This window comes from Neolamprologus multifasciatus, chromosome 3 (assembly GCF_963576455.1).
Source record: "Neolamprologus multifasciatus chromosome 3, fNeoMul1.2, whole genome shotgun sequence".
Taxonomy (NCBI): domain Eukaryota; kingdom Metazoa; phylum Chordata; class Actinopteri; order Cichliformes; family Cichlidae; genus Neolamprologus; species Neolamprologus multifasciatus.
This window is the reverse complement of record NC_140441.1, coordinates 35,739,785-35,811,873: the sequence shown is the minus strand read 5'-3', so window position 1 is coordinate 35,811,873 and position 72,089 is coordinate 35,739,785. Positions and strand designations below refer to the sequence as shown.

General features: G+C 40.9%; 3 protein-coding genes, 3 non-coding genes and 3 pseudogenes across 6 annotated transcripts; 3 read left to right on the top strand and 6 right to left on the bottom strand.

Moving 5' to 3' along the window:
- Positions 1–18,192: 18,192 nt before the first annotated feature.
- LOC146522868 (tripartite motif-containing protein 16-like) lies at positions 18,193–20,260 on the bottom strand. Its single transcript, XM_085154078.1, has one exon. It carries the CDS (start codon positions 20,152–20,154, stop codon positions 18,481–18,483), a length of 1,674 nt encoding a protein of 557 aa, XP_085010204.1. The 5' UTR covers positions 20,155–20,260; the 3' UTR covers positions 18,193–18,480.
- Positions 20,261–21,338: 1,078 nt separating this feature from the next.
- Positions 21,339–24,236, top strand: LOC146522867 (uncharacterized; annotated as a pseudogene).
- Positions 24,237–30,554: 6,318 nt separating this feature from the next.
- Positions 30,555–30,627, bottom strand: trnak-uuu (transfer RNA lysine (anticodon UUU)). Its single transcript has one exon. It is a non-coding gene; the product is annotated as a tRNA-Lys (tRNA).
- A 4,325-nt stretch (positions 30,628–34,952) lies between these two features.
- LOC146522865 (tripartite motif-containing protein 16-like) lies at positions 34,953–36,951 on the bottom strand. Its single transcript, XM_085154065.1, has one exon. The coding sequence runs from the start codon at positions 36,912–36,914 to the stop codon at positions 35,241–35,243; it is 1,674 nt and encodes a 557-aa protein (XP_085010191.1). The 5' UTR covers positions 36,915–36,951; the 3' UTR covers positions 34,953–35,240.
- A 478-nt stretch (positions 36,952–37,429) lies between these two features.
- Positions 37,430–56,622, top strand: LOC146522864 (uncharacterized). Its single transcript, XM_085154059.1, has 6 exons — positions 37,430–38,164; positions 39,426–39,496; positions 39,767–39,884; positions 51,756–51,920; positions 52,395–52,490; positions 52,572–56,622. Exons 1-6 carry the CDS (start codon positions 38,012–38,014, stop codon positions 54,960–54,962), a joined length of 2,994 nt encoding a protein of 997 aa, XP_085010185.1. The 5' UTR covers positions 37,430–38,011; the 3' UTR covers positions 54,963–56,622.
- A 3,415-nt stretch (positions 56,623–60,037) lies between these two features.
- Positions 60,038–60,110, bottom strand: trnak-uuu (transfer RNA lysine (anticodon UUU)). The gene has a single exon. It is a non-coding gene; the product is annotated as a tRNA-Lys (tRNA).
- A 2,983-nt stretch (positions 60,111–63,093) lies between these two features.
- Positions 63,094–64,932, bottom strand: LOC146522862 (tripartite motif-containing protein 16-like; annotated as a pseudogene).
- Positions 64,933–67,872: 2,940 nt separating this feature from the next.
- On the top strand, positions 67,873–70,126 carry LOC146522860 (uncharacterized; annotated as a pseudogene).
- trnak-uuu (transfer RNA lysine (anticodon UUU)) lies at positions 68,113–68,185 on the bottom strand. Its single transcript has one exon. It is a non-coding gene; the product is annotated as a tRNA-Lys (tRNA).
- Positions 70,127–72,089: the final 1,963 nt, after the last annotated feature.

Sequence of the window (72,089 nt, the reverse complement as noted above, 5' to 3'; positions counted from 1 at the left end):
ATCCGTTCCATCGTATAGACATGTCTAGTTTTCAGAAGCCACTGGGCAACTGTGGGTGTTTCTGGTTTGAGCCAGTGAATTGTTATCATTTTTCTTGCAGTCATGAGGAGGAGATGCAGGAGAAAGTGCTGTTCATAGGAGAAACCATCAGGAAAGATATCCAACAAAAAGATCAGAGGATCCATTGGGAAGTTGACTGACAATATGTTTTGTATAATGTTCTTGACATCCATCCAGTACTGTTGTATGTAAACACAGTCCCAAAAAATATGCATCTGGTCCCCCACAGACCCACACCCTCTCCAACATTTATCACTGACACTACTTTTGGATAGAAAGGTTTTCGGTGGAGTTCTAAAAAATCTTAATTTAACCTTCCAGTCAAATTCCTTCCACATTTGACTACCCACCCCTCTATGGCAGCCACAACAGACACTCTCCCATGTGACATCATCCAACATTATATTGAGTTCCATTTCCCATTGTTTTTTTACATGATAGGTATTATCAGATATGTTAATCAGCAGTTTCTGGTAGATCAAAGACACTTGGTTTTTCAATGTACCTGACTTTTCAAGCAGTTCTATAAAATGGTTTTCCAACCCGATTGGTTCTCTTCTAATATTGTCCCTGTCTTTATGCTTTGTAATGTAGTCCCTTAACTGTAAGTATCTATAATGGTCACCTGGGGATAAAGTGTATTTAGCCCTTAGCTGGGCAAAACGTTTAAGAGCATTCTTTTCAAACAGCTGATTGACTGTAATCAATCCTTTCTCCGCCCACCTCTCAAAACTCCGATCTGACAACGATGGAAGGAACTCAACATTTCCATTTATGGGAACCGCTCGAGACATGGTCAAATTCCCTTTTAACATTTTTAACACTTGGTTCCAAATCTTTAAGGTGTGCTTGATCCATGGGTTAGTTATTTTAATCTTTTTCCGTGATTGTGGGTTGAGAAATGGGAGACTCCGAAGGGAGATACCTGGTAATGAATGCTCTTCCATAGATACCCACTGCATTTCTGAATCACGAATAATCCAGACAGCCATTGATTTTAATTGAGCTGCCCAATAGTACATTCTGAAGTTAGGCAACTTGAGGCCCCCTTTTTCCTTTTCAGACATTAACACTTTGAGTCTGACCCTTGGTCGTTTATTCTGCCAGATAAATTTAGATGTAATGCGTTCTAATAATTTGAATGCAGACTGAGGGATCAAAATGGGTAGGTGCTGAAATAGGAATAATAGGCGTGGAAGAATATTCATCCTTATACATTCAATCCTCCCCATAAAAATGAGTGGGAGTAAGTTCCATCTGTCCAAGTCCCCCCTAATCTCTTTGAACATCCGATCATAATTGAGTGCAAGTAGCTGATTGGTTTTAGGAGTAATAATTACCCCCAAGTATCCGAAGCCCTGTCTGGAGTGTCTAAAAGATACAAGATGATCTAGCTGTGTGGGCCAGTTGCCAACAATCATTAACGCCTCAGATTTATTTGTATTTATTTTATAACCTGACACTGTACCATAATCTTTAACCTCTTAAGCCCCAAGCCTACCTGATCTCCTGCTTTTTGCCCCCGTATCAGGGGGCGTTGGGGCTTAAGAGGTTAAGGTTGCTCAGAAGGGCTGGGACAGAGGTGACCGGATTCTCTAAAAATAGCAGAATATCATCTGCGAAAAGTGACAGCTTATGTTGTGTATTGGTTTCATCTCTAATTCCTTGTATGAGAGGGTTGGATCTGATCAGTTCAGCTAACGGTTCAATACTAAGAGCAAATAAGGACGGCGATAACACTTCACCCTGTCTAGTGCCACGGCCTAGAGAGAAAAAGTCAGAGCAGTGACCATTAACCCTTACCCGAGACCTGGGGTTTTTATATAGTGTTTGGACCCATGAGATAAAAGTCTCATTAAAGCCCATATGCCTGAGAGTCTGTTGCAGGAAGTCCCAATCTACCCGGTCAAAGGCATTTTCCGCATCCAGGCTCAAGAACATTGAAGAGGTATCCCTTTCCTGTGCCATAATCTGAAGATTGAGGGCCCTTCTAACATTATCTGAACCTTGCCTATGGGAAATAAAACCTGTTTGGTCAGGTTTCACTAGTTTTCTTATATGTTTTTGAATTCTATTTGCAATAATGGCTGTAAGAATTTTTAAATCAACACAAAGCAGGCTGATAGGGCGATAAGACATGCATAAAGTCGGGTCCTTGCTTTCTTTATGGATGACACTAATAATAGCTTCAGACTGGGGGGGATCATTTTTAAATAATGCATAATTATAAACTTTGCATAACAATGGTGTTAGCTCTTTTTCAAAAAAAATTGTAATACTCCCGAGGCAGGCCATCCACTCCGGGGGACTTGTTGTTTTTCAGTTTTCCAATACTGTTTTTTATTTCATCAATGGTGATTGGATTTGTTATTAGTTCAACCTCTTCCTGAGACAGTTTACTAAGATTAATCGGGTTAAGAAATGGTTCAATCTTTTCAAATTTATTTGGGACATTTTCTTCTTTATACAATTGCTGATAATACAAAGAAAATGCTTTCGCAACTTCCTTAGGTTGGCACACAATTTTTCCGGAGTTTGGACATTTAATTTTATGAACAACCCTACTTGATTGCTCTTTACGCAGCTGAAATGCCAGCAGTCGGCTTGCCCGATTGCCGTATTGGTAGTACTTTTGATTAACAAAGCGTAGTTGTCCCTCTGCCTTATACGTTAGTAAATTATCCAACTTTTGCCTCTGCTCTTTCAATGAGTTCAAAGTCCCAGTGTCTTTAGTTACCTGATAGACTTTTTCTAATTTCTTAATTTTGTTTTCTAGTTCTGTTTGTTCTGCTAGTCTCTCCATTTTCAGTCTTGATGAAACTGCTATAATATTACCTCTCAAATAACTTTTGGCACTCTCCCACAAGATTGAAGGAGACACCTCATTATTATCATTGAATTGAATATATTCAGTCAGACTCTTTTGAAGTTCTTGTCGGGTTGTTTCATTATTCAAAATAGATACATTCGCTCTCCAAAATTTAAGATTGTTTGGATTCATTCTTAATGTCAGACAAACCGGGGCGTGATCAGAGATAGTGATTGTTTCTATGCTACACTGTCTAGTCCTTTAAAGGTCCGTCCTAGGCATTAAAAACATGTCTATCCTTGAATGGCTGCGATGTACATGTGAATAAAAAGTAAAATCTTTTTCTCGGGGGTGGAACTGGCGCCACACATCCGCTAGGCCCAATTCCTTAATCATTGTATTCAAACTACAAGATTTTTTGGATTTAGGGCCATTGTGTGCCGGGAGTCTGTCGACAGCTGCTTTCAAAGTACAATTGAAATCACCTCCCACCAAGATCATTCCTTCAGATTTTTCTGCTATTAATGATGCAATATTCTTGAAGAAATTTGGACAGTCCTCGTTTGGTGCATATAAATTTAGTAAAGTAATTTTAGACCCCCCTACAGAGCCAATCACCATTACATAGCGCCCTTCCCTATCCGCAAATGTTTTTTCATGGTGGAAATATGTTGACCGGTTAACAAGAATTGCAACTCCTCTTTTTCTCCCATCCTGATAAGTAGAGCTATATTGTTGTTCAACCCACTCTCTCTTCAACTTCCTGTGTTCCTTTTCAGAGAGGTGAGTCTCCTGGAGCATTGCTATGGAGCACCTAACGTTTTTCAGTTGGTTCAGTACCTTTTTCCTTTTAATTGGACTATTCAAACCCTTTACGTTATACAAAACACAAATTAGATGTTTCATATCTTAGACTCATATCCTGTACAGACCATACTAAATTATTATACTCAATGAAATAGTGGTCCACAATTGGTCTCAGGCCAAGATAAACAAAAACATTTAGAACTAAACAAACAAAGAACATTAAGAACAGTAGCTTCCACGTACCCGACTGGATTAATAACAACCTGAGTAATCCAGTCCCCGGTGTACCCTGGACGGAGGGTGGTGACGAGTCCTCCGTGGGGGAAAAACCCAATGTGTTATTTCGTCGCTGTTGCCCGCTCACAGAGCGGCTCATTGCGGCTATATAAGTGGGGGTGGGGGTGGTATCCACTTGTGTGCGAACTTTCCATCCATTGTTCAAGCGAAAATTATTATTATTATTTTTTTATATCTTCCTAACATTTATGTCCAAGAAAAACTAAAATGAACTTGGCGGGAGTGACATCTCAGTCCTCCATAAAGAAAGTTTTCATTTCGGCGAGGGAAAGGGTCATACCTGCCCTAGTTCCCTCAGCGGACCATCGGCACCGGGATAGCTCCGTTTCTATGCGCTCCTCTGGTCGACTCGCACTTGTATCTCCAGCTCTTGAAGCGTCGGCAGGGCTTCCGTCAAACTTGAGAACGTCTTCTCACCACCATCCTCGAACAGTCTCAGTTTTGCTGGAAATACACACTTGGCTCTGATGTTTTTCAGCTTTAATTGCTTCACCGCATCTCGTACCAGTGCCCTCCTCTTTTGCAGTTCCGGGGAAAAATCATGGTCAAAATATATCTGCGTGCCCTTATATAAGACACGCTTCTGGTCCCAGGCTTGTCGTAGAACGGTCTCTTTCACAGAGAAGTCCCAGAATCTGACCACCAGTGACCGCGGTGCTGCGTCGGGGTTCTTGGGTTTAGCAGCAAGGGCTCTGTGTGCTCGCTCTATTCCAATGTTAAGATCAGCGGGAAGTTGAAGAGTTGATTTACACAGCTCTAGTACAAACAGCTTAACATCTCTCCCTTCACTCCCTTCTGGGACACGATAGATCCTCAGGTTGTTTCGCCTTAGTCTATTTTGCATGTCCTCGCATCGTGCTGTGAGATCCATTTCTCTATGTAACAAGTACCGGAGGGCTCGTTCATGACGCCTGGTGGAGTCCTCGTTGTCGCCGATCCGCTCCTCCATCTCCGTTGTTCTGTTTTCCAGCTTTGTCATATCTTCTCTCAAAATCTTGAAAGACGCCTCCCGTCTCGTCAGAGCTTGCTGTGTTTCCATATGCCCGTCTTTGTTATGTTTTCTTATCTTCTCCAGTTCTGCTAATATCCTCGTATCTGCATCACGAGTGCTAGCAGTAGCATTAGCATCTGCATTCGAGGACAAAGTTAGTTGCTTCAAATGCTCGCCTTTATCTTTATTTTGATCCTGTTTTCTGGATCCCTTGCCTCTCAGGGACGATGCCATGCTGGTTGGAATGGAATTTGCCGAGTTTTAAAAATTGTAGTTAGGAGTAATGTATTAATTTGGACGGAGCTTGTTCCTTATGCTGCTTGACTAGATCATGGTGTCACCGGAAGCCCCCGAATATCTGTTTTATATAATTTAGACATATAATACTTATGAAACTAAACATTGTGAATTCCAGAGTGAAATTTGTGTAATAGTCTGAAGAGTATTTCATGGTTCTCATGCAGTGGTCACTTTTTATCATGAAAGTTAAAGGAAACTAAGTGCAGAGCAGCATCTGCTAAAGGCAGTAGACTCCATGTTGGTTGGGTGGAGAGAGATCCTGAAGGACATCCGCTGTTAAAAAGAAGCAGAAGAGGAGAGACACGAAAACGGTTTTCATCTAAAGCTAGTCCATCTTCCAGAGGTCGTCTAACCTCCAAGATTATTAATGCTAAACCAAATCAACAGTCAAGTATCTTTTGTCATTAAGTGTATTTTAAACTAAATTCAGCTTTCTATTAGCTGAGCAGCATATAGTACTGTATTTATTTACTCACTGTGGAAACATGGACCCTCACACTGGGTTGGGCTTATAGTGCATATCCCTCCTGTATTCTGGTCTGTGTTGAAGATAATAGTCTCTGTTTTTAAAACATTTTCTATTGAAATGTTTTAAATGATGCTGTTAGGACTAGTGGATGAATCTGTTACATAAGTGATTGACTTCATGTGTTTGAAATATACTTTTACTGTCAGACTAGAGCACTGAAAACACATCATGAGATGTTCACTTGAATCTCAGTAACTTTAGTGCTCAGACAATCAAAAGATATCAAGTAGAAACTGAGTGTGAAGCAGCAAAGTTCCCGTCATTATTTTTAAAGTGATTGAACTTTAAGCTCAAAATCTTCTCTGTCATTAAACCTGCTTTACAAAAACCCCACTTAACAAAGTCTCGTCTTATTCTCACTGCTTTGATCGAGACTTGTTAGACATGGTGATTTCTGTTTATTATGTAATAACTTTTATACAATAAGACAATGTAAAAAACATCTGCTGTAGAAATGTAAAATTGCCTTAAATCATGAGGAGGCCATTCTGTATTATTTCTGTAATCAATATATATTTTTCTCTTTCCTCCCTTGTGTCTGTTCTTGTTCACAGTATTATACGTTCTGTCTTTTACTTTCAGTATGCTTGTGTGCATTTAGTCTGTGTGCCTTCTTTCAGTCTTTACCCGATGGTCTGTGTTACCTCCTTCCATGTATTCACAGTTCTCATACAGAAAGTAGAAGAGCTACAGAAGAATCTGACATTTCAGCAGATGTTTTTTCACCAGAGCAAAATCACAAAGTGAAGCTGTTGTGGAAGCAGAGGAGATAGTCAAATCAGCCCGGCCATTTACTGAGGGAGAGTTTCTGAAGAGCTGCATGATGAAGGTGTGCGACGTTTTGTGTCCAGACAAAATGCAGATATTGGCAAATGTGAGCTTGAGTAGAAATACGGTTGCTGATCGGGTTTGTGAGATGACCACTGATTTAAGAACAGAGATGAGTGAAAGAAGCAAATACTTTATAGCATACTCTCTTGCTGTGGATAAAAGTACAGACATGATGGACATTACACAGCTGGCCATCTTCATCCGTGAAGTGAACTCCAATATGCCCGTTTCAGAGGAAATATTGGACGTTAAATCGATGCACGGTACAACGATAGGAAAAGACATGTTTGAAAACTTATGACGGTTATTAGAAGTTATTCTTTATTCTAAGTGTATTTATTCTGAAACAATATTCCTGTCTGTTTTTATTCATATTTATGTTCAAAAAACATTGTTTTAGTGTGTTCAATAAATGCTTACCCTGTTTGGCCCTCAACCTAAAGTGTGCTTTGAGTTTTGGCCCCCTGCACAACTAAGTTTGACACCTCTGATCTAGAGCAGCTCCATCCTTCACAGCCTTTGTGATACTGACTCTCCCTGGTGACCAGAAACAAGAGTCCTTCACCAGTCCTGTAAAACTATTGCAAATAATTTTGGATACACCTCCACCAGAAAATCAACAACTGCAAATCATAGCATGCTGGGGGGAAAGCAAACAGAAGTCAACTAGTACTGCATTGCCAGTGGCACATATTCAGACTTCAGTGGCAAAAGCACCATTTTCCATTTTAATTCATCAACTAACACAACATGTGTTATATTCTGGTCTCATTCACGACAGACTCCAGAATATCTATTTCCTACCCAACGGGGTAGTAAGTTTTATTAACAAGTCATGCGACTCAGATTGGTCCTCTGCCATGTACAACAGCAACATACAGCCTAACAATCCTTACTTGTGTGACACTCTAAAACGTCCGTGCAGCAACACAATCCATTGTGGAACAAACCATCTTGCAAACAATAATTCACATTATTACATCCCTTCTCTTTTTTTTGTTTTTGGAAAAAACAGAAGTCCTTTTTGTTTTGATTTGTCCTTCTTCTTACTGAGGGAGAAAACAATATGAAACACTCAAAGAATACAAAAGCATTCCACTATTCAAACATGTACATTTCTGCAAGCTGTAGGGAACATCAATTTCCACAGAATACACAACTCTTCCCCTCAAACAGTAAATCATCATTATGTAACATAGTCCTTCTACCGTAATGTTGAAACCACTTTGTGGCCTGACCTTGTCCTGACACCCCCTGATACCTCGTCAGTCTTGATCTGCTGCCCACGAGTTTTTGAAGGAGCTGTCACTGAGCTGCTCAGTGCCCCAGTGTCTGTCATGGCATTTTTTTGATCCATCACGCCTGCAAGTCTCAGGTGCCTCCGATTCCTCCTCAGGACACTTCCAGAGTCCAACTGAACCTCATAGGACCTCGGGTCAACAGTCCCAATCACCACTCCCCTGCTCCAAGTGGAATGGCGGTCAAAAGGCTGAACTCTGACACTGTCCCCTAGCTTCAAAGAGTCCATGTCTCGTGCTGATCGGTCATAGCACAATTTTTGGCGCTTCTGTTTCATCTCCAACTCCCGCAGGGCTCGAATGACCTTTGGCCTTAGCAGGCTCGTCCTGGTTGGCAAAAGCGTCTGTGTCCTCCTGCTGAGCAGCCTCTGAGCTGGGCTGGTCTCCAGGCCTTTTATGGTGTGTTGCGATGGTCCAGAATCGCAAGATACGGGTCCTGCCCCGCCATTTTTGCCTTTAGCAGCAGCCTCTTTGCTGTCTTCACTGCTGAATCAGCCTTCCCATTACTCTGAGGGTAACCTGGTGAAGATGTTTTGTGCTGGAAATCCCACAGTCGACTAAATCTCAGAAAGTCACCGGACGTATACTGTGGTCCATTATCTGAAACAACAATGTCCGGGATGCCCTGTCTGGCAAAGTGAGCCTTCAACTTTCTAATCACTGTGGTGGACTTAGTGTCCGGGAGATAGTCAATTTCCCAGAAGTTTGAATAGTAGTCCACTGTGATAAGGTAGTCCTTGTTGTCAAACATAAACAGGTCTGAGCCCACCTTAGCCCATGGTCTAGTCGGGATCTCATGTGGGACCAAGGTCTCTTTCTGCTGTCTGTAGTCAACTGACCTGCAGATGTCACACTTAGTCACATAAGTCTTAATTTGTTTGTTCATGCCTGGCCAATACACACACTCTCTGGCTCTCCTCAGACAACCTTCTACACCTAGGTGTGTCGAGTGTAGTCTAGCTATGATCTCCAGTCTCTTCGGGGGCGTGAGTTCGAATTCCACCGCTGCCACCATGTTATATTCTAGTCTCATTCATGACAGACTCCAGAATATCTATTTCCTACCCAACGGGGTAATAAGTTTTATTAACAAGTCATGCGACTCAGATTGGTCCTTTGCCATGTACAACAGCAACATACAGCCTAACAATCCTTACTTGTGTGACACTCTAAAACGTCCGTGCAGCAACACAATCCATTGTGGAACAAACCATCTTGCAAACAATAAATCATCATTATTACAACATGCATGTGTTTAGACAGATTTGAAAGAAACAACAAGGCATGTTTAGTCCAGCGGGAAGCTGAAAGGGCATTACAGTTTTCAAAGACCTGACACAGTGCTTTGACAGCTTGGCAATCATGTCAAATATTTGTCACTATAAGAATTTCCCCCCTACATTACACAAGATAAGATAAGATAAAACTTTCTTAATATCTCGGGTGGGTTCTTCTGCAAAATTCTGTAACGATTGACGCCCAAACAGGGACTTGAACCGTGGACCCTTAGCTCAGTTGCTATGCATCAGACTTTTAATCTATCTGGGCTCAATATACAAACACTAATAGTGTATTCATGTAATAGTCTGACTCTGCAATGTATAAGCAGCCATAGTCAGCCAAGTCATAATCAAAGCAACAAACAACTCATGTTTTGATGAAATTGCAAACCCTCCTGGTCAATAATCACATAAGCTGTACATGCAGGAAGCAAAGACTAATAAAGGAGCACAACATTCAGACAAATCCAAGACATAATGAAATGGTAAATGGTAAATGGCCTGTATCTGTATAGCGCTTTTACTTGTCCCGCCTAGGGACCCCAAAGCGCTTTACATGTCCAGTCATCCACCCATTCACACACTGGTGGAGGCAAGCTACAGTTGTAGCCACAGCTGCCCTGGGGCAGACTGACAGAAGCGAGGCTGCCATATCGTGCCATCGGCCCTTCTGGCCAACACCAGTAGGCGGTAGGTGAAGTGTCTTGCCCAAGGACACAACGACCGAGACTGTCCGAGCCGGGGCTCGAACCGACAACCTTCCGATTACAAGGCGAACTCCCAACTCTTGAGCCACGATCGCCCAAGTGAACCACAATAACTGTGTATGCATAAATCAGGTGTCAGTGAACACTTAACGATCACAGATCTTTAGAACCACAGCCAGATAACAATTTTTCCCCAAATAAATGTGTAGATTTTAGCTAAATATATATTATAGAATCAACACCATGGGCATTTCAGATTTCACACAGGTGGTTGGTTGTTACACTCTGGAAATGTGAGTGTTATGGACCCTCTGTGTGTGTATGGGGTTAAAATGATGCCACCTTAAAATGAAACTGAAAATAATTAACACAAAAATGTTGTATCGAAAGGGGAAAAAAGGAAAGTAAAAAAAGGTGAATTGAAACCGTAAATGTGCGAATAATTTTTTTTTCTAGTATTATCTAAGTTTTGAAACCTACATCTTTGTGGTTTTTTTTTGCTCACAACTTTTTTTTTCCAATTTCAGTTTGGTGGCAATGTTGCTGTACGAATGAGTATTACGGCCACATTAAGAAAAACTATTATATAACATTGAAAATAAAGTTTTAAATTTTGAGATTAAAATCGTAATTCAATTGAGAAAAAGTCCAAATGTGGAGATTACAGTTGTTTCAAGACAAACTGCAACAGTTGCTATACCCTCTGAGTTAATGTAATTGTTCTTCAGAATCCGTTTAGTGTCAATGCAGGAAATGATTTCTCTTTTAGCACATAAACACAGTGTGGTGATCAGCAATAGGGCCTTGAAAAGATGGTGTGGAAAGCTGCATCTCATCAAATGGAAAAACACACCAAATGAAATCGAGGGTTACAGCATGAGGAAGGAAGTAATGAAGTACAAATACTTTGTTACTGTACTAATGATGTCACCGTTCACTGAGGACTCAAACGCAGGACTCTTCACTTTGAGGAGAAATAGTGGGGTTTATTACACCAGGTATATGTACAGACAGTGCAGGGAATTGTGCTATATACAAGTGTGACGGGGTCCAGGCTCCAGGAAATCCAAGGTGGGGAGGACAGGGAAAGCTTCTCTTCGCTCACTCACTGCTCGCTATAGCCACTCTCCAATCATTCACAACTAAGGATCTGCTCCGGGAAAACAGGGCCACATCCAGGGGAACTAAACACAGAGTGTACACATTAGAATGAAGGCACAGAAATAGCAAGAGTCTAATACTAAGAGACCTTTAGGAGACCTTCATTACTTTAGGTTTAACACCTTTAAGGGGAGTTATTATTTTGTCACTGCGAGCCTCAAATCAAACTGCTTTGAGATTAAACAGTAACACATGAAATTCATTCCTGTTGGTGTATTAATCACCAGGAATATCACAGAAAAAGAAATAAAAGTGGCAAAACTGTGTCATAGTCAGGGCTTAAAGTGTTTCCTTTTTCTTGTTTTTGGCCCAACGACTGATTGTAAATGTAACAGTTGGTGAAATGTTAGTATTTGACCACTAGGCGGAGCCCTTGTAATGATAATGCAATTAACGCATTTTATTTTGTATGTTTTATTTTTGTGTTGAGCATGTTAACATTTTCCTTTTTTGCCTACCGGATTGGTGTACAGTTAATTTGATACATGGAAAATAACCGGTTAATTTTGTAAGTATAAGGTAAGGGCAGAGGTCACTTCCTGTTTTGGGAAGTAAGGTCAGAGAAGCTGCTCATGGTGATGGTCTTGCCGTGTAAAAGTCAAGCTAAGAAAGAAGAAATAAGTCCTAATTTCCAATTACACAGGTTTGTCTACTTGCAGGCCAAAGTGGTATGTTTGTTTATATTTTGTGAATTTTATACAATATGTTTTAATGCTGAAACATAATTTTCTTGTACATTTGTATTCACCAGTTCTATGGTGTACCTGTGTACGTTAAGAGAAGCACAGTAAACATCAGTAAAGAAGAACTCTCGTGTCTCTCGTGTATGTGTACAAGCCGGCATAGTAGAACACTACACATCCCCGGAGAAGGCAACGAGATGGTTGCACCGAAGCTACTAGCAAGAGAAGCTACTAGCAAGAGACGCTACTAGCAAGAGAAGCTACTAGCAAGAGAAGTATCACGTGCTCCAGCAAATGCATTGAATAAGTAAAGAAGCAAGCTAACAAGTGAAAGATAATCAAGCAAGCACAAAAGTCCGTGTCTTGGAAGTAACAAAGCACTTCTAAATTGTTATCAAGCCTCAGTTTCATTTGAAATTCAAAGTGACCTTTCATATTAAGGAGCAGCTAAAATCAAGATTTATCAAGTAAATGTCAAGTGAAAATACTATTAAGACAACATGGCAGATGAAAATGAAGATGCAATACAGCCCACTGAAGAAGAAAGTGCTGATGATAATTTTCAAAATGATGAAAGTAAAGAGCAGACAAATGGAGAAGAAACTCCACAGTGCTCAGTATTTACTGAAGGCACACAGTCAGAAAGCTTACGCAGAAGCCAGCGCACACGCACTCTCACTGAAAAGGGACAATCCTTACAAGAAGCCAAGTTAAATGACTTGACAAACAATTTTGAGCGAGTTTACAAGAAGTGGAAATACCACATAAACTTATTTAAAAGAATGGTGAAGAGTAAAGACATTGAGTTAATACCTGAAGCTGTAAGTGTTATAGATGCTAGTATGACTGACATCTGTAACATTCATGATGAGATCAGAAAAATACAAAGTCCTGATATTGAAATGCGCAGAGGATGTGATGTGTGCATGGCTATCAGTGAAACTGCCAGAGCAAAGGCTCGGTGCCTTTTAGAAGAAGATGGTGATCCAAATAGTATACCCCGGCCTGATTCAGAGTCCGTGTATGACAGCAGTTCATCCAGCGCTTCTTCAAGGATCACATATAAGTCAAGGTCTATCTCTGGGATGTCAAAGCAATCATCTCTGGTCACACTACAACAAAGACAAGAAGCTGCAGCTGAAGTAGCAGCTATGGAAGAAGTCATTAAAATAATGAAAACACAGCATCAGTGTGAGGAAGAAATCAGAGAACTTGAAGTTGAGGATGCAAGGAAAAGAGCTCAATTTCTAACTGAGAGCACCTCAATAAAGACAAGGTTAGATGAAAAGAGAAAGGAAGTGGAACTTTTGAGAGAATTGCAAAAGCGTAATGCAGCACAAGCAAGACTGAAGGTGTATGCTGAAAGTGTGAACAGTGAGGATGAAGACAAATCTCCTGTTCATTCCCAAGTAAGACAAGATAGTTCCTTCCCGCAACCAAGCTTTCCAAATGTGAACTCGAAACCATTCATCCCCTCTCAAGTTAGAGCTCCGCAACAAACTGCTCCTCTCCAAGCCTCTGTTCCTCAAACAGCAATTCGTAGTGCAAATGAAACGCCCTCCACTGATCTTGTAAGGATGCTCGCTGAAGCTATCACAAACAGAACCCCAGTACCAGAGCCTCCAGTCTTCACAGGTGATCCGCTGCAGTATAACTACTGGAAGTTGTCTTTTCAAACATTAGTTGACCGCAAGAATCTGCCAATTCAAGAAAAGCTATTCTTCCTGAGAAAGTATGTTGGAGGTTCAGCGAAGAAGGCTATTGAAGGACATTTTCTGGTTGGAACAGACACCACTTATCATGCTGCCTGGGAGATACTCAACGACAGGTTTGGAGATCCCACTGTGATAGGCAAATCATATCGTGACAAGATTCAGTCATGGCCAAAAATTAACAACAAAGACACTAAAGATCTACGTGAGTTTGCAGATTTTCTAAGCAGTGTTGAGTCAGCCATACCTTATGTTCAGGGTTTACAAGTTTTGCATGACTGCGTGGAAAATCAGAGGATAGCTGCAAAGCTGCCTGATTGGCTGAGTGCACGATGGAACAGAACGGTGACAGAGTTTCAAGATGAACACAGAATGTTCCCAGATTTTAATCATTTTGTCAAATTCCTGAATAAAGAAGCACGAATTGCATGTAATCCTATCACTTCTCTGCCTGCAATGAAGCCAACTGAACAAGACAAGCATGCATTCAAAGACAAGCCCAAAAGAAACTACATGCTGAATGCTAAGTTACTTAGTACAAGCTCTAGTGAAAGGACAAATGTCGCATGTCTCTTTTGTAAGAAACCTGGTCACACGCTTCAGAAATGTCGCAAGATAATGGACAAGTCAGTTGAAGAGAGAGTAAAGTTCGTGCAGTCTGAAAAACTGTGCTTTGGTTGCCTCAAGACTGGTCATAACTCTAAGAACTGTACTTCCAGAAGTGTGTGTGACAAATGCCAAAAGCCTCACCCAACTTGTCTACATCAAGACAGAGGGAAAAGAGACAAGGAACAAAGAAATAATAGCCAACAACAATCAAAGACTAACCAGGAAACAGAGGTTTCTGAAGTACAAGAGCAAGTATCTAACCAAGTTCCATCCAACAGAGTTGTGCAACAAAAGTCAAAAGGTTGTACTTCCTCAGTTATCCCAGTTTATGTATCAACTCTGGATGAACCAGAGAATGAAAAGTTGGTGTATGCTTTGCTCGATACTCAAAGTGACACCACTTTCATCTTGAAAGACACAGCTCAGTCGCTCAACACCATGTTAGAGCCAGTTAAACTCAAGATTTCCACTATAACGTCCAAAACAAAAGTTGTTTCAAGCAGCAAGTTAAAGGACTTACAAGTAAGAGGCATTTACTCTGAAACGAGAATTAAACTACCAACAAGCTATACCAGAGACTACATTTCTGCTAACAGATCACATATTCCCACAAACAAAACAGCAGAGAACTGGTCACATTTGAAACATTTATCAAAGGAGATGGCTCCCAAGCTTGACTGTGAAGTTGGACTACTGATCGGATATAACTGTCCTCAAGCATTGCTCCCTCTAGCGGTGGTCAGTGGTGAGCGAGACCAACCATTTGCACAGAAATCTCTGCTTGGCTGGAGCATCATTGGCTACAGCGACTCTGAAGGTGATTGTGAAGATGAAATAGGAGTAAGCCATCGTGTCATTGTTAGACAAGTCTTGCCAGCTGTAGGACCAGCTCACAAGCTCAAAACAGAAGTTCACTTTGTAAGCAGAAACAAAGTCAAAGAAATACTTACTCCAGCCAAGATACTTAATGTGCTAGAGATGGACCTTGTTGAAAAAGGGTTGAAGAAGAGAACAGAATACAGAGAATCCGATCAAGTACAGAACCAAGTCAATGGCGATATGTTGCCTCTGAACAAAATCCTGCAGATCACGCATCACGTGGAGTCATGACAAAAGAACTAGTACAGTCCAACTGGTTCCCAGGACCAAGTTTTTTATGGCAAAAGGAACTACCAAAAGAAGATGCTAAAGTGAAAGAGATCAGTATCGAAGATCCAGAACTCAAAGTCACAACAGTATTCGCAGTTAAGGCAAAAGAAGAGAAATCCATTTTAGAACGACTGGAAAATTCTTAGATTGGACGAGAGTTGTGAAAGCAATAGCAAGATTGAGACGGCGTGTAAAGTATGCAAAGAACTCAAAGGAAATGTCCAATGAAAGTACTACGTTGGAAGAAAGGAAAGAAGCCGAGGAGTTCATCATACGGACAGTTCAACAAGAAGCATTTGGAAAAGAAATTAAGATCTTAAAGGATAAGGAGGAAGTCAGACCATCTCACTCAAAGCTACTTCAGTTAAGTCCATTCCTTGATCAACACAATATCTTGAGGGTAGGAGGAAGACTTACAAAAGCATCAATCCATCCCAACATCAAACACCCAGCCATTCTGCCAAAGAAACATTATGTGTCGCACCTGCTCATCAAACATTTTCATGAGAAGACGCATCATCAAGGCCGAGGGATGACAGTAAATGAGATACGGTCCTGTGTAAAAGAAGGGAGGAAAGACTTGAAGAGATATGGACTCTTGTTTACATGTATGTGCTCGAGAACTATACATATAGAAGTTCTAGATGATCTCAGTGCAGACTGTTTTCTCAATGCACTCCGTTGTTTCATAGCAACACGTGGCAACGTAGGTCAGCTGCATTGTGATCAAGGCACCAATTGATGAGTGAATGTTTTCCCCACAATAAGCCATTGCAACTGATTTTAGGGTTCCTCCACCTGCTGAATCCACTTTAACCCCTGACTGCCCATTTTCCTGTTTAGAGGAAAAGTCACCTTCTACAATGTAGGCAACAAAAAATAGAGCCATTTTTTTTATTTTCCCAGTGTAAGTCCAGAAACTCACCTCAGACATGTTGTTCTTTTCCTCACTCCACCGCAATCCTGGAGAAACGCCCCTCTCTGTAGCTTTGCTTCAGCATTTAATACAAAGAAGACAGTGAGTCCTGCTCCCATGTCATTCCCTCCATGTCTCGCCTCGACCTTCATGATCCCTGCTATAAATCAAGTTTTCATTCAAATCAAACAAACGTGTACTGAGTCAGCTTTTGGCTCCAACCTTTGTACACCAGCCGCTTGGCCTTGACAGCACAAGGTCCTGGACCACGTTTACATGTCTTCATAAGTTAACAGATGTGAAGTATTTTCATATACGGTCCTTAAAGCTTCTGTTAAAACGTTCCACAAAACTTGGTTTAATCAATGTGTGATGTTAAACTGAACCATCAGTTGATGGAAATGTTTATTATTAAACTCCTCGCCTTCATCTGTTGGAAGTTTAACAGGTACACGTCCCTCACTCAGATCATCCTCAAAAGCAGATGCAACAGATGCTCCTGCCTTGGTTTGAAGACACCTGCATGCATACTTAGAAAATCCATCTGTACATGTCAGTAAGTGTCTCACATTATCATTATCTGCACAATATTCACCCATATCAGCCAAATCAGCCTCAAACAGTTTGTCGATTCCACTAATCAAAACTCTATTTCTGGGGAAAAGTCTTCTTGCTGGTTAATAACAAAGAAAGAAACTGTTGCTAGATCTACTTTTTACAACGAATCATCCATCAGTAAAAATCTAACTCAGTTCCAAAACAACAAATTCAACATTCATAGAAAAAATCCAACCCTGCAGGGATCAAACATCTGATCAAACACCAGGGTTGGACACAGACTTTGTAATCTGACATCACAAAGTTATTCTGAAGCTGTAAATCTAATTAAAAACTCCCCAAAACTATGATGAGAAAACCCTTAAAAGGTTCAATGATAGAAGGAAAATCCTTTACATGTAAAATCAACAGAGGTTCCTGATAAACAGACAAATAAATGAAGAATAACTGAACAGTTTCTGAGTCATGAGTAAAATTTCAGTGAATATGAATCTCCAGGAAGTAAAAAGGGTTGGAGCTCAGCATCAGTCGGAAGAGGAAGATGAAGTGATGAAGAAGAGAGTGTTCAGTGGAAAAAGGCCAGTGAGTTCATGTAAATGCTGCTTCTGCTGTAAGACAGACCTAAAATTGCATAAATGCTCCATGATTTTCATTTCTATCCATCATCTTGAACACTGACTATAAATGTGTTCACTTCATTATTGTGTGATTTGGTTTCTTCACGTGTCTCCTTCAGTGCAAATAAAGGACTGTTAGAGTGTGTGCTGTGTGTTTTTCTGAAGCATGACAATCCTTTCCAACAAGTATTTCCAGCTGTTTGTCTCCACTCTGCACTTTAGTCTTTCTTCCTGTCATGTCTGTGTTTGTCCACCAGGTGTCTCCCTCAGCTCATTTTCTCCAAATCAGAAGCTTCAGATTTGTGGAGACGCTCTGCCTGCCAGACACAGCTCAGGGCAAAGAAACATGTCTATCCTCCACAATATACAGGCCTGTATCATTTAGTTCAACAGTCCCCAACCTTTTGTGTGTCACCGACCGGCTATTAAGGTGTTGTGGATAAATACAACAAAATAAAACCAGTATCGGTACAAAAAAATGTTTTCTTCTCTTGCTGCCTGGTACCAGTCTGGGGCCCGGGGGTTGGGGAACACTGATGTGGTTTTTTATATTTAAATGTATAAATAACTGAGTGTGATCAAGCTTTTCATCTCAAAAAGAAATTAAATGTCATCACTTTAGATACAATAATAATAATAATGATAATATAATATCAAAAACCTCAAGGATTCAGTTTTTTGTTACATTTTAAAGGTTCAAACCTTTAAAAACATTAAGTTTACAGTCATATATGATCAAGAAAATCAACAATCTTCACATTTCAGAAACTGGAACCAGCTTTAAATGTGACCAAAACAATGATAAAACAATAAATTCTCTAATCATTGACTAACTGATGAATCACTGCAGCTCCTATATATTGTTGCATTTGACAACCCACTACAGCAACTACAGAATAAAACCACTAACCAGACTGATGACAGATTTCAAACATGCTGAATATGAAGAGTAGTATCATTTAAACTCACATGATTATCAGCCATAAGAACAAATTCAGATTTATATTGATGTAAGGTATATAAATGTAAGTACAGTTTGAATCAGTGCAATATTATTTTCACACATCAATGGACCACTGAACTTCTCAGCTTCTAAAATGTAAAGCCTCATTTAGAAACTACACAAGTACATATAATGGTCAGGGATCAACATGAATCTGTCTTCTCTATTTAACTTTAATCAACTCTGCAGTGGCTCCAACAAACCAAAACCGAAGTCCAGCATAGAGCAGCTGAGTGAATGTGGTCTGGACTCTGTGGAGGAGAGTCATGGTTTCAGAGACGCTGTAGAAAGACAGAATACCTGCTCTGTGATCCAGGTACACTCCTACTCTGGAGGACCGAGGACCTGAGAGGACAGTTATGACTTTGTTGTGTCGAAATTGAAAACTCCTTGTGTCACAATATAATGCCCAAGATTTGTCATTATATCCAAATCCACATTCATCAGAGATTCCTGCTCTCCTGATATCCTTGTATGCGACTGCTACTACAACTGCTCTCCCTCTCCACTCCACCTCCCAGTAACAGCGTCCAGTCAGACTCTCTCTACTCAGGACCTGATAACATCCAGTGAATCTGTCTGGATGATCAGAATAAGACTGTTGTTGTTCAATTCTTGTTACTTTTCTGTTCCCCTCAGATAATAACAGACGTCTGTTTGCTGTGTTTGGATCCAGTGTGATTTCATGTGAATATTTTAAGAATCCAGCTCTGGTCTTTGGCTCTGGTGGTGACAGTAAAACATCCTCTTCAGTGACTGTCAGTGAGATGTTTGTCCATTCCTCTCTCAGAATGTCCTGTAGTTTATCTCTGGTCTCTGACACAGCTGCTGTCACATCCTCAAAGTAGCTCAGAGGACGAATATTGATGCTGGATGAGTGTGTAGACTCACTGAGTGCTGACAGTGAGGGGTAGTTGTGTAGAAACTGGTTGTGATCCTCTGTGTGTGAGAGCTGCTCCAGCTCGCCGTCTTTCCTCTTCAGCTCAGCGATCTCCTGCTCCAGCTTCTCCTGAAGCTCTTTGACTCGACTCACTTCAGTTTCCTGCTGGGATCTGACCTGCTGCTTCACATCAGAGCTTCTTTTCTGGAGGAGATGGATCAGCTCAGTGAACATCTTCTCACTGTCCTCCACTGCTTTATCAGCAGAGCCATTGATGGCCTCCACCTCCTGTTGAAGCAGCTTCACATCTTTCTCTCGCTCCTGGATTCTCTGCTGGATGTTTAGTCGTCTCACCTCGAGCTCCTTCTGCTTCTCAGTCCTTTGTGCTGCAGCTGGGACTGTTTCATGGCCTTTATGTTCATCAATTGTGCAGAGATAACAGATACTCTGCTGATCAGTACGACAGAAAATCTTCATCACCTCATCATGACGAGAGCAGATGTTCTCCTGGAGCTTCTTGGAGGGGGCCACCAGCTTGTGTTTCTTTAATGGAGCTGCATCATAGTGAGGTTGGAGGTGTTTCTCACAGTAAGAAGCTGGACAAGATAAACAGGACTTGATGGCTTTCAGCTTCCTCCCAGTGCAGACATCACAGGCCACATCTTCAGGTCCAGCATAGCAGTGATCAGCTGGAGCAGCTTGGAGTCCAGTTTTCTTCAGCTGCTCCACTAAAGCTGCAAACATGACGTTTTTCTCCAGGACAGGCCTCGGTATGAAAGTCTTCCTGCACTGAGGGCAGCTGTGGATTCCCTTCCTGTCCTCTTCATCCCAGAAACTTTTAATACAGTTCATGCAGTAGCTGTGTCCACAGGGAATAGTCACCGGATCCTTCAGTAGATCCAAACAGATGGAACAAGAGAAAGTTTCTCGGTCGAGCTGAACTCCTTTCTGCGCCATTTCTCCTCTCAGTGTCAGTGACTGTGTGAGTTTCTCTTCCTTAAAACTGAAACTAGTCTGAGCTCTGATCTCAACAACATGTTTCTGCAGTGAATGGAGCCTGTCAGCTCTTACACGTCACCACATGTTGGTTACACCCATCTTCAAAGTGTAGATCTGAAGGGGAGGGAACGAGGAAACACGTGGACAGAGAGGAGGTGCTGTGTTTAAGAGCAGGAAGAAGAGGGAGGGTTATCAGGCTGTGCTTCACTCCAGGAAGAGGAGCAGTTTGAGACCCATAATGTGTGTTTAACCATTTTATTTACTGCTCACCTCAACGTTTAAACTTGTTAACCCTTTCTTCTATATAAATAAATGAAAAGTCCAACATTAGTGAACTCTGGACATAAATGTCTCATGGTTATAGTCACATGACCAGATTCTAAACTTGTAACTGTCAGAACAGCAGAGGCTGCTGCATTAATTAAAGCATATATAAAGCAGTGTTCTTGCAAAAAATAAATATCTCAAAAAAAAAATCTTGCATTTTGTTTTGTTTTTGCATTTATAATCACTGCCGCAACAGAAATAACCATGCTTTTTATATAAGAATACAAGTTTTTTTCCTCTTTTTCCACCTGTTGCGAGCAGCACTTTGTCCCCTTTACCGCCACATGTTCCTTCTTCATACAAACACAAACCATTCTTATCTCTGCACTTCTCTTTCACCAACACTTATACACTAACAAACACACACTTTCTCTCTCTTGTCTTTCTTTCCAAAGCTCTTCTGGAAGTCTTGCTGATTTCAGGTAATTATTATCTTCACTTTACTGTCTCTCACTGTCAAAAACACTCTAATTGTTTGTGAGCATGGAAGTGCCTTTGACAGCCCCACATCTATTGTTTGGTCTTTTTGTTTATCTTCCTAAAATGATTTGCTTCTTTTATTGATTTTTATTGATTTTTATGCTGATTTTTCCCTTTTTTCCGTATGAGCTTACCTGCGAGAGCTTCTGGACACTTATAGATCATTAGGACTAAAGTGTTCTTAACAGAAACAGCAACATTTTTATAGTTACCTTATCCTCAGCGCTCCGTGTGTCTGTGGCCTAGACACAGCTGAAGCCTGATTACAGCGTCTGGGCACCGAACAGCCTCAATAGCCTGGAAAGGTGCTAACCGCTAGGCTAACTAGCAACAAGATGCCTTCCCTCTCCACAGATGACTACCACAGCCTCCTGCAGAAGATTGCAGTACTGGAGACAAAAATTCATCGCTTAGAAGTAAACGTGGAGGTAAATGGACTGTGTGGAAATGAAACAACCTTGCCTTTGATTCAAAACAATGGCGATGAGCAAGCTAGTACACAGCTAAGGAGCACAGATAACATGACCAAGAAAATAGACTTTGTGCACTATTATAAATCCTCAAGCGATAATCCCCCTTGGACTGTCTTGGTGCAATACCAAGACATAAATCATGTCTCCTGGAAGGGGGAGGCAGAGCACAGCGAGCTGAAATCTCTGAAACCGACTGGCCTTCACTTCCTACGAGACAGAGAAGCTCTTCTACCCCTGTATATGAGAGGAAACAGGACTGGACAACCGTGAATAGGAAGGTTAACAACAAACCTCCAAAACAACTGAATGTGAAACTGCAGAACAGATTTGCTCCACTATTAAAGGACCCTGGATCTATATCGGACAACCATCCATCTAAAAGTAGCAAAGTAAGGTCTGAAAATCTGTTGAAAAGTAAAAGGCCACAGGGAAAGCTAAAGGCTAGGCCTGAAACTCTGATTGTGGGTGACTCTGCCGTAAGTATATGCGGTAAGAACACTAAAGTCCTCTGCTTTCCTAAGGATATGGTCAACAACCTGAAGGAGAGAATTCTTCAAATTGCAGATGAATATCCAACTGTGACAAACATTGTTCTGCATACAGGGTCAAACGATGTGTCCAAACAACAGTCGGAGGTTCTGAAGCGGGACTTTACTGGATTATTAAATACTGTAAACTCTCTGAATGCAGCTGTATTCATCAGTGGACCTGTACCGCCGGTCAGAGGAGGAGACGAGAGATTCAGCAGGTTGTTCACACTGAATAAATGGCTTATATCAGCATGTACTGACCACTCAGTGCATTTTATCAACAACTTTAATATTTTTTGGGAACGCAGGCATCTGTTTAAAGCAAATGGATTTAATTTTAACAAGTCAGGGGTGAAACTGTTCACCTCCAACTTGTTTTATTCCATACGTCATCCTTCTGTGCTTGGTGCCAAGGCTGAGATAAACGAGGAGTTATCTCATAAAGAGGAACAAACAGTACTCCAAGAACAGACAAAGCCCAGCAGAAACCTTGAGGAGGAGCTCCATCTGCCCCCACCCGGGAAGAGCCTCAGAAAGGAGAGACATCTGAGGCAAGAAGAGGGGTCCCTATTTGCCTCCAACTCTCTCAACAACACCAACGACCAGGACCAGGGACCACGATCTTCCCCAGTCCCCCAAACCCCTGACAGGCCATCACCCTCCCACCACCCCCTCCCTTTCTCCCTCCTCCCCACACCTGAAATTCACTGAGGAGATGATGGAGCGGGTCAATGCTGGGCTCAGATCTACCCCCCGGCCCAATCCCTTTTTGTCCCCCATAAACCCCCCACCAGAGCAGCCAAAGTTTCGCCATCGAGCCCCACCCTCAACAGAGCAATCGAAGTTACATTGCCCAGCCTTGCCCCCCTTAGTTACTCCTTACCACCTTCATGCTCTGTCTCTGCAGTCTGATGTGTGATGTGTGGAGGGTCCGGGCTGCGAGGATTATGGCAGTGGTGACTTTTCCCAGGAGAAGCTGGGACCCTGTTTACTAGAAGGTTTTAAAATTTCTGTACTTTTAGGTGAGAGAAGGAGACATGTGGCCTGGTCAAAACACAGAGAGCTGCACTCTAAAAGATCTTTAAATATAGTAAACATACCTTGTGTGCCACAGACTGCTCCCAAACACGAGGGGACAAGTAATGCCTCTAAAACATTTAAGTTGGCTTTATTAAATGTTAGATCTTTAGCTGGGAAAACATTTTTAATTAATGATTTAATCACTGAGCACAGCCTTGATTTTATGTTTTTAACTGAAACTTGGTTGGACCAAAGTAACAGTGGAGCTGTTCTCATCGAGACGACCCCTCCTAACTACAGTTTTATCAGTGAGGCCAGGGTGAGCAGGAGAAGAGGAGGGGATGCTGTCTTATTTAATGAATCATTTCAATGTAAGCAGCTATCTCCTGGAAGTTTTCAGTCTTTTGAATATGTGGCTTTAGAGCTGAAGGCCCCATCCAAAGTTGTGTTTCTTAATGTTTACAGGCCTCCCAAATACTGCACAGACTTTTTTAATGATCTCAGTGAACTGCTGTCTGTGATCTGTGTTGATTTCGACTGTGTAATTATTGTTGGGGATTTTAACATCCATGTGGACAACCCTCAGGACAAAGGGACTAAAGACCTGAGTAACACTCTGGGCAACTTTGGGCTGACTCAGCATGTAACAGAGGCCACACATAATAGAGGACACACTCTTGACCTACTGATCTCCAAGGGCCTGAGCATTTCAAAGGTTACTGTGTCTGATGTGGGCCTGTCTGATCATTACTGTGTTTTCTTTGAAAGTAAAATTTCAGCCCCACACAAATATATCAACAGCAGTGATCACAAAACGGTGTATAACTGAATACAGTAGTGCGATATTTAACCAGGTCTTCCCATTAACACCTGACCTGTCCAGAGGTTCAGTCAATGAGCTCGTCAATAGCTTCAATGCTAAAATGTTAAATGTAATGGATACAATTGCTCCCATTAAGGTGAAGGTTATCTCTGGAAGGAAAAAGTCTCCATGGAGAAACTCCACACTAGTAAAAAATGAAAAAAGAGAGTGTCAGAAAGCTGAGCGCAGATGGAGAAAAACAAACCTCCAGGTTCATTATGACATCTATAAAGAGAAACTTCACAATTATAATTTACAACTGAGGAGTGCAAGAAGGTCCTACTTCTCTGACATCATCACTAAAAACAGCCATAATGCTCGGGTCTTATTTCTACAGTTGACAGGCTAAACAAACCCTCCTGTGTCAGTGGCAGCTGAACTTCATTCGACCATGGCCTGCAATGACTTTGCTAAATTCTTCACAGAAAAAATCCAAAAGATTAGACAAACAATTGGTACATCAACAGCAGATCCAGAATATGTACTGTGTACACCGAAAAACTGTTTAAACACCATCAAACAGTTTCACCCGATTAACAGCAAAGACCTGGAGGACATCTTAGGTCAACTGAACTCCTCCTCTTGCTGTTTAGATGTCCTGCCAACAAGTTTTTTCAAAAAGGTCTCAAAGACTTTGGAATCAGACCTGTTACAGATCGTAAATTTTTCTTTATTATCAGGTGTGTTTCCAGAATCACTAAAAACTGCTGTAATAAAACCTTAATTACAAAACAATTAAACCTATACTGAAAAAGGACCATCTTGACAAGACACAAATGAACAACTACAGGCCGATCTCAAATCTCCCATTTTTAACTAAGATCATTGAAAAAGTAGTTTCTCAACAGCTCAATTACTTCTTAAAACAGAATAACTGCTATGATGCTTTCCAGTCAGGTTTTAGACAGAACCACAGCACTGACCAAAGTGTTCAATGACATATGGCTGAATACAGACAGTGGAAAAATGTCAGTCTTAGTTTTACTGGATCTCAGTGCACCATTTGATACAGTTGACCACAACATATTACTCAAACGACTGGAGAACTGGGCAGGTCTTTCCGGAACTGTACTAAACTGGTTCAAAACATACTTAGAAAACAGGAAATACTTTGTATCAATAGGTAACTTCACATCTGAGCAGACAAGTATCACATGTGGAGTTACCCAAGGTTCCATCCTGGGACCCCTTCTGTTTAACATTTACATGCTCCCACTGGCACAGATTATAAAGAACAACAAAATAAACTATCGTAGCTATGCAGATGACACACAAATATATATCACAATGTCACCAGGAGACCGAGGCCCTGTACAGGCTCTTGGTAAATGCACTGAGGAAATTAATGACTGGTTGTGCCACAATTTTCTCCAGCTAAACAAAAACAAAACTGAAGTAATAGTCTTTGCCGCCAAAGAAAAACGATTACAGGTCACCAGAGAACTTCAATCTATACACCTAAAAACCACAAACCAGGCGAGAAATTTGGGTGTAGTGATGGATGCAGACCTAAACTTAGAAAAACACATTAAGACAATAACAAAATCAGCTTACTATCACCTCAAGAATATTTCAAGGATAAAAGATCTGATGTCTCAACAGGACCTGGAAAAACTAGTCCATGCATTCATCTTTAGTAGGCTTGATTACTGTAACAGCATCTTTACAGGTCTACCTAAAAAATCAGTCAGACAACTACAGCTCATTCAGAACTCTGCTGCTCGAGTCCTCACTAAGACCAAAAAAGTGGACCACATCAGTCCAGCTCTGAGGTCTTTACACTGGCTGCCTGTCTGTCAGAGGATAGACTTTAAAGTTCTGATGCTGGTCTATAAAGCTCTGAATGGTTTAGGACCAAAATACCTCAGTGACCTCGTGACCCAGTATGAACCTTCCAGATCCCTCAGGTCATCTGGATCCGGTTTTTTATCAGTTCCCAGAGTCAGAACCAGACACGGAGAAGCTGCATTCAGCTTTTATGCTCCTTATATCTGGAACCAACTCCCAGAAAGCCTCAGATCAGCTGAAACACTCAGTTTATTTAAATCCAGGTTGAAGACTCACCTGTTCTCAGCTGCATATGAATAAAACACCAAATCCGCACTTAAGCTTAAATTTCAAAACTTACATTTTAACTACTGATTTTATCTACTGTTCTGATTTTATCTGTTTTGATTTTATATACTGTTTTGTTTGTTTGTTTGTTTGTTAATTAGTTAGTTTGTTTGCTTGTTTTAATCAATTTTAAATCATGCTTTTTATTAGTTTTTGTTTCTAATGTCTCTGTAAAGCATTTTGAATCACCTTGTTGTTGAATTGTGCTATACAAATAAACTTGCCTTGCCTTGCCTAATGTAGTAGAGTTGAAATGGCTGCTCAGTGAGACAAAGGGAGAGCAGAAGATGACATTTTTCTTGCAGACATGCTTGTGGCTCAAGAAAAAGTGAATATCTGTTTTATATAATTTAGACATATAATACTTATGAAACTAAACATTGTGAATTCCAGAGTGAAATTTGTGTAATAGTCTGAAGAGTATTTCATGGTTCTCATGCAGTGGTCACTTTTATTATGAAAGGCAAAGGAAACTAAGTGCAGAACAGCATCTGCTAAAGACAGTAGAGTCCATGTTGGTTGGGTGGAGAGAGATCCTGAAGGACGTCCGCTGTTAAAAAGAAGCAGAAGAGGAGAGACACGAAAACGGTTTTCATCTAAAGCTAGTCCATCTTCCAGAGGTCGTCTAACCTCCAAGATTATTAATGCTAAACCAAATCAACAGTCAAGTATCTTTTGTCATTAAGTGTATTTTAAACTAAATTCAGCTTCCTATTAGCTGAGCAGCATATAGTACTGTATTTATTTACTCACTGTGGAAACATGGACCCTCACACTGGGTTGGGCTTATAGTGCATATCCCTCCTGTATTCTGGTCTGTGTTGAAGATAATAGTCTCTGTTTTTAAAACATTTTCTATTGACATGTTTTAAATGATGCTGTTAGGACTAGTGGATGAATCTGTTACATAAGTGATTGACTTCATGTGTTTGAAATATACTTTTACTGTCAGACTAGAGCACTGAAAACACATCATGAGATGTTCACTTGAATCTCAGTAACTTTAGTGCTCAGACAATCAAAAGATATCAAGTAGAAACTGAGTGTGAAGCAGCAAAGTTCCCGTCATTATTTTTAAAGTGATTGAACTTTAAGCTCAAAATCTTCTCTGTCATTAAACCTGCTTTACAAAAACTCCACTTAACAAAGTCTCGTCTTATTCTCACTGCTTTGATCGAGACTTGTTAGACATGGTGATTTCTGTTTATTATGTAATAACTTTTATACAATAACACAATGTAAAAAACATCTGCTGTAGAAATGTAAAATTGCCTTAAATCATGAGGAGGCCATTCTGTATTATTTCTGTAATCAATATATATTTTTCTCTTTCCTCCCTTGTGTCTGTTCTTGTTCACAGTATTATACGTTCTGTCTTTTACTTTCAGTATGCTTGTGTTTAAGTCACTCTTGTAGAATCATCTCGTCCGTGTTTCCTATGTTGACAAGCTTGCCGTGTGTGTGCGTGTTTTAGTTTCACTTCCCCTGGGGTGTCATTATGCTAATTTGTGTCAGCTGTTTCCTCATGTGTTTCCACTTTCCCTAATCTCCTTTGTGTGCATTTAGTCTGTGTGCCTTCTTTCAGTCTTTACCCGATCGTCTGTGTTACCTCCTTCCATGTATTCACAGTTCTCATACAGAAAGTAGAAGAGCTACAGAAGAATCTGACATTTCAGCAGATGTTTTTTTCACCAGAGCAAAATCACAAAGTGAAGCTGTTGTGGAAGCAGAGGAGATAGTCAAATCAGCCCGGCCATTTACTGAGGGAGAGTTTCTGAAGAGCTGCATGATGAAGGTGCGCAACGTCTTGTGTCCAGACAAAATGCAGATATTGGCAAATGTGAGCTTGAGTAGAAATACGGTTGCTGATCGGGTTTGTGAGATGACCACTGATTTAAGAACAGAGATGAGTGAAAGAAGCAAATACTTTATAGCATACTCTCTTGCTGTGGATAAAAGTACAGACATGATGGACATTACACAGCTGGCCATCTTCATCCGTGAAGTGAACTCCAATATGCCCGTTTCAGAGGAAATATTGGACGTTAAATTGATGCACGGTACAACGATAGGAAAAGACATGTTTGAAAACTTATCACGGTTATTAGAAGTTATTCTTTATTCTAAGTGTATTTATTCTGAAACAATATTCCTGTCTGTTTTTATTCATATTTATGTTCAAAAAACATTGTTTTAGTGTTTTCAATAAATGCTTACCCTGTTTGGCCCTCAACCTAAAGTGTGCTTTGAGTTTTGGCCTCCTGTACAATTAAGTTTGACACCTCTGATCTAGAGCAGCTCCATCCTTCACAGCCTTTGTGATACTGACTCTCCCTGGTGACCAGAAACAAGAGTCCTTCACCAGTCCTGTAAACCAGTTGCAAATAATTTTGGATACACCTCCACCAGAAAATCAACAACTGCAAATCATAGCATGCTGGGGGGAAAGCAAAAAGAAGTCAACTAGTACTGCATTGCCAGTGGCACATATTCAGACTTCAGTGGCAAAAGCACCATTTTCCATTTTAATTCATCAACTAAGACAACATGTGTTATATTCTGGTCTCATTCACGACAGACTCCAGAATATCTATTTCCTACCCAACGGGGTAGTAAGTTTTATTAACAAGTCATGCGACTCAGATTGGTCCTTTGCCATGTACAACAGCAACTTACAGCCTAACAATCCTTACTTGTGTGACACTCTAAAACGTCCGTGCAGCAACACAATCCATTGTGGAACAAACCATCTTGCAAACAATAATTCACATTATTACATCCCTTCTCTTTTTTTTGTTTTTGGAAAAAACAGAAGTCCTTTTTTGTTTTGATTTGTCCTTCTTCTTACTGAGGGAGAAAACAATATGAAACACTCAAAGAATACAAAAGCATTCCACTATTCAAACATGTACATCAATTTCCACAGAATACACAACTCTTCCCCTCAAACAGTAAATCATCATTATGTAACATAGTCCTTGTACCGTAATGGTGGAACCACTTTGTGGCCTGACCTTGTCCTGACACCCCCTGATACCTCGTCAGTCTTGATCTGCTGCCCACGAGTTTTTGAAGGAGCTGTCACTGAGCTGCTCAGTGCCCCAGTGTCTGTCATGGCATTTTTTTGATCCATCACGCCTGCAAGTCTCAGGTGCCTCCGATTCCTCCTCAGGGCACTTCCAGAGTCCAACTGAACCTCATAGGACCTCGGGTCAACAGTCCCAATCACCACTCCCCTGCTCCAAGTGGAATGGCGGTCAAAAGGCTGAACTCTGACACTGTCCCCTAGCTTCAAAGAGTCCATGTCTCGTGCTGATCGGTCATAGCACAATTTTTGGCGCTTCTGTTTCATCTCCAACTCCCACAGGGCTTGAATTACTTTTGGCCTTAGCAGGCTCATCCTGGTTGGCAAAAGCATCTGTGCCCTCCTGCTGAGCAGCCTCTGAGCTGGGCTGGTCTCCAGGCCTTGTGATGGTGTGTGGCGATGGTCCAGAATCACAAGATATGGGTCCTGCCCCGCCATTTTTGCCTTTAGCAGCAGCCTATTTGCTGTCTTCACTGCTGAATCAGCCTTCCCATTACTCTGAGGGTAACCTGGTGAAGATGTTTTGTGCTGGAAATCCCACAGTCGACTAAATCTCAGAAAGTCACCGGACGTATACTGTGGTCCATTATCTGAAACAACAATGTCCGGGATGCCCTGTCTGGCAAAGTGAGCCTTCAACTTTCTAATCACTGTGGTGGACTTAGTGTCTGGGAGATAGTCAATTTCCCAGAAGTTTGAATAGTAGTCCACTGTGATAAGGTAGTCCTTGTTGTCAAACATAAACAGGTCTGAGCCCACCTTAGCCCACGGTCTAGTTGGGATCTCATGTGGGACCAAGGTCTCTTTCTGCTGTCTGTAGTCAACTGACCTGCAGATGTCACACTTAGTCACATAAGTCTTAATTTGTTTGTTCATGCCTGGCCAATACACACACTCTCTGGCTCTCCTCAGACAACCTTCTACACCTAGGTGCGTCGAGTGTAGTCTAGCTATGATCTCCAGTCTCTTCGGGGGCGTGGGTTCGAATTCCACCGCTGCCACCATGTTATATTCTAGTCTCATTCATGACAGACTCCAGAATATCTATTTCCTACCCAACGGGGTAGTAAGTTTTATTAACAAGTCATGCAACTCAGATTGGTCCTCTGCCATGTACAACAGCAACATACAGCCTAACAATCCTTGCTTGTGTGACACTCTAAAACGTCCTTGCAGCAACACAATCCATTGTGGAACAAACCATCTTGCAAACAATAAATCATCATTATTACAACATGCATGTGTTTAGACAGATTTGAAAGAAACAACAAGGCATGTTTAGTCCAGCGGGAAGCTGAAAGGGCATTACAGTTTTCAAAGACCTGACACGGTGCTTTGACAACTTGGCAATCATGTCAAATATTTGTCACTATAAGAATTTCCCCCCTACATTACACAAGATAAGATAAGATAAAACTTTATTAATCTCTCAGGTGGGTTCCTCTGCAAAATTCTGTAAAGATTGGCGCCCAAACAGGGACTTGAACCCTGGACCCTTAGATTAAAAGTCTGATGCTCTAGTGACTGAGCTATCTGGGCTCAATATGCAAACACTAATAGCGTATTAATGTAATAGTCTGACTCTGCAATGTATAAGCAGCCATAGTCAGCCAAGTCATAATCAAAGCAACAAACAACTCATGTTTTGATGAAACTGCAAACCCTCCTGGTCAATAATCACATAAGCTGTACATGCAGGAAGCAAAGACTGATAAAGGAGCACAACATTCAGACAAATCCAAGACATAATGAAATGAACCACAATAACTGTGTATGCATAAATCAGGTGTCAGTGAACACTTAACGATCACAGATCTTTAGAACCACAGCCAGATAACAATTTTCCCCCCAAATAAATGTGTAGATTTTAGCTAAATATATATTACAGAATCAACACCATGGGCATTTCAGATTTCACACAGGTGGTTGGTTGTTACACTCTGGAAATGTGAGTGTTATTGACCCTCTGTGTGTGTGGGGGGTTAAAATGATGCCACCTTAAAATGAAACTGAAAATAATTAACACGAAAATGTTGTATCGAAAGGGGAAAAAATGAAACTGAAAAAAAGGTGAATTGAAACCGTAAATGTGCGAATAATTTTTTTTCTATTATTAACTAAGTTTTGAAACCTACATCTTTGTGTTTTTTTGCTTACATCTTTTTTTCCAATTTCAGTTTGCTGGCAATGTTGCTGTACGAATGAGTATTACGGCCACATTAAGAAAAACTATTATAGATAACATTGAAAATAAATTTTCAATTTTGAGATTAAAATCGTAATTGAATTGAGAAAAAAGTCCAAATGTGGAGATTAAAGTTGTTTCAAGACAAACTGCAACAGCTGCTATACCCTCTGAGTTAATGTAATTGTACTTCAGAATCCGTTTAGTCTCAATGCAGGAAATGATTTCTCTTTTAGCACATAAACACAGTGTGGTGATCAGCAATAGGGCCTTGAAAAGATGGTGTGGAAAGCTGCATCTCATCAAATGGAAAAACACACCAAATGAGATCGAGGGTTACAGCATGAGGAAGGAAGTAATGAAGTACAAATACTTTGTTACTGTACTAATGATGTCACCGTTCACTGAGGACTCACACGCATGACTCTTCACTTTGAGGAGAAATAGTGGGGTTTATTACACCAGGAATATGTACAGACAGTGCAGGGAATTGTACTACATACAAGTGTGACGGGGTCCAGGCTGCAGGAAATCCAAGGTGGGGAGGACAGGGAAAGCTTCTCTTCGCTCACTCACTGCTCGCTATAGCCACTCTCCAATCATTCACAACTAAGGATCTGCTCCGGGAAAACAGGGCCACGTCCAGGGGAACTAAACACAGAGTGTACACATTAGAATGAAGGCACAGAAATAGCAAGAGTCTAATACTAAGAGACCTTTAGGAGACCTTCATTACTTTAGGTTTAACACCTTTAAGGGGAGTTATTATTTTGTCACTGCGAGCCTCAAATCAAACTGCTTTGAGATTAAACAGTAACACATGAAATTCATTCCTGTTGGTGTATTAATCACCAGGAATATCACAGAAAAAGAGATAAAAGTGGCAAAACTATGTGTCGTAGTCAGGGCTTAAAGTGTTTCCTTTTTCTTGTTTTTGGCCCAACGACTGATTGTAAAGCTCACATGTAAGTCTTCATGTTTTTAAATCAGATATTGGTTCTGTACATGTGACATTATGTTTTTTCATATTGTGAAACGTGCTGCTAAACAAACTGAGGCAGACTAACTGGTTTATTTAAAGGTTGCAGGTTAGTGCAGAATAAACAGGTTAGTTTGCTGCACTGTGATGGATTTAAAGTAAAGAACAGTGTGTGACTGCTGCACAGTGGCTGTGGTTTCATGCTCAGAGTTTGGTTACATCAAGTGTAGCAGAGATGAATTTGCAGTTAAGCTGATGATGCTTAGACTCACTGAATTTCACCTTCATACCAGCTGAATAGTGTCTAATATAAAGAGCGTGAACAGTTTACTGTCAGTGTAGAGGATGGAAATCAGTTCAACTAATGAAACATCTGCTGACATCTGGTTGAATTCACTTGTGTAAATCCACAAAGAGCAGCAGGTCAGCTGATCACAGCCTGTACATTCAGAAAATCTACTGAAGCTCTCAGCAGTAATTATACTGAGTCGTGAATGTTTTCCCCACACTGAGCCATTGCAACTGATTTTAGGGTTCCTCCACCTGCTGAATCCACTTTAACCCCTGACTGCCCATTTTCCTGTTTAGAGACAAAGTCACCTTCTACAATGTAGGCAACAAAAAATAGAGCCATTTTTTTATTTTCCTAGTGTAAGTCCAGAAACTCACCTCAGACATGTTGTTCTTTTCCTCACTCCACCGCAATCCTGGAGAAACGCCCCTCTCTGTAGCTTTGCTTCAGCATTTAATACAAAGAAGACAGTGAATCCTGCTCCCATGTCATTCCCTCCATGTCTCACCTCGACCTTCATGATCCCTGCTATAAATCAAGTTTTCATTCAAATCAAACAAACATGTACTGAGTCAGCTTTTGGCTCCAACCTTTGTACACCAGCCGCTTGGCCTTGACAGCACAAGGTCCTGGACCACGTTTACATGTCTTCATAAGTTAACAGATGTGAAGTATTTTCACATATGGTCCTTAAAGCTTCTGTTAAAACGTTCCACAAAACTTGGTTTAATCAATGTGTGATATTAAACTGAACCATCAGTTGATGGAAATGTTTATTATTAAACTCCTCGCCTTCATCTGTTGGAAGTTTCTCACTCAGAACATCCTCAAAAGCAGATGCAACAGATGCTCCTGCCTTGGTTTGAAGACACCTGCATGCATACTTAGAAAATCCATCTGTACATGTCAGTAAGTGTCTCACATTATCATTATCTGCACAATATTCACTCATATCAGCCAAATCAGCCTCAAACTGTTTGTCGATTCCACTAATCAAAACTCTATTTCTGGGAAAAAGTCTTCTTGCTAGTTAATAACAAAGAAAGAAACTGTTGGTAGATCCACTTTTTACAACGAATCATCCATCAATAAAAATCTAACTCAGTTCCAAAACAACAAATTCAACATTCATATAAAAAATCCAATCCTGCAGGGATCAAACATCTGATCAAACACCAGGGTTGGACACAGACTTTCTAATCTGACATCACAAAGTTATTCTGAAACTGTAAATCTAATTAAAAACTCCCCAAAACTATGATGAGAAAACCCTTAAAAGTTTCAGTGATAGAAGGAAAATCCTTTACATGTAAAATCAACAGAGGTTCCTAATAAATAGACTAATAAATGAAGAATAACTGAACAGTTTTTGAGTCATGAGTAAAATTTCAGTGAATATGAATCTCCAGGAGGTAAAAAGGGTTGGAGCTCAGCATCAGTCAGAAGAGGAAGATGAAGTGATGAAGAAGAGAGTGTTCAGTGGAAAAAGGTCAGTGAGTTCATGTAAATGCTGCTTCTGCTGTAAGACAGACATAAAAATGTATAAATGCTCCATGATTTTCATTTCTATCCATCATCTTGAACACTGGCTATAAATGTGTTCACTTCATTATTGTGTGATTTGGTTTCTTCACGTGTCTCCTTCAGTGCAAATAAAGGACTGTTAGAGTGTGTGCTGTGTGTTTTTCTGAAGCATGACAATCCTTTCCAACAAGTATTTCCAGCTGTTTGTCTCCACTCTGCATTTTAGTCTTTCTTCCTGTCATGTCTGTGTTTGTCCACCAGGTGTCTCCCTCAGCTCATTTTCTCCAAATCAGAAGCATCAGATTTGTGGAGACGCTCTGCCTGCCAGACACAGCTCAGGGCAAAGAAACATGTCTATCCTCCACAATATACAGGCCTGTATCATTTACTTCAACAGTCCCCAACCTTTTGTGTGTCACCGACCGGCTATTAAGGTGTTGTGGATAAATACAACAAAATAAAACCAGTATCGGTACAAAAAAAGGTTTTCTTCTCTTGCTGCCTGGTACCAGTCTGGGGCCCGGGGGTTGGGGAACACTGATTTGGTTTTTTATATTTAAATGTATAAATAACTGATTGTGATCAAGCTTTTCATCTCAAAAAGACATTAAATGTCATCACTGTAGATACAATAATAATAATAATGATGATAATATAATATCAAAAACCTCAAGGATTAATTTTATTGTTGCATTTTAAAAGTTCAAACCTCAAAGACATTAAGTTTACAGTCATATATGATCAAGAAAATCAACAATCTTCACATTTCAGAAACTGGAACCAGCTTTAAATGTGACTAAAATAATGATAAAACAATCAATTCTCTAATCATTGACTAACTGATGAATCACTGCAGCTCCAATATATTGTTGCATTTGACAACCCACTACAGCAACTACAGAATAAAACCACTAACCAGACTGATGACAGATTTCAAACATGCTGAATATGAAGAGTAGTATCATTTAAACTCACATGATTATCAGCCATAAGAACAAATTCAGATTTATATTGATGTAAGGTATATAAATGTAAGTACAGTTTGAATCAGTGCAATATTATTTTCACACATCAATGGACCACTGAACTTCCCAGCTTCTAAAATGTAAAGACTCATTTAGAAACTACACAAGTACATATAATGGTCAAGGATTAACATGAACCTGTCTTCTCTATTTGACTTTAATCAACTCTGCAGTGGCTCCATAAATTACAGGATAAAGTCCAGCATAGAGCAGCTGAGTGAATGTGGTCTGGACTCTGTGGAGGAGAGTCATGGTTTCGGAGACGCTGTAGAAAGACAGAATACCTGCTCTGTGATCCAGGTACACGCCTACTCTAGAGGACCGAGGACCTGAGAGGACAGTTCGTACATCGTTGTGCCAAAATTGAAAACTGCTTGTGTCACAATATAATGCCCAAGATTTGTCATTCCATCCAAATCCACATTCATTGCCAATCCCTGCTCTGCTGATATTCTTGCATGCTACTGCTACTAAAACTGTTCCCCCTCTCCACTCCACCTCCCAGTAACAACGTCCAGTCAGACTCTCTCTACTCAGGACCTGACACCATCCATTGAATCTGTCTGGATGATCAGAATGAGACTGTTGTTGTTTCATTCTTGTTACTTTTCTGTTCCCCTCAGATAATAACAGATGTGTGTTTGCTGTGTTTGGATCCAGTGTGATTTCATGTGAATATTTAAAAAATCCAGCTCTGGTCTTTGGCTCTGGTGGTGACAGTAAAACATCCACTTCAGTGACTGTCAGTGAGATGTTTGTCCATTCCTCTCTCAGAATGTCCTGTAGTTTATCTCTGGTCTCTGACACAGCTGCTGTCACATCCTCAAAGTAGCTCAGAGGACGAATATTGATGCTGGATGAGTGTGTAGACTCACTGAGTGCTGACAGTGAGGGGTAGTTGTGTAGAAACTGGTTGTGATCCTCTGTGTGTGAGAGCTGCTCCAGCTCGCCGTCTTTCCTCTTCAGCTCAGCGATCTCCTGCTCCAGCTTCTCCTGAAGCTCTTTGACTCGACTCACTTCAGTTTCCTGCTGGGATCTGACCTGCTGCTTCACATCAGAGCTTCTTTTCTGGAGGAGACGGATCAGCTCAGTGAACATCTTCTCACTGTCCTCCACTGCTTTATCAGCAGAGCCATTGATGGCCTCCACCTCCTGTTGAAGCAGCTTCACATCTTTCTCTCGCTCCTGGATTCTCTGCTGGATGTTTAGTCGTCTCACCTCAAGGTCCTTCTGCTTCTCAGTCCTTTCTGCTGCAGCTGGGACTGTTTCATGGCCTTTATGTTCATCCATTGTACAGAGATAACAGATACTCTGCTGATCAGTACGACAGAAAATCTTCATCACCTCATCATGACGAGAGCAGATGTTCTCCTGGAGCTTCTTGGAGGGGGCCACCAGCTTGTGTTTCTTTAATGGAGCTGCATCATAGTGAGGTTGGAGGTGTTTCTCACAGTAAGAGGCCAGACAGACTAAACAGGACTTGATGGCTTTCTGCTTCCTCCCAGTGCAGACATCACAGGCCACATCTTCAGGTCCAGCATAGCAGTGATCAGCTGGAGCAGCTTGGAGTCCAGTCTTCTTCAGCTGCTCCACTAAAGCTGCAAACATGACGTTTTTCTCCAGGACAGGCCTCGGTATGAAAGTCTTCCTGCACTGAGGGCAGCTGTGGATTCCCTTCCTGTCCTCTTCATCCCAGAAACCTTTAATACAGTTCCTGCAGTAGCTGTGTCCACAGGTTGTAGTCACCGGATCCTTCAGTAGATCCAAACAGATGGAACAAGAGAAGGTTTCTCGGTCCAGCTGAACTCCTTTCTGCGCCATTTCTCCTCTCAGTGTCAGTGACTGTGCGAGTTTCTCTTCCTTAAAACTGAAACTATGCGCTCTGATCTCAACAACATGTTTCTGCAGTGAATGGAGCCTGTCAGTTCTTACACGTCACCACATGTTGGTTACACCCATCTTCAAAGTGCAGATCTGAAGGGGAGGAAACGAGGAAACACGTGGACAGAGAGGAGGTGCTGTGTTTAAGAGCAGAAGAAGAGGGAGGTTATCAGGCTGTGCTTCACTCCAGGAAGAGGAGCAGTTTGTTTAACCATTTTATTTACTGCTCACCTCAATGTTTAAACTTGTTAACCCTTTCTTCTATATAAATAAATATAGAAGGGCCTTTATGTTCATCCATTGTGCAGAGATAACAGATACTCTGCTGATAAGTATGACAGAAAATCTTCATCACCTCGTCATGACGAGAGCAGATGTTCTCCTGGAGCTTCTTGGAGGGGCCACCAGCTTGTGTTTCTTTAATGGAGCTGCATCATATTGAGGTTGGAGGTGTTTCTCACAGTAAGAGGCTGGACAAGATAAACAGGACTTGATGGCTTTCAGTTTCCTCCCAGTGCAGACATCACAGGCCACATCTTCAGGTCCTTGACTTGTTTCAAGAGGAGGAGTGGTTTCAAGCAGACGGCTTGTGGTCATTTTTCGTAGCACATTTAAAAATGTTTGTCTGTGTTAAATTGTTCGGAGGTTGATCTTCAGTTTTAATCACAGCCAGTCACTCTGCTGTTGAAGTACTACTTTTATTTCTGACGGTTTAGATTGCTAGTTTGAGCAGAAGTTGTATTTTAGTGTCAGATACTAAGATTGTGTAAATAAGCTGTCATTTAAAATCTCAGGGTCTGAATGCATGAGCTCATTTGACTGTTATGACACAATGATTGCAGAAAAAGTGTATTTATGTTCATTTAACTGATAAATGTTTAACAGAATGAGCTAATAATTGGGCGATACATGTTAGGTGTACAGTCAAACTGGAGACTCGCTGTCTCTTCTCTCTCTTATCAGGTAGACTATGGAGACCAACTGCTTTGTGGGAAATGTAGTTTTATTGCTTCAGATTCTGTTGTTCAAGTCTTTGAATGTTCACCAATATGAGTTTAATTTCTGTTCTATGCGCGTTGCAGGGAGGTTATGCAGGAAACGCAGTAGGCTTCAAGCTGTCGTCCCTCCTGTCTCTGGCTGACACCAAAGCTAACAAACCAGGCATGAACCTGCTTCACTTTGTCGCTCTGGTGAGTAACTTCATTGTTCATTTCATTTTTGCACATACGCCAGTGTGGCTGAAGTCACAAAAACAGTTAAAATGCTCTTTGGTTGTCAGGCACCATTGGTGAATGAGATTCATCTGAATTTGCTCAAGGTTCTGGATGTAGTCGGCTTCCTTTTTAGGGAGGAAGACCCTAAAGACCCTATTTTTATGGGGAATCACACCTTTAGAGTTTCCAGGGAAGATCTATGCTATGATGTGGTTGTCATCATGGTGTTGCTTTGGGTGTTTGCCATTGTTACAGGCTACTTGTTACCTGGACAACTGCAACCAGAGCTTGGTTCACATTACAGTCAATAAGTCATACTTATTCCTGGAGAGTGGTGGACTCCGCCACTGCTGGTTTTGTACCGACTCTTTCAGATCTGGTGGTCTCAGAAACACGTCTCTCCTTTTTGCAGATGATACAATCCTTTTTTTGATTAATCTATTAATGAAATTAGCTCTTGAGACAGTAGGAGTTTGAAGCACAGTGTGAAGTGGTTACAATGAAAATTAGCATATCCACTTCTTGGGCCGTGGCACACCAGAAAATGGTTTGAGTGGTGAAGAGAGACCTGAAGCTGAAGGGGAAGCTGTTGAGTAACTAGTCGATATAAATTCGAACCCTCAGAATAAAATTGCAGGTACAACAGGTGGAAATTAGTTTATTCTGACAAGTTGTTGGTTCAGCTTCAGAGAGTGAGATGCTCAGTAGTTCAGGAGGGGCTCAGAATAGAGCTCCAGGCAAGTCCTACTGGTAGAAGGCCTAAATATGCTGGTGAGATTGTGTCTTTAAGGTGATTTCATGCAATGTCTACCAGAAGGGGACCCTGGGGCAGAGAATGGGTCTCTTTATGTGGATTGAGAGCACCTCTGTACCACCAAAATGAGCAAGAGGAGGTAGTTGGAGAGAGAGGGGGTCTCATGATTGGATGGATGGAGCATCTTTGATATTTTTTGACCCTTTGCACCATTTCACATGTCTTTGTGGTTATTTTTTGATGTTGCAGATGGTTTCCATTTCTTCATTAAATTTATGGGTTGATTCTGACCTCTGCCCTCTTGGCTCCTCGTCCATCTGTGTGCGTTTGGTGTTTCACTGTTTGTGTGGATCAGTTAGTTTAGCTCTTTAAACAGAGTGAAGTGTGAGAGCTGTATGAATGTTGAGTTTAATGTCTCTAAAACCTAAATATTAAACCTTTGGGAGCTCAAAAACAAAAAACAAATGTTTTGTTTTTCTATAGGAAGCCCTTAAAAAAGATGAGAAGCTCTTGGAGTTTCCTCTCAAGCTGAGTCACATCCAGGCTGCAGCCAGGTCAGACATCACTTCATATTATTCACATATTAAATACTACAGTTGTCCATATACACCACTACATTTCTCCATCAACCTGTTTGGTGGGGATTTATTTATTATACTCCTTTCCATCATCTTATTACATCTCTACAGAATCTGAGTGAACACCGCCCCCTGCTGGTTTCTTTTCAGTCCTTCATTTGATACTTAAATTACACCAGACACAAAATGAATGAAACCAGAGCAGAAATGAGGCTACATGGATTTGTGTTTTCCTTCCTTTGGTAGGATCTCATTGGAAACGTTGGATGCTGAGCTGCATTTGCTGACATCTCGCACACACTCGGTGGAGGAGAGCATCCAGAGAGACACAGAGCTGCTGCAGCAACTGGACAGCTTTCTGCAGGTAACACACTGTTAAGAGATATATTCTAAAACACTTCTTCAGCAGAGAATCAGAGAGGAGAAACACACAGAATTTCTTGCTAGCAAGGGCAGCCTAGAGTGAGACTCAGAGACTCGCCCTGAGGACTTGCCCTGGTCCTTTATTTATACACTTCAGTGGGTGCTTGTGTGGTGTGTGTGTAGTGTGTGTGTGTGAGTGGGGGTCAGAGTGTGACCCCATAAAGACTTCCCTAAAACTGCTGGTCTGGAAAGTCCAGCAGTTCATCAAACCAAAACCACTTAGACTGGAAACAGATATAACTACGTTAATCCTACCGTAAAACAATAAAACAAGGTACGAACTTTCTCATGCTCCTAGGATGTGGGAGTGAAAGCCAGAACACCCTGGAATGTTACAGACTTCCTAGGATGAGACATCCTTTCAATAAACACAAATGGTTACATGCAGTATTCTACCATATTTTTTCTCTGGTCCCCTCCCCAATCAGACCAGGAGTGACATGTTTAGCCGCATGTTCTCCTTAAATTGCTGGCTGTCTGAGTGGTGTCCCAGAAACGATGTGGGCTTCATAGATAATTGGCAAACCTTCTGGAGGAAACCTGGTCTTGTTAGGAGAGATGGCATCCATCCCACTTTGGATGGAGCAGCTCTCATTTCTAGAAATATCGACAAATTTATTAAACCCCTCAAAACATGACTATCCAGAGTTGGGACCAGGAAGCAGAGTTGCAGTCTTACACGCCTCTCTGCAGCTTCTCTCCTCCTGCTACCCCCCCCAAAACCCATCTCCATAGAGACTGTGTCTGCTTCCAAAAAGACAAAAAACAAACTAAAAACCAGCAACAAACAACTTAAACATTTACAAAGAAAGAACAATACAGTATCCACATCTGAACCAAAGAGTAAAACAGTGAAATGTGGATTATTAAATATTAGGTCTCTCTCTTCCAAGTCTCTGTTAGTACATGACTTAATAATTGATCAACAAATTGATTTACTCTGCCTTACAGAAACCTGGTTGCAGCAGGATGATTATGTTAGCTTAAATGAATCAACACCCCCGAGTCATTCTAACTACCAGAAATCTCGAAGCACAGGTCGAGGGGGCGGTGTGGCAGCAATTTTTCACACCAGTCTATTAATTAATGAAAGACCAAGACAGACTTTTAATTCATTTGAAAGCCTGATGCTTAACATTATCCACCCCAGCTGTGAAACTCAGAAACCAGTCTTACTTGTTATCATCTATCGTCCACCTGGGCCTTACACAGAGTTTCTGTCTGATTTCTCAGACTTTATATCTGATTTAGTTCTGAGCTCAGATAAAATAATTATTGTGGGTGATTTTAACATCCATGTAGATGCTAAAAATGACAGCCTCAACATGGCATTTAATCTGTTGTTAGACTCAATTGGTTTCTCTCAAAATGTAAAAGAACCCACCCACCACTTTAATCACACTCTAGATCTTGTTTTAACATATGGCATAGAAACTGAACATTTAACAGTGTTTCCTGAAAACCCTCTCCTGTCTGATCATTTCTTGATAACATTTACATTTACAATAATTGATTACGCAGCAGTGGAGAGTAGACGCTATCACAGTAGATGTCTTTCTGAAAGCGCTGTAACTAAGTTTAAGAATATAATCCAGCCACTGTTATCATCGTCAATGCCCTGTACCAACACAGAGCAGAGCAGCTATCTGAACGCTACCCCAACAGAGGTCGATTATCTTGTTAATAATTTCACCTCCTCACTACGTACGACTCTGGATACTGTAGCTCCAGTGAAAACTAAGGTCTCTAATCAGAAGTACATGACCCCGTGGTATAATTCTCAAACACGTACCCTCAAGCAGACGACTCGTAATCTGGAGAGGAAATGGCGTGTCACAAATTTAGAGGATCATCATTTAGCCTGGAGAAATAGTTTGTTGCTTTATAAGAAAGCCCTCCGCAAAGCCAGAACAGCTTACTACTCGTCACTGATTGAAGAAAATAAGAACAACCCCAGGTTTCTCTTCAGCACTGTAGCCAGGCTGACAAAAAGCCAGAGCTCTTTTGAGCCAACCATCCCTTTAACGTTAACTAGTGATGACTTCATGAACTTCTTCACAAATAAGATTTTTATCATTAGAGAAAAAATTACCAATAATCATCCCACAGATGTAATATTATCTACAGCTACTTGTAGTTCCATTGATGTTAAGTTAGACTCTTTTTTTCCAATCGATCTTTCTGAGTTAACGTCAATAATTACTTCCTCCAAACCATCAACGTGTCTTTTAGACCCCATTCCTACAAAACTGCTCAAAGAAGTTCTGCCATTGATTAATTCTTCGATCTTATATATGATCAACCTATCTCTAATAATCGGCTATGTACCACAGGCCTTCAAGGTGGCTGCAGTTAAACCTTTACTCAAAAAGCCATCTCTAGACCCAGCAGTCTTAGCTAATTATAGGCCAATCTCCAACCTTCCTTTCATATCAAAAATCCTTGAAAGAATAGTTGTGAAACAGCTAACAGATCATCTGCAGAGGAATGGTTTATTTGAAGAGTTTCAGTCAGGTTTCAGAGCTCATCACAGCACAGAAACAGCTTTAGTGAAGGTTACAAATGATCTTCTTATGGCCTCTGACAGTGGACTCATCTCTGTGCTTGTCCTTCTTGACCTTAGTGCAGCATTCGATACTGTTGACCATAATATTCTATTAGAGCGATTAGAACATGCTGTAGGTATTACAGGTATTGCACTGCAGTGGTTTGTATCATATCTATCTAATAGACTCCAATTTGTGCATGTAAATGGAGAGTCCTCTTCACACACTGAGGTTAATTATGGAGTTCCACAGGGTTCAGTGCTAGGACCAATTCTGTTTACATTATACATGCTTCCCCTAGGCAGCATCATTAGAAGACATAGCATACATTTTCACTGCTATGCAGATGACACCCAGCTCTATCTGTCCATGAAGCCAGATAACACACACCAATTAGTTAAACTGCAGGAATGTCTTAAAGACATAAAGACTTGGATGGCCACTAACTTTCTGCTTCTTAACTCAGATAAAACTGAGGTCATTGTACTCGGCGCTGAAAAGCTTAGAAATTTGGTATCTAAGCAGATTCTTACTCTGGATGGCATTACCTTGGCCTCCAGTAACACTGTGAGGAACCTTGGAGTCATTTTTGACCAGGATATGTCCTTCAACGCACATATTAAACAAATATGTAAGACTGCGTTCTTCCATTTGCGCAACATCTCTAAAATTAGAAATATCCTGTCTCAGAGTGACGCTGAAAAACTAGTTCATGCATTTATTACTTCCAGGCTGGACTACTGCAATTCATTATTATCAGGATGTCCAAAAAACTCACTGAAAAGCCTTCAGTTAATCCAAAATGCTGCAGCAAGAGTACTGACAGGGACTAGAAAGAGAGAGCATATTTCTCCTGTTTTGGCTTCCCTTCATTGGCTTCCTGTTAAATCCAGAATTGAATTCAAAATCCTGCTCCTCACATACAAGGTCTTAAATAATCAGGCCCCATCTTATCTTAATGACCTTGTAGTACCATATCACCCTATTAGAGCACTTCGCTCTCGCTCTGCAGGCCTACTTGTTGTTCCTAGAGTATTTAAAAGTAGAATGGGAGGGAGAGCCTTCAGTTTTCAGGCCCCTCTTCTGTGGAACCAGCTTCCAGTTTGGATTCGGGAGACAGACACTATCTCTACTTTTAAGATTAGGCTTAAAACTTTCCTTTTTGCTAAAGCATATAGTTAGGGCTGGACCAGGTGACCCTGAATCCTCCCTTAGTTATGCTGCAATAGATGTAGGCTGCCGGGGGATTCCCATGATGCATTGAGTTTTTCCTTTCCAGTCACCTTTCTCACTCACTATGTATTAACAGACCTCTCTGTATTGAATCGTATCTGTTATTAATCTCTGTCTCTCTTCCACAGCATGTCTTTATCCTGTCTTCCTTCTCTCACCCCAACCGGTCGCAGCAGATGGCCGCCCCTCCCTGAGCCTGGTTCTGCCGGAGGTTTCTTCCTGTTAAAAGGGAGTTTTTCCTTCCCACTGTCGCCAAAGTGCTTGCTCATAGGGGGTCATATGATTGTTGGGCTTTTCTCTATGAAGCGCCTTGAGGCGACATTTGTTGTGATTTGGCGCTATATAAATAAAATTGAATTGAATTGAATTGAATTGAATATTCAAACTTATATCATTAAAAGATTATACTGACTACTAAGTACAATTTTCCATTGACATTCCCTCCTGTTGTCAGTATAAATTTAAATGAGATATCAGTATGTAACATCTTGTTGTACATTTTCTGTCACATCGTCTGTCACAAGTCTTCATGTTCCAACAGGTCGGAGTCATTATCATCACTTGTCACGGCTATGTATGCAGCAACAGTGGAAAATATTATGCGGTTAATCAAGAGTTTTAAACATGGCAGTATACATGTTACAAAGACACAAAATAAAAGTAGAAATATCCCAACTCCGATGAGTAGTCTTTTTAGCACCTGTAACCAGGAGCTAATGTAAAGCCAAGAAAACCAGTCACTTGTATCACTCATATAGTCCTGATTTTGGGCCTGCTGGATTTGTCTCAAAGGCGTGCTGGGCATATGAGAGCAGACATAATAGTCTGTATTTGCCGATTCTGTCTTTGTCCTGTAAAGGTGAGCGTCGTAGTCAAGGTAACCAGGGGGGTCCACCTTCCCATGGCTACGTACAGGTCCGTCACACCCTACTACTTGGTTACTCTAGAGTTGGCCAATGGCTGGAGGTTGAAGTGCGAGCAATTCCCTACGGGCGCCCAATCAGCACTTCCCCCTCGCCACTGAAGCAACCAAGTGAGGGTGAAACTTTCCTCTACTAGTTGATTTCTGTGGAGGAAGTGGAATCCTCTGGGACCTCAACCTTTTTGCAGTGGCTCTGATGTATCCAGGAGGGTCTCTCTGCTATTTTGCAGGCAGCTGGAGTGGTCAGAAGCACTTGAAATGGCCTCTATCAACCCCCATCACCTTGCTTTAGGCCTTCGTCCTGCGATAGGAATATTTATGACTCTTCTATTGTCCATCCTCTGCAGAAAAACCCCTCTGTGGAAAGGGTGCTGGGTCCAGTTATCTTACTGCTGTTATGATCCCAGCAGTCTTCAGAGTGTCATCATATGCACAGTACAGTAACACAGCATTAGGTGATGTTCATAGGAAACTGCTGTCATCACCACCATAGCTTCTGGTTCCTGTGCTTTTCACAGAATCATGATGTCATCCTCGGACTCCCTCTGCGCTGTCGATGGAGCTTGGCACGCTCCCCTCATCCTTCAGGTGCCCGTCTGTTGTCCACAATCTCCTCTGTTGGCCTCTGGAAATCCCCCTTGGCACAGCGCTCATTCCAACGCAGTTTCGTGGTCCTTGCTGTGGCTCCAAAGTCTAATCTCATGATGGGCCCCAACCAGCTTGACCTTTGACCTCAACCACTGCCTGGGCTGTCAGCTATGCCTGGAATGGTTCTTGTTTCTCACTGGGCCTCTGAAGATTTTCCAGGAGATGACTGCTGCACCTGTATTTCCTTGCTAGGAGGAAAAACTTCTATTTGGAGAGCATGTCAACAATCATCAAACCACATTCTTTAGTTCAGTGAACTTCACTTATAGGCCATCAAAGCCTCATCTGAGCATGGATGCACCACTTGCATAGGTTTGATACCCGTTGAATGAACTGTTAATCACACAAATCGCTGCAAAAATCATATAAAACATAGTTTAATGTTAATTCATTGTTCATGTTAATCCTGGACCCCTCCTCTTGACGCATGGACACTCCCATGAGTCAACTCATCAAAACCAGATTCCTGTCCTAAAGAAAAAGGTTAGCTAGATCATGTCCCAGGCAACATCAGGGCATCTCCTCCTCTGGAGCAGCACCACCCCGGACCTATAACCCTGCAATAAAAGATGTTAGTGTGTTTTGCATATTAAGTTTGCTTAAAAACTGGCTCCGCCAGGAGCCTGCATACACACCCTAATGGCCTGAAAACAAGATCTGGAAGTGAAATCAAACTTCACACTTATAAACAATTATATCATAAGAGTAATAAAGCATTCAACATCAGCAAGACAAGTATCATGTGCAGGTTTTTTCAAATCAGTAAACTACAATTAATTCCATAATTTGCCTCAGACATGGATCATCCCATGTACTCAGTCAACATTAATGTAATCGGTGACTTCTCTTAAGCAAAGTCACTCCACTCATCAATCACTATGAGCTCAATGGTGGCTAGCTAATGAGCCCCATATTAAATTATTCCATAAACACTGCATCTCTTATTTGTTTTTCTCATGTTACTTGTCCGCTTCTGCTGAATTCTCTACATGTACTCTTAGAAAAACAAACATTAGCAATACACATTGACCATCCCGATGGTCAGACACAGGTCGACAGTTTCCAAAGGTGCCATAAAAAGACCATAAAGTTAGCCATCCATAGCTGTGGAAAGAAGTGACACTAGTTTTCAACACAGGAAACTTCTCATCAACATATAGCCTGTAACTACAATTTTCTTCATACAAAATCTCAGTAATCCTGTGGTAGAAAAACATTAACTAGTTGTCCTGTTATAAATTACATGATCAAACCACATGAAGAATTGTAATGCTGTAGAGAAGAAAATGTAAATGTTAGCGCTGCGCGAGTGTATACACTCTTTCTCACAGTAATCTCTGTGAGCAACACAAACCCATGAATAACACACCCCTGGTAGATTCACAAACACAGAAAGTGGCATTTAAAAGGTTAAATCATCACGCAACCTCAAATGTTGCTGTCATCTTTCTGCTCCTGTAAAAGGAAACACACATAGATTCATCCACCCTTTTGTCCTGTCTAGGTGGAGGTTAACCTTGAGTAGTGGTCAAGTCTTGTCAGCTTTTATCAGTCAGTCAGTTTGTTTTTATTTCCATTCATTCATTCATTCATCCATTCTTTCTTTCTTTCTTTGCTGATAGTGGAATCGATCGTCGCATTTGATTTCCACCCTCAGCAAAATGACGTCATTTCAAAAAGAAAAAGAAGAACTTTAGATCGGATTACCTCGCTGAATCCTTTTTAGGCCGGGACTCTCATTTTCTAATTGTCCCAAATAAGTGGCTTTCTCCTGAGCCCATTTCAATGTGGAGAAACTCACTTGTAACAATTTTCTCGACGACGTATCGTATAGCGCTTCTAATCGTGCAGATCTGCTCAAACAGAGATTATCAAACAAAACTTTCAGTGCACTGTGAAAGTATCAAAATAAAAAGGCCTTGTTAAGTCATGACACAAGCTCCTCATCTCAGGAGGGTAAATCATACCATTAGCATGGTTTATCATACTATCATACTAATTGGCAGGCTCAACTTCACAACAAAAGAAAAATCATCAGCTAGATTCACTCCAAACCAACCATCAGCTGCACAACACACAACATAACCCTAATATGTTATGAGTTTAATCCCCAAGTCTGTGCCTTTCACTCATTTGGGCCACAGATCCATATTATCCAGTATTTCTTTTTTCCCGTCATCATAAAACGTGAGACATGTCATCAGCTATTTCACAAAAGACGTTTGTTCTTACGTATTCAGAGTTGTGTATCTGGGTGCAGGATTCACTCGCACATCAAAACAGGAAACTCAGTGTTTTAGAGTCTCCACTCTAACAAACTCCAACACATCTCATTCACTCGTGCTAGAATTCAGTCACCTTTCCTTAATCTAAGAACGATCAACTAATTTGCATATCAGCTATTAACCCACTAAGATGACAGGACAACAGAAATTCATGTTCAAAATGTTATCACAAAAATAGAATTTCCCTCATACAGTAAATTATTTGTTCTGCATCAATCAAGCAGGAAGCATCTCCCAATTTACTATATTAACAACTAAATTTATTGTCTGATTTCTGGTTGGTCAAACCAGAATCTTTTTTCCCACAAAAGTTAAACTGTTGTCCTGCAACCTAGAGAGTCAATTTTTTTATTATTGGATAAATTCAGCATTTGATAACAAGTGTCTGTTAAATTCACACTATTTTAACACAGATGAGAGATAACAAGCTGATCTTCATTGCATGTGTGTTTGTGTTATTAGGCAGGTTTAATGCATGTCTGTGGAGCTGCATATCCAGCAGAACATGTTCTTAAAACTGCCTTTCCTACACATTTCTCTGCGATTATTTAATCATTTTGTAACTAATGTGCTATGAGCCCATTGATCTTTGCATCACTTCTCGTCACACTAAGTGACTTGGACAAGATGGCAAACAGACTCACATGCTTAAGATGTTGTCTAATCTTCATGAGCTCTCTTGTGTTTAGAAGTGTTAGTAGGGTTAATGCATGTTCTGCTTGTGTGTGTGTGATTTTGTATGTTTCTTTTTGCAATGTTTCAGACTCCTTCACAATTTCCCACTTAAGCAGTCAGTTTTCTTTTCCTCAGGTTTGCTAACCCAAATTTTGATTTCCCATATTGAAAACAAAATTCCTATGTGTTCTCACCACTCCTCTCACTCTGTTGTCCTCTCCCACTTCAACAGTCCAGTAGCAGGCAGTTCTCTTTCAGCTTTGTCCTGTGTTTCACTGTCTCTTCTTGCCATTTTCTCCAAAGATGGCAAATGTCAAACTCCAACAGTCTCCTCAGTTCTCCTCAAATGTTCTTGTCACATGCACAGTGAATTTGCAGCTTATTGGGAACACAGTACCATTCATCCAATCAGGCAGGATGATGGGTTTGCTCTTCTTCTCTGATGCTGTTTGTCCACACTGCTGCTGCTTGCTGGGACTCTTTGCTCAGGACTTTGCTGCTGTCTCTTTATCTGCCATGTCATTGCTCTTTGGAGCTGCATTCCTTGTCTTCAGGGAGGAGTGAGAGCTCGCTTGTGAGTTTGAGAGACACATGGTGCTGTAAATAAGTTAGCCAGAAACTTGGCCTGAATGTTTCTAATGATGTTAAACTATAACTTTCTTCCGACCGCTGCATGTGGAAAATTGATTCAGGTCTGCTTGTCACCTGAAAGTGACAAACTAAGACATTTTCATTATTATTATCACTGCTTAATCAACACACACATCTCTTTCTCTCTGTTTTTGTGAACAGTCCTGTCTTAAAAGCAGAAAATGAGATTGTAGTTGTTCTTGGCTGATCAACACAAAACCTTTTTCCTATGATTATTTTTCATCTACAATGTAAATTTTGTCTCTTTTTCACTCTTTTTTTTTTTTTTTTTTTTTTAATAGCTGGTGACCTGCAGAATCACCGCTCTCATAATCAGATGCAATTACTTTTACACAGCGCACAAAAACACTGTGACGTCAGACACATTCACACCTACTTTTTTCATCTGCGTAAATAAATCATTTGGCCAATGGCATGTGCCATTGTGATCCATAAATATGATCACAAGTTTATTTAACTATTTTTCAACCCACCAAAACAAATAAACAAAAACATGATGCTGATGCTATGAACACTCCACACACATGAGTCAAGATGCAGGAAAACTGCTCACAGAAACGCTTCACACTCCAGTTATCATAGTTATCATAGTTTCGTTTCCCTCTCTTTTATGAGTTCTTAGCCAGATCTCAATCTGATAATGTGTAGCTTGCTCATCAGCTCAGAAGAGACCACAACGCAACCTCACACAGTGGTTGCGTGCTTTGCCCCACAGTGGCAAAGACTTGCACTTTCATATTCAAGTCAGCTTCTCCGTCATGTAGTTTTCAGCTGTGTCATACAGGGTTCAGCATATTAGTTGTTTTCATAGGTTTGCTCTATATCTCAGCAAAGTCTCATATTAGGATGACAGTTTTTCAAACAGGTCAAATGCCTCTATGCACGTAATTAGTTAAAGTATTTACCTATTTTACTTCATATGTCATTGTACTGAATTTGAGCAACCCTAAGCTTAATGCAGATTACTTTCAACAATTATCCTCCTCACATCATGACTGACTGAGGTGCCTCTTCATATTAATATTATTTCATCATTAATACCAGTTTACAGGTTGTTATCCTTGCTATTATTAGTATGAATACATTAAAGATAAGTTGTAATTTAGCCTTTTGTTTATTTTACTTTATTCCTCTTGTATTTATATCTATTCAGTCGGGTTTGTTTCCAACCCTTTTTAAACTACTTTAAATTACTTTGATCTCTAATTTTCACTTGGTGAGGGATTATTACGTTCTTCCTAGTCTGAACTGCTCTCTTCACCTGAGCTGCTATCCTATTCTGAGTTACTGTCTTTGTTTCTTACAGTCACGTACAAAATGTCCCTCTTTTCCACACCTCCAGCATGTAGTGCTAAAGCCACTGTTTGGTGTGTGTGTAGCTCTGCCTCTCCCTCTTGCTCTTCCACTATGCATTCCTCTCCCTTTCTTTTGGATTAGTCCTGCTCCGGCTTGTTGTTTTTCTAAACATTTCTCATCAGGTGTTAATTTCGCTTGTTTATTCTCCATTTTCAAAGATTTTGCTGGGCCGTCGCTGGCACGCTTGACTTCAGAGTGGTTTACTGATACGGCCTTCGACTTCACCCTAACGGTGAAGCGGTATCAGTTTTATGAGATGAAACTCAACCGTTCTCCTTTGTCACCAGTACTTGAGCCTCAGCAAAGAAAACAAAAATGGAAGTAATTCAGCAGCTTATTGTGCTGTAAAATCAATTATTACTTCCAGACACACACACATATAGACATTTGCGCGCTAATTTGTCACGAAGTATTTTCAGCTACCTCTAAAACTAGTCTAAACACAGTTCCTTTTGGCAAACTTAAACCTATTTTAATTTCTCTGTCTCAACGTGTTTTCATTTGCTTAAACGTATTTTAATTTGTCACGAAGTAATTTCAGCTACCTCTAAAACTAGTCTAAACACAGTTCCTTTTGGCCAACTCAACCTATTTTATCACGTGACTTTTTTAAACCTTTGCGGCCGTTTTATATACCAAAATAGTGTTTCTCACCCTCCGACGTCTCACTGGTGGTTCGGATCATCAGACTGAATCCCAGCGCCGTGGACCAGGCCACCGGCCCAGACCCGAATTCAAGTCCTGGGGCTCTCTCCTCGTCTAAGAGGGCTGTGCACAGGCTTCAGTGCTGGTTCCCCACGGCGTCAGGAATCAGTGCTGGATCTTGGAACAGAGTCACAGATAACAGTTCTGATGTTTTCTGCTCCGGCTACGAAGGACCAAATAATGTTAAGAGATATATTCTAAAACACTTCTTCAGCAGAGAATCAGAGAGGAGAAACACACAGAATTTCTTGCTAGCAAGGGCAGCCTAGAGTGAGACTCAGAGACTCGCCCTGAGGACTTGCCCTGGTCCTTTATTTATACACTTCAGTGGGTGCTTGTGTGGTGTGTGTGTGGTGTGTGTGTGTGAGTGGGGGTCAGAGTGTGACCCCATAAAGACTTCCCTAAAACTGCTGGTCTGGAAAGTCCAGCAGTTCATCAAACCAAAACCACTTAGACTGGAAACAGATATAACTACGTTAATCCTACCGTAAAACAATAAAACAAGGTACGAACTTTCTCATGCTCCTAGGATGTGGGGGTGAAAGCCAGAACACCCTGGAATGTTACAGACTTCCTAGGATGAGACATCCTTTCAATAAACACAAATGGTTACATGCAGTATTCTACCATATACAAACTTATATCATTAAAAGATTATACTGACTACTAAGTACAATTTTCCATTGACACACACATAGCAGTATTTTAGTTTTATATAATCTTTAAATAAGTGTGTAATTTAAAAAGTAATTTCGTGCCTATTCACATTTGTGTTTTTATGTTTGTCTCAGCATGCCACATCATCTCTCTGCTCACTCCGCGGCAGTCGGCAACAGCTAAAGAGGGAAGGCAGCGAACTGATCGACTTTTTCTGCGAGGACAGAGACACTTTCAGACTGGACGACTGTTTCAGCATCTTCCACACCTTCTGCTCCAGGTTCACAAATGCTGTCAAGGTACAACTATGAATGCAAATCCATTACACGAGCTGTACAACAATCCACACAAGATCCAGTAGATGTGGTTAAAACTGTTGATATACTTCAACTGATACATTAGTCTTCATCCCATATTTTATAATAATAATATTATTTTCTAAACCTTCCGTTTTGTGTGATTGCCAACAATGTCACCATTGTTGGCTTTTTGGCTCAAGTGTGTCTCTATTGCCTCTGAGTAGTTTGAATTCCCAAACCCCTCTCACACGATGAGCTGTTGACAGAGACAAACACCAGACCATAAATTAGGCATAAGAGGAGAAGTTGTATTTAAGGCCCAAGGGTTCACAGTTTGTTTTATTTTTTGTTTTGTTTTGTTTGCTTTGATTTGTGCATCAGGATCTGATGCATCAACATGCATAATATCTGTAGGCTATGGAGGACCAGAAGAGTCACGCGCATCAGGAAAATAACTTCTTTCTCTTTTTGAAGGAGAACATGGAGAGGGAGGCGAAGGAGGCGGCTCGTCGTCAGCGGATACAAGAGCTGGAGGAGAAGAAGAGGCACTCCTGGGCTGGAGGAGAAAAGGTAGGATGACGTACGCAGACACTGTAAAACAAAGTCAATCAAAGAAGTCTAATGATCATCCACTCTCTGTTCCCGTTATAGGTGGATGGAGTCTTTGGGCTGCGCTGCCACAGTGAGCTTGACATGTCCACTGCTTTGTCGCGGCATGACGAGGCCAGACTGTTGATGGAACTCCTGACCCCTAGGTCCCACCCTCGCTCACCAGTGAACAACTCCCACAGTCCTCTGGGACGTGCTGTGAGCTTACGTCGTTCCCGGAAGTCTCCATCCTGCTCACCATCTATTGCTGCTGAGCAGGAACTAAGCACTTTCCTGGAAAAGGCGACTGATCGCAAAAACATTCAGCAAAGAGGCAAAGGGAGCAGTTTTCCATCTCCCTCAAGTCCAGGATTCCCAGTGTCCACCCAGACGGCACCACAAAACTCCTCATCACCTTCCAAAAGGAGTCCAAAAAACAAAACCCATGCAACTGCCACTTACCTCAGCCAAAATGCTACCCAGACTTGTGCAAATGCCACTAATCCTGCAAATGAGCTTGCAGTCAAACCTACCTCTGACTCAAACCAGCAATCTGAACACAACAACAAAAGCAGCAGTGATCAACCTGGCATGGGTTTAAGCAGCCATGCAACACTTACAACAAGCAAACCAAAAGATGTTGAACTGGTTTTAACTCAGCGGACTGACTGCACTGATAAGAGGTTTCAACAGAGCACCACTGCTACAGGAAACATGGTGGTGGCTTTAGAGAAATGCACGTTGGTTCCTGAACTAAAAGTGTTTGGCAGTGGCGACACCCTCACAAGTCATAGCGAAAACAGACATGTTGGTCTTCATCAAGATGATGTGACAATCACAGATTTGGAAGAAGAGAAAGGGGATGAATTGCAAGTTGATAAGGTGCATAATAATGGCCAACTGATTGTAAATCCAAAACAATCTGATGAGCAAGTCGGTGAGCTCAGCTCTTCTTCAACACCAAGAGAGGGCGATGAGGGGCAAGAGGATAAGGTGGTTGTATGGTGTGTGACGGGTGTGTGCGAGGCTACAAGTGACACACAAAGCACCTATGCAGAAACTGAAAACGATCAGCATAAAGGTGATAACCTAGGAGGAAACAAACAAACTTCCTCTGCTTTAGCCAATGACATGCCTTCAGAACCTCAACCGGCCAATGAAAAACCAGTGCCTGTACCCATCAGCAGCCAACCAGTGCCTGTCCCCCGCTGTGATGACACATCACTGCTTGTTTCTTCCTCTGTGTGGCGCCCGAAAGAACCTCCAACACCTAATGTAGTGCCTGCTCTCACAGCAGATGCTTCTGAGAAAGATAAAGAACTGGAGGAAGAGGAAGAAGTGTCCACCAACAGGAACCGTGATGGAGTGACCGTCTCAAAACAATCAACAGAAGAGAAAAGCAAAAACAACATGGCATCTAAAGACTCAACCAGTAAAACTGCAAAAGCAGCTTCTTCCACCAAAGTAAAAGCAGAACCAGCAACTCCATCTAAACTACCCAGCAAGAGCCTTCCTACGTCTAAAGTCCAAACTAATGGGAAGAAACCTACCCCAAACACAATCTCTGCATCTGGCAAATCCAAATCTATCCGGACCCTCACAACCTCCGAGAACAAGGACATGAGGAGGGTTGTGCCAATATCCAGGACCAACAGAAGTCCATCCATCCAACATACAGAGAAGAATCGAGGCTCCTCCAGCACCGCAGTGCCCACCAGTCTGACTCCCTCAAAACAAAGCAGTGCTTCCCCTCGACGAGTAGCGAGGCCTGCAAATGCTCCTTCATCCCGACAATCTGGGATCCCCAAGACCTTGGATCCAAAGGACTCAAAGAACCAGAATGTTTCAGGTAGTCAGCCATCTGCCCGAGAACAGAACAAGGACTTTCAAGGAAAGATGTCCAGCCAAAAGCCCTTAATGAAACCTAAAGCCCAGCAGGAGGAGAAGATCTGTCGCTCCACACTGCGGGCACTCTCTCAGGGTGGAAGAAGTGGAGGAGGAGGCAGCGTCAGTGCTCCTGCCACTCCTTTGCGCAAAGCCACTAGCTCTTCATCATCTGTGTTTCCGGGTTTTGCACGGAGCACAGCCTCTTCTTCTTTCAGACGTACTCACACCAACCTTGCTGTTCCTGCTGCTTCCCACTCCCCCAACATTGGGTCAGACCCCTCCCCCAAACCTTCTTCCAAGACCTCCTCCTCTGTTACCCCATCCAGCACCTCCTTGCCTATTACGCGATCAAGATCACTAAGAGTCCATGCGTCAGCAAGATCCTCAGATGTCCAAAAACTCTCCCCCTCCTCACAGAGGAAGTCTCAGAGCGTCAAATCATCTCCTCGTGCATTGCGCCACGACTTGCTGGCTCCCCCTAAAGGCCACAGACGGAATGACAGTGACAGTGACAAGTCCGCTCATTCTCAGGACTCTGTCTTGCCCACAAGACCGCGCTGGAGATAAGCTCTTGGTTGTTTTGTTTTGAGGACTTTTTCCTAATCACTCCTCCTTCAGGAAAGTCAGGAGATACACTCCATTATGAAATGTAGATACCTTTTAAAATGTTCAAGTTTAATTTGAGTAACAAAGGAAGATACAATGAGATTGTCTCGTATGGATTTAAATCTTGTTTGTTACCTTGTTTGTTTGTTATTATAAGGTTTAAGTGCATCGGAGCTGAAAAGTTCACTACGTTTTCTTTGTACTATATTGTCCTTGTGATGTACTTTAAACAACCACAGAGGGGAAAAATAACTTGTTTTCAAGGTATATTTTTATTCTTTCTAAATCTATTAATTGAGAGTACAAAGATTAATGACAATAATGACCTCTCCTCGCGACCTCAGGAAAGCCGATGTCTTATCAGAAATCAGACCTTTTTGTTTTGGTCAGAGTGAAGCTCTGAGATCTCTGGATGAGTCAGGAAATGACTACAGCCTGTGACGTGATTGCTAACAAGCTTTCAGTCAAAACCACACTAACACAAGCAGTTCTGAATAATTTGGTGGCCGTAGCCTTGACTTGATCTCTCCTATTAGGCCTACAGACACTTGAGTCAGTCTGTCCGTTAATCCACAGACTAAAGGCTCCTACTATGAGAGTAAGGGCTACGCCGTATTGTATGAAAGAAACTATTACAACCAACATACAAACTGCAAATTTAAACAGTGAATTGAAAAGAGGGGAGCTAAAAGAGGCAAACAGAGTGAATAAAATCTAATTTCATTTTATTTATACTCCCTTTGATTTATTCCTGTGGTACTTTTTTTCTTCTTTGAAAGAGAAATATCTGCAGCTATAAAGATGTACATCTTTGGAGTGTCCTGAAAATTCTGCAGTTTTTAAAGGTCATGTGACTGAATGCCTTTTCGATTCACAAGCACCTTTAACTGCACGAACCGTGCTGCAGAAGCTCTTTAATCCAGGCTGGACTTATATAGAAATAATAATATTACTACAATACTAATTGTGTTTTTATAAAGCCTGACATAACTAATCTTTGTGAGCGGTGGTGTCTTTTTTAAAAAACATGATCAGTTTAAACAAGGAGATATTTATAACTCTGATTAAAAACAGACACTTTCTGACTTCCTTGGAAAATTCAAGTTGTGTTTTCATATGAGGACATTTTTATGTTTCTGTCTTTATTTATGTATGTAATGTTTCCCTACTAATTAATAAAGTATTGTTCCTCAGTCACTCTGCGCACTTCATTCAAGGACTGTATTGCACTTTTTCCTGCCAGAAGACAATGTTTTAATTGAAATAGACTGAAATATCTTGCTTCAAGTGGATGAATGTCTGGAAACATTCACTTTAACACCAAGCACATTTGAAACTATCTACACATTTCCAATTCTTACAGCTGCATTTTGTATCTAATCTTGAGCAGAACGTCTGTGTGTCTGCACCTCTCATTAATTCTGGTCTTGTATTAAATTTAAAATGGAGAAACTAAAACAATCGAGACCATCATCAATCTCAAAATCATCCATTTTTATAGTTCTTAGAGTTCAAGAAACAAGCACAAATGTGTTTTTGCGTCTAGGTTTTCTGTAGTGATGTAACAGAACGCTGAAGCTAAAGTAACTGTAGTGATTTGTGTAGAGGAAAACGTCTCTGTGGCAACATCACTGCCAACGTGTTCATCTTGAGTGTGTTATTAGAGTTTAAAAAAAAAACTTTTACAAGTATCTTTGATTTCTTTAAACACTGTAATAAGAATTGTGCTTTCAGGCGTTACTGCTGTTCTCTGAATATTTGTCAAGTCTAAAACCTTCTCTGTAAACCCCTACAGATGGCTGTGTGTAAAAAATCCCAGTAGTTTCTGAAATACTCAGACCAGCTTGTGTAATACCAACAACCAAACCTGTTAAACTTCTTTTCCATATCTACGTCCATAAATGCGTGAAGCTACTGCTATGTGATTGGCTAATTAAATATTTGCATTGGTGAGCAGTTGTACAGGTTTACCTAATATACCATAATTGTCGGGCTATAAGCCGCTACTTTTTGCACAATCTTTGAACCCTGCGGCTTTTAGTCGGGTGCGGCTTTTCTAAGGATTGTCCATGATTTTTGTGATATCGTAAGAGGATTTGTTTTGTTTGTTCCGCTGTTCTCCGGCACTACGTTGCCTGGCGGAAGGATCGGGGTTCAAGAGTGGTATGTTGGTCACATGTCCGTTCGCCAGGCAACGTAGTGCCATACGAAGTAGCGCGAAAAACAAACTTCAAAGTAGCGCTACGCGTTCAGCGGGAGGCGTGGATGATGAGCGGCGATAAACTTGCGAAAAGCAAGTTATGCCCAACTCCACCAGTGGATTCTGACAGCGTGGAAAAGTGTGAAAACATCCATGATCACCAACGGATTTCGAAGGGCTGGACTGCTGCATGATGGAGAGGAGGACACCGCCACGGCCCTTCTGAGGGTGTTTGACTCTGACACTGACAACGAGGATTTGTTTGGTTTTGAAAGTGACAACGAAGGAGAGAAGCGGAGAGTGGATGACGAAGCCATCCTGAGCCTGTTCGTTTCCGACACTGGAGAAGAGGACTTTGGTGGTTTTAGTGCGCAGGAAGAAGAGAAAGATGGTGGTGAATGACTGACTTTTCTTCTTGTTAAAGCCGTGTCACTGCACCTGAGCCTAAAAGGTAGGCCGAATCTATTTTTCTGGTGTGCTGTAGGTTATTGTTATGTACTACATTTGTTACTCGTTTATGAAGCACAGTACATGTTTCGTACTTGTACTTGTATTTATCGGTACTTGTACATATACCTAAAAAGTTATGCAAATATGTACCCGTAACTTGTTTTTCAAAATATTAATAAAAGGGGTGTGTCTCCAAACAGCCATCTCTTTCCTGACAATTCCCTTTGTGCATATTCTCTTACATATGATAAGTCAACATTGAAACACCTGCGGCTTTTAGTCAGGTGCGCTTTGTAGTCCGGGAAATACGGTAATCTTTCATTATCTCGTTTACAAACCCATCAATCTACATCATATGTGTCAAACTCGAGGCCTGCGGGCCACATCCGGCCCAACGTATATTTATATCCGGCCTGCGAGATCATTTCTATATAGATTCAGAGTCGACTGCAGAGGTGCCCATTGTGTCCCAGTCAATCAGTGCTCAGCAGTTATTAGGTAAGATGACGTCTTTCTGTAGTTCATTATTCTAACAAGCAAAAAGTATTAAAGTGATGTTTACATTGTGTATTTCAGACAGTGAGATGCAGAAACTGCAGGCCACAGGAGAAATGTAGTTTTCTGTAGTTGTTCAGTATCTAGAGGATACGTGTCAAACTCGAGGCCCGTGGGCCACATCCAGCCCAGCATACATTTATATGCCTGCAAGATCCTTTTTATATAGATTCATTATTATTGTTATTCACGGCCCGGCAAAATGAAGCGCTAATAAGACAAAATCTACAGATTCAATAATTCAGAGTGTCAATCAGGTCAAGTTTCTGTTCTGTGTCAGGGTCTGGGTCTGTGACCCATCTTTTTGATTTGTTTTTATAGTTTTTTCTTCTCTCCCATGATAATGAACATATGTTAAGTTCTGGTGTTGATCATCATTTAGGTTTTAGCTGAGTTTCATTATGGTTTAGATTTTCTTCTATGGCCTTGTGTCTGTTCTTGTTCACAGTATTATACGGTCTGTCTTTTACTTTCAGTATGCTTGTGTTTAAGTCTCCCTTGTTGGTTCGTCATGTCCGTGTTTCCTATGTTGACAAGCTTGCTGTGTGTGTGCGTGTTTTAGTTTCACTTCCCCTGCGGTGTCAGTTGTTTCCTCATGTGTTTCCACTTTCCCTAATCTCCTTTGTGTGTTTGTCTGTGTGCCTTCTTTGTCGGATCGTCTGTGTTACCTCCTTCCATGTAGTCACAGTTCTCATACAGAAAGTAGAAGAGCTACAGAAGAATCTGACATTTCAGCAGATGTTTTTTCACCAGAGCAAAATCACAAAGTGAAGCTGTTGTGGAAGCAGAGGAGATGGTCAAATCAGCCCGGCCATTCACTGAGGGAGAGTTTCTGAAGAGCTGCATGATGAAGGTGCGCGACGTCTTGTGTCCAGACAAAATGCAGATATTGGCAAATGTGAGCTTGAGTAGAAATACGGTTGCTGATCGGGTTTGTGAGATGACCACTGATTTAAGAACAGAGATGAGTGAAAGAAGCAAATACTTTATAGCATACTCTCTTGCTGTGGATAAAAGTACAGACATGATGGCTTTACACAGCTGGCCATCTTCATCCATGAAGTGAACTCCAATATGCCCGTTTCAGAGGAAATATTGGACGTTAAATCGATGCACGGTACAACGATAGGAAAAGACATGTTTGAAAACTTATTACGGTTATTAGAAGTTATTCTTTATTCTAAGTGTATTTATTCTGAAACAATATTCCTGTCTGTTTTTATTCCTATTTATGTTCAAAAAACATTGTTTTAGTGTCTTCAATAAATGCTTACCCTGTTTGGCCCTCAACCTAAAGTGTGCTTTGAGTTTTGGCCCCCTGTACAATACAGTTTGACACCTCTGATCTAGAGCAGCTCCATCCTTCACAGCCTTTGTGATACTGACTCTCCCTGGTGACCAGAAACAAGAGTCCTTCACCAGTCCTGTAAAACAATTGCAAATAATTTTGGATACACCTCCACCAGAAAATCAACAACTGCAAATCATAGCATGCTGGGGGGAAAGCCAAAAAGAAGTCAACTAGTACTGCATTGCCAGTGGCACATATTTAGACTTCATTGGCAAAAGCACCATTTTCCATTTTAATTCATCAACTAATACAACATGCATGTGTTTAGACAGATTTGAAAGAAACAACAAGGCATGTTTAGTCCAGCAGGAAGCTGAAAGGGCATTACAGTTTTCAAAGACCTGACACGGTGCTTTGACAACTTGGCAATCATGTCAAATATTTGTCACTATAAGAATTTCCCCCCTACATTACACAAGATAAGATAAAACTTTATTAATCTCTCAGGTGGGTTCCTCTGCGAAATTCAGTAAAGATTGACGCCCAAACAGGGACTTGAACCCTGGACCCTTAGATCAAAAGTCTGATGCTCTTGCGACTGAGCTATCTGGGCTCAATATATAAACACTAATAGCGTATTAATGTAATAGTCTGACTCTGCAATGTATAAGCAGCCATAGTCAGCCAAGTCATAATCAAAGCAACAAACAACTCATGTTTTGATGAAACTGCAAACCCTCCTGGTCAATAATCACATAAGCTGTACATGCAGGAAGCAAAGACTGATAAAGGAGCACAACATTCAGACAAATCCAAGACATAATGAAATGAACCACAATAACTGTGTATGCATAAATCAGGTGTCAGTGAACACTTAACGATCACAGATCTTTAGAACCACAGCCAGATAACAATTTTTCCCCAAATAAATGTGTAGATTTTAGCTAAATATATATTATAGAATCAACACCATGGGCATTTCAGATTTCACACAGGTGGTTGGTTGTTACACTCTGGAAATGTGAGTGTTATGGACCCTCTGTGTGTGTATGGGGTTAAAATGATGCCACCTTAAAATGAAACTGAAAATAATTAATATGAAAATGTTGTATCGAAAGGGGAAAAAATGAAACTGAAAAAAAGGTGAATTGAAACCGTAGAATATTTTTTTTTTCTATTATTAACTAAGTTTTGAAACCTACATCTTTGTGGTTTTTTTGCTTACATCTTTTTTTCCAATTTCAGTTTGCTGGCAATGTTGCTGTACGAATGAGTATTACGGCCACATTAAGAAAAACTATTTTAGATAACATTGAAAATAAAGTTTCAATTTTGAGATTAAAATCGTAATTCAATTGAGAAAAAAGTCCAAATGTGGAGATTACAGTTGTTTCAAGACAAACTGCAACAGTTGCTATAGCCTCTGAGTTAATGTAATTGTGCTTCAGAATCCGTTTAGTCTCAATGCAGGAAATGATTTCTCTTTTAGCACATAAACACAGTGTGCTGATCAAAAATCGGGCGTTGAAAAACTGAACTGAACCATCAGTTGATGGAAATGTTTATTATTAAACTCCTCGCCTTCATCTGTTGGAAGTTTAACAGGTACACGTCCTTCACTCATCCTCAAAAGCAGATGCAACAGATGCTCCTGCCTTGGTTTGAAGACACCTGCATGCATACTTAGAAAATCCATCTGTACATGTCAGTAAGTGTCTCACATTATCATTATCTGCACAATATTCACCCATATCAGCCAAATCAGCCTCAAACTGTTTGTCGATTCCACTAATCAAAACTCTATTTCTGGGAAAAAGTCTTCTTGCTGGTTAATAGCAAAGAAATAAACTGTTGGTAGATCCACTTTTTACAGCAAATCATCCATCAATAAAAATCTAACTCAGTTCCAAAACAACAAATTCAACATTCATGTAAAAAATCCAACCCTGCAGGGATCAAACATCTGATCAAACACCAGGGTTGGACACAGACTTTCTAATCTGACATCACAAAGTTATTCTGAAACTGTAAATGTAATTAAAAACTCCCCAAAACTACGATGAGAAAACCCTTAAAAGGTTCAATGATAGAAGGAAAATCCTTTACATGTAAAATCAACAGAGCTTCCTGATAAATAGACTAATAAATGAAGAATAACTGAACAGTTTCTGAGTCATGAGTAAAATTTCAGTGAATATGAATCTCCAGGAGGTAAAAAGGGTTGGAGCTCAGCATCAGTCAGAAGAGGAAGATGAAGTGATGAAGAAGAGAGTGTTCAGTGGAAAAAGGTCAGTGAGTTCATGTAAATGCTGCTTCTGCTGTAAGACAGACATAAAAATGCATAAATGCTCCATGATTTTCATTTCTATCCATCATCTTGAACACTGACTATAAATGTGTTCACTTCATTATTGTGTGATTTGGTTTCTTCACGTGTCTCCTTCAGTGTAAATAAAGGACTGTTAGAGTGTGTGCTGTGTGTTTTTCTGAAGCATAACAATCCTTTCCAACAAGTATTTCCAGCTGTTTGTCTCCACTCTGCACTTTAGTCTTTCTTCCTGTCATGTCTGTGTTTGTCCACCAGGTGTCTCCCTCAGCTCATTTTCTCCAAATCAGAAGCATCAGATTTGTGGAGACGCTCTGCCTGCCAGACACAGCTCAGGGCAAAGAAACATGTCTATCCTCCACAATATAAAGGCCTGTATCATTTAGTTCAACAGTCCCCAACCTTTTGTGTGTCACCGACCGGCTATTAAGGTGTTGTGGATAAATACAACAAAATAAAACCAGTATCGGTACAAAAAAATGTTTTCTTCTCTTGCTGCCTGGTACGAGTCTGGGGCCCGGGGGTTGGGGAACACTGATTTGGTTTTTTATATTTAAATGTATAAATAACTGAGTGTGATCAAGCTTTTCGTCTCAGAAAGACATTAAATGTCATCACTGTAGATACAATAATAATAATAATAATGATAATATGAAATCAAAAAGCTCAAGGATTTAATTTTTTGTTACATTTTAAAAGTTCAAACCTCAAAGACATTAAGTTTACAGTCATATATGATCAAGAAAATCAACAATCTTCACATTTCAGAAACTGGAACCAGCTTTAAATGTGACTAAAATAATGATAAAACAATCAATTCTCTAATCATTGACTAACTGATGAATCACTGCAGCTCCAATATATTGTTGCATTTGACAACCCACTACAGCAACTACAGAATAAAACCACTAACCAGACTGATGACAGATTTCAAACATGCTGAATATGAAGAGTAGTATCATTTAAACTCACATGATTATCAGCCATAAGAACAAATTCAGATTTATATTGATGTAAGGTATATAAATGTAAGTACAGTTTGAATCAGTACAATATTATTTTCACACATCAATGGACCACTGAACTTCTCAGCTTCTAAAATGTAAAGCCTCATTTAGAAACTACACAAGTACATATAATGGTCAGAGATCAACATGAACCTGTCTTCTCTGTTTGACTTTAATCAACTCTGCAGTGTCTCCATGATATAAAAGCCGAACTCCAGCATAGAGCGGCTGAGTGAATGTGGTCTGGACTCTGTGGAGGAGAGTCATGGTTTCAGAGACGCTGTAGAAAGACAGAATACCTGCTCTGTGATCCAGGTACACTCCTACTCTGGAGGACTGAGGACCTGAGAGGACAGTTTGGACTTTGTTGTGCCAAAATTGAAAATTGTTTGTGTTACAGTTTAAAGCCCAAGATTTCTCTTTATATCCAAATCCACATTCATCACCCCCCCCTGCTCTCCCGATATCCTTGTATGCGACTGCTACTAAAACTATTCCCCCTCTCCACTCCACCTCCCAGTAACAACGTCCAGTCAGACTCTCTCTACTCAGGACCTGACACATTACAGTGAATCTGTCTGGATGATCAGAATAAGACTGTTGTTGTTCAATTCTTGTTACTTTTCTGTTCCCCTCAGATAATAACAGATGTGTGTTTGCTGTGTTTGGATCCAGTGTGATTTCATGTGAATATTTTAAGAATCCAGCTCTGGTTTTTGGCTCTGGTGGTGACAGTAAAACATCCTCTTCAGTGACTGTCAGTGAGATGTTTGTCCATTCCTCTCTCAGAATGTCCTGTAGTTTATCTCTGGTCTCTGACACAGCTGCTGTCACATCCTCAAAGTAGCTCAGAGGACGAATATTGATGCTGGATGAGTGTGTAGACTCACTGAGTGCTGACAGTGAGGGGTAGTTGTGTAGAAAGTGGTTGTGATCCTCTGTGTGTGAGAGCTGCTCCAGCTCGCCGTCTTTCCTCTTCAGCTCAGCGATCTCCTGCTCCAGCTTCTCCTGAAGCTCTTTGACTCGACTCACTTCAGTTTCCTGCTGGGATCTGACCTGCTGCTTCACATCAGAGCTTCTTTTCTGGAGGAGACGGATCAGCTCAGTGAACATCTTCTCACTGTCCTCCACTGCTTTATCAGCAGAGCCATTGATGGCCTCCACCTCCTGTTGAAGCAGCTTCACATCTTTCTCTCGCTCCTGGATTCTCTGCTGGATGTTTAGTCGTCTCACCTCGAGCTCCTTCTGCTTCTCAGTCCTTTCTGCTGCAGCTGGGACTGTTTCATGGCCTTTATGTTCATCCATTGTGCAGAGATAACAGATACTCTGCTGATCAGTACGACAGAAAATCTTCATCACCTCATCATGACGAGAGCAGATGTTCTCCTGGAGCTTCTTGGAGGGGGCCACCAGCTTGTGTTTCTCAAAGGCAGGAGACTCAAAATGAAGCTGAATGTGTTTCTCACAGTAGGAGATCAGACAGACCAAACAGGACTTGATGGCTTTCAGTTTCCTCCCAGTGCAGACATCACAGGCCACATCTTCAGGTCCAGCATAGCAGTGATCAGCTGGAGCAGCTTGGAGTCCAGTCTTCTTCAGCTGCTCCACTAAAGCTGCAAACATGACGTTTTTCTCCAGGACAGGCCTCGGTATGAAAGTCTTCCTGCACTGAGGGCAGCTGTGGATTCCCTTCCTGTCCTCTTCATCCCAGAAACTTTTAATACAGTTCATGCAGTAGCTGTGTCCACAGGTTGTAGTCACCGGATCCTTCAGTAGATCCAAACAGATGGAACAAGAGAAGGTTTCTCGGTCCAGCTGAACTCCTTTCTGCGCCATTTCTCCTCTCAGTGTCAGTGACTGTGTGAGTTTCTCTTCCTTGTAACTGAAACTAGTCTGAGCTCTGATCTCAACAACATGTTTCTGCAGTGAATGGAGCCTGTCAGCTCTTACACGTCACCACATGTTGGTTACACCCATCTTCAAAGTGCAGATCTGAAGGGGAGGGAACGAGGAAACACGTGGACAGAGAGGAGGTGCTGTGTTTAAGAGCAGGAAGAAGAGGGAGGGTTATCAGGCTGTGCTTCACTCCAGGAAGAGGAGCAGTTTGAGACCCATAATGTGTGTTTAACCATTTTATTTACTGTTCACCTCAACGTTTAAACTTGTTAACCCTTTCTTCTATATAAATAAATGAAAAGTCCAACATTAGTGAACTCTGGACATAAATGTCTCATGGTTATAGTCACATGACCAGATTCTAAACTTGTAACAGTCAGAACAGCAGAGCCTGCTTTATTAATTAAAGCATATATAAAGCAGTGTTCCTGCAAAAAATAAATATCTCAAAAAAAAATCTTGCATCTTGTTTTGTTTTTGCATTTATAATCACTGCCGCAACAGAAATAACCATGCTTTTTATATAAGAATACAAGTTTTTTCCTCTTTTTCCACCTGTTGCGAGCAGCACTTTGTCCCCTTTACCGCCACATGTTCCTTCTTCATACAAACACAAACCATTCTTATCTCTGCACTTCTCTTTCACCAACACTTATACACTAACAAACACACACTTTCTCTCTCTTGTCTTTCTTTCCAAAGCTCTTCTGGAAGTCTTGCTGATTTCAGGTAATTATTATCTTCACTTTACTGTCTCTCACTGTCAAAAACACTCTAATTGTTTGTGAGCATGGAAGTGCCTTTGCCAGCCCCACATCTATTGTTTGGTCTTTTTGTTTATCTTCCTAATGTAGTAGAGTTGAAATGGCTGCTCAGTGAGACAAAGGGAGAGCAGAAGATGACATTTTTCTTGCAGACATGCTTGTGGCTCAAGAAAAAGTGAATATCTGTTTTATATAATTTAGACATATAATACTTATGAAACTAAACATTGTGAATTCCAGAGTGAAATTTGTGTAATAGTCTGAAGAGTATTTCATGGTTCTCATGCAGTGGTCACTTTTATCATGAAAGGCAAAGGAAACTAAGTGCAGAGCAGCACCTGCTAAAGGCAGTAGACTCCATGTTGGTTGGGTGGAGAGAGATCCTGAAGGACGTCCGCTGTTAAAAAGAAGCAGAAGAGGAGAGACACGAAAACGGTTTTCATCTAAAGCTAGTCCATCTTCCAGAGGTCGTCTAACCTCCAAGATTATTCATGCTAAACCAAATCAACAGTCAAGTATCTTTTGTCATTAAGTGTATTTTAAACTAAATTCAGCTTCCTATTAGCTGAGCAGCATATAGTACTGTATTTATTTACTCACTGTGGAAACATGGACCCTCACACTGGGTTGGGCTTATAGTGCATATCCCTCCTGTATTCTGGTCTGTGTTGAAGATAATAGTCTCTGTTTTTAAAACATTTTCTATTGACATGTTTTAAATGATGCTGTTAGGACTAGTGGATGAATCTGTTACATAAGTGATTGACTTCATGTGTTTGAAATATACTTTTACTGTCAGACTAGAGCACTGAAAACACATCATGAGATGTTCACTTGAATCTCAGTAACTTTAGTGCTCAGACAATCAAAAGATATCAAGTAGAAACTGAGTGTGAAGCAGCAAAGTTCCCGTCATTATTTTTAAAGTGACTGAACTTTAAGCTCAAAATCTTCTCTGTCATTAAACCTGCTTTACAAAAACCCCACTTAACAAAGTCTCGTCTTATTCTCACTGCTTTGATCGAGACTTGTTAGACATGGTGATTTCTGTTTATTATGTAATAACTTTTATACAATAAGACAATGTAAAAAACATCTGCTGTAGAAATGTAAAATTGCCTTAAATCATGAGGAGGCCATTCTGTATTATTTCTGTAATCAATATAGATTTTTCTCTTTCCTCCCTTGTGTCTGTTCTTGTTCACAGTATTATACGTTCTGTATTTTACTTTCAGTATGCTTGTGTTTAAGTCACTCTTGTAGAATCATCTCGTCCGTGTTTCCTATGTTGACAAGCTTGCCGTGTGTGTGCGTGTTTTAGTTTCACTTCCCCTGCGATGTCATTATGCTAATTTGTGTCAGCTGTTTCCTCATGTGTTTCCACTTTCCCTAATCTCCTTTGTGTGCATTTAGTCTGTGTGCCCTCTTTCAGTCTTTACCCGATCGTCTGTGTTACCTCCTTCCATGTATTCACAGTTCTCATACAGAAAGTAGAAGAGTTACAGAAGAATCTGACATTTCAGCAGATGTTTTTTCACCAGAGCAAAATCACAAAGTGAAGCTGTTGTGGAAGCAGAGGAGATAGTCAAATCAGCCGGGCCATTTACTGAGGGAGAGTTTCTGAAGAGCTGCGTGATGAAGGTGCGCGACGTCTTGTGTCCAGACAAAATGCAGATATTGGCAAATGTGAGCTTGAGTAGAAATACGGTTGCTGATCGGGTTTGTGAGATGACCACTGATTTAAGAACAGAGATGAGTGAAAGAAGCAAATACTTTATAGCATACTCTCTTGCTGTGGATAAAAGTACAGACATGATGGACATTACACAGCTGGCCATCTTCATCCGTGAAGTGAACTCCAATATGCCCGTTTCAGAGGAAATATTGGACGTTAAATCGATGCACGGTACAACGATAGGAAAAGACATGTTTGAAAACTTATGACAGTTATTAGAAGTTATTCTTTATTCTAAGTATTTATTCTGAAACAATATTCCTGTCTGTTTTTATTCATATTTATGTTCAAAAAACATTGTTTTAGTGTCTTCAATAAATGCTTACCCTGTTTGGCCCTCAACCTAAAGTGTGCTTTGAGTTTTGGCCCCCTGTACAATTAAGTTTGACACCTCTGATCTAGAGCAGCTCCATCCTTCACAGCCTTTGTGATACTGACTCTCCCTGGTGACCAGAAACAAGAGTCCTTCACCAGTCCTGTAAAACAATTGCAAATAATTTTGGATACACCTCCACCAGAAAATTAACAACTGCAAATCATAACATTGTGGGGGGAAAGTAAACAGAAGTCAACTAGTACTGCATTGCCAGTGGCACATATTCAGACTTCAGTGGCAAAAGCACCATTTTCCATTTTAATTCATCAACTAATAGAACATGCATGTGTTTAGACAGATTTGAAAGAAACAACAAGGCATGTTTAGTCCAGCAGGAAGCTGAAAGGGCATTACAGTTTTCAAAGACCTGACACGGTGCTTTGACAACTTGGCAATCATGTCAAATATTTGTCACTATAAGAATTTCTCCCCTACATTACACAAGATAAGATAAGATAAAACTTTATTAATCTCTCGGGTGGGTTCCTCTGCGAAATTCTGTAAAGATTGATGCCCAAACAGGGACTTGAACCCTGGACCCTTAGATTAAAAGTCTGATGCTCTAGCGACTGAGCTATCTGGGCCCAATATACAAACACTAATAGCGTATTAATGTAATAGTCTGACTCTGCAATGTATAAGCAGCCATAGTCAGCCAAGTCATAATCAAAGCAACAAACAACTCATGTTTTGATGAAATTGCAAACCCTACTGGTCAATAATCACATAAGCTGTACATGCAGGAAGCAAAGACTGATAAAGGAGCACAACATTCAGACAAATCCAAGACATAATGAAATGAACCACAATAACTGTGTATGCATAAATCAGGTGTCAGTGAACACTTAACGATCACAGATCTTTAGAACCACAGCCAGATAACAATTTTTTCCCCAAATAAATGTGTAGATTTTAGCTAAATATATATTATAGAATCAACACCATGGGCATTTCAGATTTCACACAGGTGGTTGGTTGTTACACTCTGGAAATGTGAGTGTTATGGACCCTCTGTGTGTGTGGGGGGTTAAAATGATGCCACCTTAAAATGATACTGAAAATCGCTGTCACTTGGTGTTCGCTCGCTCTGCGGTAGAGTATCACTTCCTGTTCCTGCTCAAACACAGTGGTGTTTCTGAATAGCTTATTTGCTTAGCAATTTAATTAACAACTTTTAAATACATTCCTTTTTCATAGTATAATCTTCACGTGCTTCATCCGAAGCACACTTTCTGTGTACTCACTACCTAATTTATAGCCAAAGTATTCACTCACTGTCTATGTACTGTTTCGCTAGCTTAGCTTAGCTCGTAGCTGACTCGTTAGCACCATGGCTACTTCACCTGTCCCTCCTGCACTTTCTTGCTCATTGTGTCAGATGTTTAGTTACTCCTCGGCCTCCTTTAGCAGTAATGATATCTGTAACAAATGTAGCATATTTACAGCTCTGGAGGCCAGGATTACTGAATTGGAGACTCGGCTTCGCACCTTTCATTCACCCGTTGCTAGCCAGGCCCCTGTAGCTGGTGCAGCCGAAGATAGCGTAGGCCCCGCTAGCTGTTCCCCGGCAGACCCCAAGCAGCTGGGGAAAGAGGGCGACTGGGTGACGGTGAGGAGGAAGCATAGTCCTAAACAGAAGCCCCAGGTACACCACCAACCCTTTCATGTGTCTAACCGTTTTTCCCCACTCGGCGACACACCCGCCGGGGGTCAAACTCTGGTAATTGGTGATTCTGTTCTCAGACATGTGAAGGTAGAGACACCAGCAGCCATAGTCAATTGTCTTCCAGGGGCCAGAGCAGGCGACATTGAAGGAAATTTAAAACTGCTGGCTAAGGGTAAACGTAAATTCAGTAAAATCATAATTCACGTCGGCAGTAATGACACCCGGTTACGCCAATCGGAGGTCACTAAAATCAATATTGAATTGGTGTGTAACTTTGCCAAAACAATGACTCTGTAGTTTTCTCTGGTCCCCTCCCCAATCAGACCAGGAGTGACATGTTTAACTGGGCTTCATAGATAATTGGCAAACCTTCTGGAGGAAACCTGGTCTTGTTAGGAGAGACGGCATCCATCCCACTTTGGATGGAGCAGCTCTCATTTCTAGAAATATGGACAAATTTATTAAACCCCCCAAAATATGACTATCCAGAGTTGGGACCAGGAAGCAGAGTTGCAGTCTTACACGCCTCTCTGCAGCTTCTCTCCTCCTGCTACCCCCCCAAAAACCCATCTCCATAGAGACTGTGTCAGCTTCCAAAAAGACAAAAAACAAACTAAAAACCAGCAACAAACAACTTAAACATAAACAATTACAAAGAAGGAACAATACAGTATCCACATCTGAACCAAAGAGTAAAACAGTGAAATGTGGATTATTAAGTATTAGGTCTCTCTCCTCCAAGTCTCTGTTAGTACATGACTTAATAATTGATCAACAAATTGATTTACTCTGCCTCACAGAAACCTGGTTGCAGCAGGATGATTATGTTAGTTTAAATGAATCAACACCCCCGAGGCATTCTAACTACCAGATATCTCGAGGCACAGGCCGAGGGGAAGATGTGGCAGCAATTTTTCACACCAGTCTATTAATTAATGAAAGACCAAGACAGACTTTTAATTCATTTGAAAGCCTGATGCTTAACATTGTCCACCCCAGCTGTGAAACTCAGAAACCAGTCTTACTTGTTATCATCTATCGTCCACTTGGGCCTTACACAGAGTTTCTGTCTGATTTCTCAGACTTTATATCTGATTTAGTTCTGAGCTCAGATAAAATAATTATTGTGGGTGATTTTAACATCCATGTAGATGCTAAAAATGACAGCCTCAACATGGCATTTAATCTGTTATTAGACTCCATTGGTTTCTCTCAAAATGTAAAAGAACCCACCCACCACTTTAATCCCACTCTAGATCTTGTTTTAACATATGGCATAGAAACTGAACATTTAACAGTGTTTCCTGAAAACCCTCTCCTGTCTGATCATTTCCTGATAACATTTACATTTACAATAATTGATTACACAGCAGTGGAGAGTAGACTTTATCAAAGTAGATGTCTTTCTGAAAGCGCTGTAACTAAGTTTAAGAATATAATCCACCCACTGTTATCCTCGTCAATGCCCTGTACCAACACAGAGCAGAGCAGCTATCTGAACGCTACCCCAACAGAGGTCGATTATCTTGTTAATAATTTCACCTCTTCACTACGTACGACTCTGGATACTGTAGCTCCAGTGAAAACTAAGGTCTCTAATCAGAAGTACCTGACTCCGTGGTATAATTCTCCAACACGTACCCTAAAGCAGATGACTCGTAATCTGGAGAGGAAATGGCGTATCACAAATTTAGAGGATCATCATTTAGCCTGGAGAAATAGTTTTTTGCTTTATAAGAAAGCCCTCCGCAAAGCCAGAACATCTTACTATTCGTCACTGATTGAAGAAAATAAGAACAACCCCAGGTTTCTCTTCAGCACTGTAGCCAGGCTGACAAAAAGTCAGAGCTCCTTTGAGCCAACCATCCCTTTAACGTTAACTAGTAATGACTTCATGAACTTCTTCACAAATAAAATTTTTATCATTAGAGAAAAAATTACCAATAATCATCCCACAGATGTAATATTATCTACAGCTACTCTTAGTACCATTGATGTTAAGTTAGACTCTTTTTCTCCAATTGATCTTTCTGAGTTAACTTCAATAATTACTTCCTCCAAACCATCAACGTGTCTTTTAGACCCCATTCCTACAAAACTGCTCAAAGAAGTCCTGCCATTAATTAAATCTTCGATCTTAAATATGATCAACCTATCTCTAATAATCAGCTATGTACCACAGGCCTTCAAGCTGGCTGTAGTTAAACCTTTACTCAAAAAGCCATCTCTAGACCCAGCAGTCTTAGCTAATTATAGGCCAATCTCCAACCTTCCTTTCATATCAAAAATCCTTGAAAGAGTAGTTGTCAAACAGCTAACAGATCATCTGCAGAGGAATGGTTTATTTGGAGAGTTTCAGTCAGGTTTCAGAGCTCATCACAGCACAGAAACAGCTTTAGTTTAGGTTACAAATGATCTTCTTATGGCCTCTGACAGTGGACTCATCTCTGTGCTTGTCCTGCTAGACCTTAGTGCAGCATTTGATACTGTTGACCATAATATCCTATTAGAGCGATTAGAACATGCTGTAGGTATTACAGGTACTGCACTGCAGTGGTTTGTATCATATCTATCTAATAGACTCCAATTTGTGCATGTAAATGGAGAGTCCTCTTCACACACTGAGGTTAATTATGGAGTTCCACAGGGTTCAGTGCTAGGACCAATTCTGTTTACATTATACATGCTTCCCCTAGGCAGCATCATTAGAAGACATAGCATACATTTTCACTGCTATGCAGATGACACCCAGCTCTATCTGTCCATGAAGCCAGATAACACACACCAATTAGTTAAACTGCAGGAATGTCTTAAAGACATAA

Coding starts and splice junctions, on each gene's coding strand:
- LOC146522868 (XM_085154078.1), bottom strand. CDS start 20,154: ATGGCGCAGAAAGGAGTTCAGCTCGACCGAGAAACTTTCTCTTGTTCC.
- LOC146522865 (XM_085154065.1), bottom strand. CDS start 36,914: ATGGCGCAGAAAGGAGTTCAGCTGGACCGAGAAACCTTCTCTTGTTCC.
- LOC146522864 (XM_085154059.1), top strand. CDS start 38,012: ATGTTCACCAATATGAGTTTAATTTCTGTTCTATGCGCGTTGCAGGGA. Junction 39,497..39,766: donor CACATCCAGGCTGCAGCCAG/GTCAGACATCAC, acceptor TTCCTTTGGTAG/GATCTCATTGGAAACGTTGG. Junction 51,921..52,394: donor GGTTCACAAATGCTGTCAAG/GTACAACTATGA, acceptor CTCTTTTTGAAG/GAGAACATGGAGAGGGAGGC.